This window comes from Salvelinus namaycush, chromosome 27 (genome assembly GCF_016432855.1).
Source record: "Salvelinus namaycush isolate Seneca chromosome 27, SaNama_1.0, whole genome shotgun sequence".
Classification (NCBI taxonomy): Eukaryota; Metazoa; Chordata; class Actinopteri; order Salmoniformes; family Salmonidae; genus Salvelinus; species Salvelinus namaycush.
Genome location: NC_052333.1, coordinates 14,755,841 through 14,827,929, shown reverse-complemented (window position 1 = coordinate 14,827,929; position 72,089 = coordinate 14,755,841). Strand labels below are relative to the sequence as shown.

At 44.3% G+C, this 72,089-nt stretch overlaps 3 protein-coding genes across 6 annotated transcripts; 1 reads left to right on the top strand and 2 right to left on the bottom strand.

The window, feature by feature from the left end:
• Positions 1–6,998: 6,998 nt before the first annotated feature.
• On the bottom strand, positions 6,999–12,021 carry mrpl3 (mitochondrial ribosomal protein L3). Its single transcript, XM_038966677.1, has 11 exons — positions 11,799–12,021; positions 11,183–11,266; positions 10,996–11,087; positions 10,815–10,906; positions 10,637–10,735; positions 10,439–10,538; positions 8,888–8,948; positions 7,974–8,085; positions 7,752–7,829; positions 7,480–7,557; positions 6,999–7,322 (listed from the first exon to the last, which is right to left on the bottom strand). Exons 1-11 carry the CDS (start codon positions 11,882–11,884, stop codon positions 7,176–7,178), a joined length of 1,029 nt encoding a protein of 342 aa, XP_038822605.1. The 5' UTR covers positions 11,885–12,021; the 3' UTR covers positions 6,999–7,175.
• An 8,196-nt stretch (positions 12,022–20,217) lies between these two features.
• LOC120022049 (copine-4-like) lies at positions 20,218–35,640 on the bottom strand. The gene is made up of 18 exons (XM_038965843.1): positions 35,626–35,640; positions 34,086–34,169; positions 33,896–34,000; positions 32,885–33,064; positions 32,397–32,468; positions 32,212–32,286; positions 30,936–31,019; positions 30,738–30,827; positions 29,957–30,055; positions 29,451–29,537; positions 29,030–29,089; positions 22,914–23,047; positions 22,670–22,724; positions 22,455–22,506; positions 21,774–21,907; positions 21,115–21,284; positions 20,938–21,004; positions 20,218–20,352 (listed from the first exon to the last, which is right to left on the bottom strand). The coding sequence occupies exons 1-18, from the start codon at positions 35,638–35,640 to the stop codon at positions 20,218–20,220; spliced, it is 1,698 nt and encodes a 565-aa protein (XP_038821771.1).
• A 1,045-nt stretch (positions 35,641–36,685) lies between these two features.
• LOC120022249 (cytoplasmic dynein 1 light intermediate chain 1-like) lies at positions 36,686–48,059 on the top strand. 4 transcript variants are annotated; one of them, XR_005472598.1, is made up of 13 exons: positions 36,686–36,795; positions 37,178–37,251; positions 37,629–37,745; positions 38,194–38,424; positions 39,698–39,849; positions 40,197–40,290; positions 46,218–46,353; positions 46,433–46,544; positions 46,699–46,758; positions 46,834–46,878; positions 46,982–47,098; positions 47,256–47,363; positions 47,486–47,602. XR_005472598.1 is itself a non-coding variant. In XM_038966132.1 (13 exons), the coding sequence occupies exons 1-13, from the start codon at positions 36,692–36,694 to the stop codon at positions 47,614–47,616; spliced, it is 1,461 nt and encodes a 486-aa protein (XP_038822060.1). In that variant the 5' UTR covers positions 36,686–36,691; the 3' UTR covers positions 47,617–48,059. The 4 variants fall into 4 exon arrangements, 2 of the variants coding, with proteins under 2 accessions (XP_038822060.1, XP_038822059.1); XR_005472597.1 differs by having other exon boundaries at positions 47,253–47,363; XM_038966132.1 differs by having other exon boundaries at positions 46,982–47,078; positions 47,486–48,059.
• Positions 48,060–72,089: the final 24,030 nt, after the last annotated feature.

The following is a 72,089-nucleotide window of genomic DNA, read 5'->3' as shown; positions in this document are numbered from 1 at the left end:
AAATAATAATAAAAAAGGTGTAATCTTTGTCAATTATATCATAAATAGGACTGGCGGAGTTAAATCACATAAGCAGCTAACAAAAATCTGCTCTACACAAAATTACAACCAACTAATTGCAGCATTACTTCAAAAATGGTAGAAAGTGGAAGGGGGAAAAAGTAGTGAACTTGTCTGTCAGCCCTGCATTAAAGACCATATTTGGTTAAAGAAAATTGTGATATATAAAGTATACCAGTTTCATTTAAGGACCAAAAAATGAGTTGGGAAGAGATTTCCATGGCACATGGTTTATGAACTGATACACAAAACGACGCCGGATTCAAAACTTACATTTTGTTAATTTTAAATATTATACAAAATTCTTGCAACCAATAGAACGTAATCTCACAGGAGGTTGGTGGCACCTTCATTTGGGAGGACGGGCTGATGATAATGGCTGGAGTGGAATCAATGTAATGGTATGAAACACATCAAACACATGGTGTGATGCCATTTGCTCGTTCCAGCCATTATTGGAGCTGTCCTCCCCTAAGCAGCCTCCACTGAATTGGTTTTCTCACACACATGCACACCTCTCTTTCTTAACCCTCGTTCTCCATTTCTCCCCTCTATCTCATCCATCACTCTCTTTATCTTTCTCACTTACCCTGTCTATCCAACTTATTTCTATCTTCTCTAGTCTATAAATGTCTATCCTCCTCTGACTCTCAACCCTGTATATTTCTAAAGCAGGATGGAGTCACCATTGGTCTACAGTTGCTCCTCCCTAAAGAGGCTAAGCTCCGCCCCGAGGCCAGCCCACCTCTGCAGTACAACGTCTTCCTCTACAAGAAGGGGACTGGTCCCTCTACTACTACCAGTAATACTACCACCACTAACTACACCAACCACAGCATGGCTACTGCTAGGAATCACTCTGAGCCTAACATACTGCCCAATAGTAACTCCAATAAGACTTCCTGGAACTATACCAATAACTCTAACCCTAACATGAACTATAACCCCATTAAAGACTCACAGGTCTCTCAGAATCACGTTACTCCTCATCATCAATCTCACACCTCCCCCCATCGCCACTCCTACCCCTCCTCCCCCCATTACAGCTCCCTCCGTTTTACCTCTCCTCAGAGAACGCCTGTCTCCCCTCATCATGCTTCACACCATTACCAGTCCTCTCCCTCCTCACCCCATCATAGCGCCTTCCATTATCCTTCCACCCACCACCATAGTGCTGCCTCCCCTTCCTCCTCCCATCACCTGCCCTACCAGCCCTCCTCCCCCCCGCTTCCTACACCCAGGGGTCACTCCAGAGCCCCCCACTCGGACAAACCTCACCCCCAAGTCACTCTACATCCCTCCCCCTCCTCACCCATCCTTCGCTATCCCTCCCCACCATCCTCCCCCCACCTCTCCCACCCTATCAGCACCTACTCACTGTCTTAATCCTAACCTCGGAACACAACCATACCATACCCACATCCCAACCATAGTCTAACTACACCGTAAACAGCTAACCCTGACTACATCCCAACCGTAGTCTAACTATACCGTAAACAGCTAACCCTGACTACATCCCAACCGTAGTCTAACTATACCGTAAACAGCTAACCCTGACTACATCCCAACCGTAGTCTAACTATACCGTAAACAGCTAACCCTGACTACATCCCAACCGTAGTCTAACTATACCGTAAACAGCTAACCCTGACTACATCCCAACCGTAGTCTAACTATACCGTAAACAGCTAACCCTGACTACATCCCAACCGTAGTCTAACTATACCGTAAACAGCTAACCCTGACTACATCCCAACCGTAGTCTAACTATACCGTAAACAGCTAACCCTGACTACATCCCAACCGTAGTCTAACTATACCGTAAACAGCTAACCCTGACTACATCCCAACCGTAGTCTAACTATACCGTAAACAGCTAACCCTGACTACATCCCAACCGTAGTCTAACTATACCGTAAACAGCTAACCCTGACTACATCCCAACCGTAGTCTAACTATACCGTAAACAGCTAACCCTGACTACATTCCAACCGTAGTCTAACTATATCGTAAACAGCTAACCCTGACTACATCCCAATCATAGAATAACCACACCCTAGACCTGACCACATCAATGACACCCAGACCAAAATCAGGACCCCACGTCCGGGGGACACTTTCTCATAACGATGGTGCCAATACAAGAGCAATCTCTCTATGCATCAGTGTGGTGCTACTAAGGTACTTATTCAGGTTTATTCATGTCTTGTTAACTGTTTATGGAGCGTTATTAACATGTTACTAGGCTTACCAATGTTTTATTACAGCAATGTTCCTGTTTTATAACGTTTTTTTCTTTGTGTTCATGTTTTTCATTTTGATGATCTTTGATGACTTATTTTGGTCTAAAATAAAGTGTTTTACAACCTACTGCCAGGGACCTATAAAGATCTTTGATATAAATGGTTGTCCCACTATGACTGAACATTTGATACATGAGTGCATTTATCCTCATGACCACTAGATGTCAGGTGTGTTCCATGTTTGTGACTGGCGAACGCATACTGTAGAAAAAGAGTTCGGATTTATTCTGTTCAAGGATCCTATCATTCAACTGACAAATTCACATGCTGTGTGTGTAGAGGACACAAACGCATGTACTCACGTGACACACACACACACACCCGCATGCACGCATGCACAAACTAGAGATGTACAGTAGATTAGAGCACAATGAAGTACAGCACTGTAGAAGTTTAGAGCACAGAGCACTGCAGCAGATTAGAGCACAGAGCACTACAGTAGATTAGAGCAGAGCACTGTAGTAGATTAGAGCACTGTATTAGATTAGAGTACAGAGCACTACAGTAGATTAGAGCACTGCAGTAGATTAGAGCAGAGCACTGTAGTAGATTAGAGCACTGTATTAGATTAGAGTACAGAGCACTACAGTAGATTAGAGCACTGTAGTAGATTAGAGCACAGAGCACTGTAGTAGATTAGAGCACTGTATTAGATTAGAGTACAGAGCACTACAGTAGATTAGAGCACTGTAGTAGATTAGAGCACTGTATTAGATTAGAGTACAGCGCACTACAGTAGATTAGAGCACAGAGCACTGTAGTAGATTAGAGCACTGTATTAGATTAAAGCACAGAGCACTGTAGTAGATTAGAGCACAGAGCACTACAGTAGATTAGAGCACTGTAGTAGATTAGAGCACAGAGCACTGTAGTAGATTAGAGCACAGAGCACTGTAGTAGATTAGAGCACTGTTAGATTAGAGCACAGAGCACTGTAGTAGATTAGAGCACAGAACACTGTAGTAGATTAGAGCACTGTTAGATTAGAGCACAGAGCACTACAGTAGATTAGAGAGCAGAGCAGTACTGCAATGCTTTGTAGCTCTGCATGATAATGACTCCAGGTATGCTGCAATGTCTACTGTTTAGCTGTTTGTGTGTGTGCACGTTCGTGAGTGTGTACATGTGTGTGTGTGTGCATAAGAAAGTGTGTGTGTATTTGTGAGCGTGTGCACTTGTGTGAGAGAGAGATGCAGGTGTCTGGTAGAGAAGGGTTTCCTTTTCAGTCAGCCTCCAGCAGTGCTACCGGTACTCAAACTGGGAGAGACATGTGGTGCCCCCGGGGTGTATCTGTGTGTGTTGATTGTGATTCTGGGGTAAATAAATGTCAATAGTTTTCAGGGTGTCACGGAAACCATCACAACAGGAAGTCAAACCTGGGATGTCAACCAATCAATAGAAGGGAGAGGGTGTGAGGGGGGGACAGTGGGAGAAAGCAGAGAGTGAAAGAGCGAGAGATAGTGAGGAAAGATGGGGAGAGAAAGAAAGAGGTGTTAAGGGAAGTGAGGTCAGCACTCTCTTCATCTGGCCCAGAGGCCCTCAAGATCAGGTTCATGTGACAGAGTATGCTTGCTGCGCCGTGCTGAGTGTGTGTGAGAGAGTGTGACAGGGTGAAAGAGAATGTTAGCACAGACACAAGGATGACATTTCTCTCCCTGGCCTGAAAGGAAAACGATTTAACCTGACACAAAGGCCTTTAGCTGAGCTAGAGAGAGAGAGGGATGGACAGAGTTGCCAGGTTACTGCTTGTGTCCTGCCCACCTTATTGCTCCTGAGGGATGAATAAAGGTGCATTGAATTGAATCAAGGTTGAATGATTATAAAACCACAGAATAGTTCTAGTCGGGGGGGGTTGAGGTCAGAGGTTACATTTCACTCCGCTCCTCGTCATCCATGATGATGGTCATGATGATGGTTCTGTCAGTCTCACTGGTGAGAGGGTTTATGTTGCTGCTCATCCTGCTCTAATCTGTGTCATGCGTATGTGTGTGTGTGACTGTATCATACAGACTGTCAGTGTGGTGTGGTGATAGAGGGTTAATGTAGTGAAGCTGCTTCCTTCAAATAACACACTAAATTATTCATATCACACAGCGCTCACTCTCCACACACACACACACACACAAGGCGTAGCTGAAGTTAACTTACGTGCACGTGTGTGTGTCTAGGGAGAGAAGCAGATCTGTAAACTCAAGGAAAGTGCTGTGTTGGCCAAACAGCTGATGTCTCAGCCAATCAGAAACACTTAATCTACTACCTGCTGACCAAATCAGCATTAGTGTGAATACAATATCCATAATGTGGAGGCAACAGTATCTGACTACATCCATCAAGACAAAAAGGTCAGACTGTCACACACCCTTCTGATAACACCTGACATAAACGAATCCGGCCATGATCAGGCCACATGTTAGTAGCAGGTGTAAACTACGTCAGAGTATCATATACTTAGATCTGGATATTATAGTGTCATATACAGTGGGGCAAAAAGGTATTTAGTCAGCCACCAATTGTGCAAGTTCTCCCACTTAAAAAGATGAGAGAGGCCTGTAATTTTCATCATAGGTACACTTCAACTATGACAGACAAAATGGAGAAAAAAAAATCCAGAAAATCACATTGTAGGATTTTTAATGAATTTATTTGCAAATTATGGTGGAAAATAAGTATTTGGTCAATAACAAAAGTTTATCTCAATACTTTGTTATATACCCTTTGTTGGCAATGACAGAGGTCAAACGTTTTCTGTAAGTCTTCACAAGGTTTTCACACACTGTTGCTGGTATTTTGGCCCATTCCTCCATGCAGATCTCCTCTAGAGTAGTGATGTTTTGGGGCTGTTGCTGGGCAACACGGACTTTCAACTCCCTCCAAAGATTTTCTATGGGGTTGAGATCTGGAGACTGGCTAGGCCACTCCAGGACCTTGAAATGCTTCTTACGAAGCCACTCCTTCGTTGCCCGGGCAGTGTGTTTGGGATCATTGTCATGCTGAAAGACCCAGCCACGTTTCATCTTCAATGCCCTTGCTGATGGTAGGCTTTGTTACTTTGGTCCCAGCTCTCTGCAGGTCATTCACTAGGTCCCCCCGTGTGGTTCTGGGATTTTTGCTCACCGTTCTTGTGATCATTTTGACCCCACGGCGTGAGATCTTGCGTGGAGCCCCAGATCGAGGGAGATTATCAGTGGTCTTGTATGTCTTCCTTTCCTAATAATTGCTCCCACAGTTGATTTCTTCAAACCAAGCTGCTTACCTATTGCAGATTCAGTCTTCCCAGCCTGGTGCAGGTCTACAATTTTGTTTCTGGTGTCCTTTGACAGCTCTTTGGTCTTGGCCATAGTGGAGTTTGGAGTGTGACTGTTTGAGGTTGTGGAGAGGTGTCTTTTATACTGATAACAAGTTCAAACAGGTGCCATTAATACAGGTAACGAGTGGAGGACAGAGGAGCCTCTTAAAGAAGAAGTTACAGGTCTGTGAGAGCCAGAAATCTTGCTTGTTTGTAGGTGAACAAATACTTATTTTCCACCATAATTTGCAAATAAATTCATAAAAAATCCTACAATGTGATTTTCTGGATTTTTCCCCCTCATTTTGTCTGTCATAGTTGAAGTGTACCTATGATGAAAATGACAGGCCTCTCATCTTTTTAAGTGGGAGAACTTGCACAATTGGTGGCTGACTAAATACTTTTTTGCCCCACTGTAGATGATCTGTTAGTGTGTAGTACAGCAGTGTCAGATGCTCTGCAGTAATGGTGCAGTGCAGCTTCTCTATCTGCTGTGTACACACACACTTTAAAAGGAATGTCTGTCCCATTAAAGCTCATCAATCGACAGAAGCCAAGCAGAGAGGCTAAGAGAACTAGAGGGGAAAAGGAGAGGGAGAGGGAAAGCGGCAGGAAGATGAGGTGGGAAAGGGGGAGGGAAAAGGTTGGGGGTGGATAGAGATGTGGGGATGCCTGTTGTGCAGAATAATTACAACAGACATTTCTAATGGTAACATTCCTGTTTGAGGCTCTGTGTGTGTGTGTGTGTGTGTGTGTGTGTGTGTCAGTGTTCCAGAACATCATGGGGAAATCATTGTGGTTAATAAAACTCCAGAACATAATCCTGTTGACATAAAACAGAGATGGTGGAAGGTAGAAAAGGAGAGATCTCTCATAGGAGTCAGTCAGAATAACAACACTAACAGTTTTCATAAACCCTATTCTACTGTCTTCAACACACACCAGCCACTAACCCCCCATATTATCTATGCATATCTCTCAGCGGTTCTGCTGCAACAATGTCCTAATTTATACCCCTCTCTTCGTCTCTTGCTCCCTGCCTGTCACCCTCCTCCCATTTATCCCCATTCCCTCACACAAATGTCAGCCTTTGTGATTCTGCAGCCCTCCCTCTCTCCAATCTTCTCCCTCCTGCCTCTCTCCACCTGTCAGCTTCCCGACCCTCCCTCCATCTCCCTTTCTCTCGCCTGACTCTTCGGTTCAGTTTGTCCCTCTGGGGGACCCTTACATCACTCCTCTGTTTACCACGGTTTTGGAAACAGAAGTGACTGAACTCTGGTCATTAGAGTGAAAGAGCAAGGGAGAGACCGAGAGGAAAAAGAGAAGATAATTAACAAAAAGGAGACGTATTTCCAGGAAAGGATGTTTAATGTCCCAGACACAATGACATCATGACTACAGAGGGGTGTGGCTAGAAAACAGTTAAATATTTCACTGTTAACCCTACATGTCACAGTTGGTCACCATAAAATTGATATGAGATTGTGTGTATGTCTGTGTGTAAGAGTTAGGGCTCTGTGTGTGTGTTAGAGTGTGAGTGAGGGCTGTGTGTGTATGAACAGGTCTTCATCGTACAGGTCTTCAGGCAGCTGTTCGTCCTCCTCACAGAAGAACGTTGGAAACGGAGGGTTGATGTTCTTCTCCACATAAGTCGGTAGGTTAGTGTCCCTCACCTAAACCATATGATTGGACAAACATTTCAGTAACTTTATAAACCCATGTGACTGGATAAACAAAAAGGTCAGTAACAGTATTTGCCAGACCAATAGAAGTGCATGGAGGAGCATGGTAAGTCTGGCTGTGATGGACAAATGCGTGTGTATGTCGTACCTTTAGTAAGCAGTTCTTGTGGCCAGGAACGGAGCCATGAACATAGATAACATTATACCTGGTGTTAACTCTCCATACCTAGAGAGAGAGAGAGGAGTCAGACGTTGGTGCAAGATATTGCTTTGGGTGTTGTGGACCAGTAAGATAGCAACCTAAAGGGTTTAGGCAAGCACTCAGAATGGGACTACAAGCTGTTTTTCACACTCCTCTGATTATCCATGAAGGTGCTTACATGGACTCAGTGAATGTGTGTATGGGGTGGGGGTGCATACCTTTAGGCCGTGGGCAGTGTCAAACACATTTCCCATCATGCCTGGCATCTTTTTCCCTTTGAAGACTTTGGCTGGATCCTAAAGAGACACAGTTTAGTCCGAGTGTGTGTAAGTAGTGTTTTTAGTGTGTGTGTGTGTGTGTGTGTGAATGAGATGTTACATATTTAGATGTATTGATTTTTCGCCAAATGTTTAAACAGTCAACAATGGTGTGTGTCTTACCCCTCCAGGTCCCGAGGCTCCAGGTCTGCGGTGTGTTTTGGTCTGGCCATGAGACGCTGGCTGGCCTTTAAACCCATACCGCTTCATCACCCCCTGAAAACCCTTACCAATACTACACACACACACACACACACACTTGAGAACAAAGAAGAATTCTAGAACACAGAAATGGAACAATTCTCCAGAAATAGACAGAAAGACAAAGAGACAAAGACAGAGAGATGAGGGCGTGGAGCCAGCCAGACAGAGATGAGGGCAGGGAGACAGACAGACAGAGCAATGAGGGCGTGGAGCCAGCCAGACAGAGATGAGGGCAGGGAGACAGACAGACAGAGCAATGAGGGCGTGGAGCCAGCCAGACAGAGATGAGGGCAGGGAGACAGACAGACAGAGCAATGAGGGCGTGGAGCCAGCCAGACAGAGATGAGGGCAGGGAGACAGACAGACAGAGCAATGAGGGCGTGGAGCCAGCCAGACAGAGATGAGGGCAGGGAGACAGACAGACAGAGCAATGAGGGCGTGGAGCCAGCCAGACAGAGATGAGGGCAGGGAGACAGACAGACACAGAGCAATGAGGGCGTGGAGCCAGCCAGACAGAGATGAGGGCAGGGAGACAGACAGACAGAGCAATGAGGGCGTGGAGCCAGCCAGACAGAGATGAGGGCAGGGAGACAGACAGACAGAGCAATGAGGGCGTGGAGCCAGCCAGACAGAGATGAGGGCAGGGAGACAGACAGACAGAGAGATGAGGGCGTGGAGCCAGCCAGACAGAGATGAGGGCAGGGAGACAGACAGACAGAGCAATGAGGGCGTGGAGCCAGCCAGACAGAGATGAGGGCAGGGAGACAGACAGACAGAGCAATGAGGGCGTGGAGCCAGCCAGACAGAGATGAGGGCAGGGAGACATAACTCACGTTTTGGCTGTGACATCTACATATTGTCCTGGACGGAAGTGTGCTGCATAGAGAGGAGTGCCTTGAGTGGAGACACACACAGAAGGATAGGGTTTAACAGTGTAGTTGGATTCAGTACCTAGTTTGATGATGGCAGTGTGTTTATGTGTGTGCGTTTTTTCGAATAGTCTGTGTGTGTATATGGTGTGAGTGGACCACAAGCGGCATGAAGAATTGTATCAAACAAGTTTTCCATATATTCCTGGCATCATTATGAGCCATCCTCCACTCACCAGCTTCCTATGGTGTATACACCTGGTTTGATGATGGCGGCGCGTGTGTGTATATACACCTGGTTTGATGATGGTGGCGCGCGTGTGTATATACACCTGGTTTGATGATGGCGGCGCGCGTGTGTATATACACCTGGTTTGATGATGGTGGCGCGCGTGTGTATATACACCTGGTTTGATGATGGTGGCGCGCGTGTGTATATACACCTGGTTTGATGATGGTGGCGCGCGTGTGTATATACACCTGGTTTGATGATGGCGGCGCGCGTGTGTATATACACCTGGTTTGATGATGGTGGCGCGTGTGTATATACACCTGGTTTGATGATGGTGGCGCGCGTGTGTATATACACCTGGTTTGATGATGGTGGCGCGCGTGTGTATATACACCTGGTTTGATGATGGTGGCGCGTGTGTATATACACCTGGTTTGATGATGGTGGCGCGTGTGTATATACACCTGGTTTGATGATGGTGGCGCGTGTGTATATACACCTGGTTTGATGATGGTGGCGCGCGTGTGTATATACACCTGGTTTGATGATGGTGGCGCGCGTGTGTATATACACCTGGTTTGATGATGGTGGCGCGCGTGTGTATATACACCTGGTTTGATGATGGTGGCGCGCGTGTGTATATACACCTGGTTTGATGATGGTGGCGCGCGTGTGTATATACACCTGGTTTGATGATGGCGGCGCGTGTGTATATATACCTGGTTTGATGATGGCGGCGCGCGTGTGTATATACACCTGGTTTGATGATGGTGGCGCGCGTGTGTATATACACCTGGTTTGATGATGGTGGCGCGCGTGTGTATATATACCTGGTTTGATGATGGCGGCGCGCGTGTGTATATACACCTGGTTTGATGATGGTGGCGCGCGTGTGTATATACACCTGGTTTGATGATGGTGGCGCGCGTGTGTATATACACCTGGTTTGATGATGGTGGCGCGCGTGTGTATATACACCTGGTTTGATGATGGTGGCGCGCGTGTGTATATACACCTGGTTTGATGATGGTGGCGCGTGTGTATATATACCTGGTTTGATGATGGTGGCGCGTGTGTATATACCTGGTTTGATGATGGTGGCGCATGTGTATATATACCTGGTTTGATGATGGTGGCGCGTGTGTATATACCTGGTTTGATGATGGTGGCGCATGTGTATTTCCCTGGTTTGATGATGGTGGTGTGCGTGTATATACCTGGTTTGATGATGGTGGCGCATGTGTATTTTCCTGGTTTGATGATGGTGGTGTGCGTGTATATACCTGGTTTGATGATAGCATTGTCAGAGACTTTAAAGGTGGTGACTTTCTGTTTAGGAGGAACTCCAGCCAACCTAAACATCTCCATCTCTTCATCTGTCTTCTACAGGGCGAGAGAGAGGGTGACAGAGAGTAAGAGGGGAAAGGGTAAATGAACTACTTTATACACTATGGCTTTAAACAGTGTGCCTTCGAACTTACGTAGAAGGGCGATGCGTTCTTCCCTCCCACCACTAGGGCAGCAGTGTGTCCATCGTACTCCTCTTTAGACAGGTAATTCAACACATGGCAATCCTGCACCTACAACACACACCACCACCTGTGACTTTTGTTTGATTGTGTGTGTGAGATTGTGACCGTGTGGTGTCATGTGTGTTACCTGCAGCATGGTCACCACGTGTCTCTCTCCTGTTTTGGTCCAGACTGGGGCCATGCCCAACTTCACTGCAACCAGCCCTACTCGCCGACTCTCTGGATTAATACACGCATTAATACTCCCACCCACCCAAGCACAAATGAAAACCAATAACCATCACACACCACACAGTAAACACACACACCCTTTGTCCATTCTTGTCTGGGCCAGGGCTCATCCTTCAGTGGGTGGAGCTTAGCAGCTATCTGTCGATTATACTCCTCTCCCAGACTCTTCCTGGAAAATATGCAAGAACGCAATTCATTCAATACTTATTACATATATTTTACAGTACTTCCGGTGTATTGGTGGAATACACACACATGACCAACCTCATATATGATTTATTATCCTCTGTCAGATGCTCCTCCCACCATGTTGTGGTCTTCACTGTCCGAACACTCTGAAAGAGACAGCTGTAGACAGAGAAAGAGATGATTAGGTATGATACAGTCGCGGCGCATAGACTTTTATTGGTTTTGGGTTAGAACGGTGTAAGATATAGCAGTTGGATAGCTAGGTAACGTTAGCTTGATAACCCCAAAGCAGATTTGTCTATAAACTACTTCCGAGGTAGTTAACGTTAATTTAAGTAATTTGAGTTAACTAACGTTAGTTAGCTAACCCTTTCACTTGGGATTCCGTAGGCAGCGGCTCTGTTGGCTGTCACATCAGCTGACTATTTAGCTTTGGGACACAACATTGGGAGTCCCGATGCTGAGTCCCAAACCTAAGTTACAGTAACTTACTTACTAACGTTATCTAGAACTACAAAGCTAGCTAACTAACGTTAACTGACAAACTACAGTTGCTAGTAGCCAGCTAGTTAGCCGTCTTTCACCAAAACTGCAGCGCTAACTAACTACCTTTCACAACAACTACCGTATCGTTAGGTAAAGTAGAGCCTACAGGTAACGTTAGCTAGCTACTGTAGTGTGTCAACGTTACCTGTCGGCTGCTGCTACCGCTCCGGTTCGTCCCGCTAGCACACGTGCTCCTCTGTAGAGAAGAACTCGGCAGGTCCACGCGGCCATTCTGTTATTATTCCACTCACGAGGCTAACGTTACCGACAAAAACATAAACTCCAATGTGGAAAAATGCTTCAATTTAGCAGCAATCCCACGACTTCATGCCTGTGCTCTGCTGTGAAATGTCACCCTGAGGGTTTCCGGTACGGCTCGGAAATAATTCCGCAGGTGCTCGGAAATGTAGTTCCGCTTCATCGATTGGACTGATTCAGTGTCTTCAAATTAACATTATGGAGAACAATTTAAACAACTGGGAACTCAGGAAAAAAAGGTATAATCATGATGACGTTAGTGATCTTCAGGTCGTAGTTCTAGAAAGAGGCCCACGTTCCGAATGTACAATTCCGAGTTGGATGAAAGTTCAAAACGTATTTTCCCAGTCGTAGCTCGTTTATTCCAAGTTCCCAGTTGTCTTGAACTCACTAAAGAACTCAGATTTTGCATTTCCGAGTTAACAGTTGTTTTGAGCAATGCGCAAATCATGCTTCATTGACAACATGGCCAATGTTGAATGTTTATGTTTATTTTAAACTAGGAAAAGAGACCCTTAATCATAGACTTGGGACCACACAGCCACTCCACTGAATAGCAGGCTAATGATTGCTTTGCAATGCTTGCAGTTAGCCACTGATTCCTTCCAACCACTCATTGTTGAATTTGCGATTTTTCTAACTTGTCATGTAATGTTTATGTCCAATGGCCGATGAGCACCGATACGTTTTATCTATAATTTAGCTCCATTATTTATCTTCATATGACAAGGATTGGCCAGTAGAATGTCGACTTGATTCATGATGACGACTGCTAGCTAAGATTTTGAAACTATGATTTAACTTGTAATGTAACTCTATGGCAGCACCCACGGGGCTTGAATTTTCTAGCTCTACCCTTAGACTTGTTGGTGACGTAGTGTCCCTATGAGTGACAGAACACTGAGCCAATCACGACGCAACGCTCCGTATTTTCTGCTGGCTTGCCCCACTACCACAGAAGCACTGAGCTAGGCTGAAACACCTGCATTTTGGAACTGCCTTACTGAAGAAAACAAAAAAAGAGACCATGTTTGTCTTTATTAACTCAATGATATATCTTTTTTTTTTTTACATTGTTTGTAAACTGATATGTGACACGTATTAATGCCAAAATAACATGAAAAACAGGACAACATGACGGGTCGTCACTGCACACATACACCATGGTACCAAGACATGGTTAGGAATATGTATTGCCTTTTTCGAGTTACATTGTGATTTATAATTTTTTTTACCACACGTTTCCAGTCAGTGGTAAGTCTTATCAACAAATTCTGATTTGCAAAGGGGGTCTTGCTGAGAAGGGATTTGTAGATACATGTGAGCCAGTGGGTTTGATGGTTGACAGAGATGGCTGGTTGATGATGGATAAAGTAAGGTCTTGGTGATTTTGAACAGGGCATAAAACGTCCACGACCTCACCCTCCTCCTCTCTCACCTCTTCCTGCTTCCTGTCTTCCTCCCTCCTTCCTCCTAGGGGCCCAAAGCATATGACTGAGTTGTACAGAACATCCTCCTCCTCCCTCTTTCCTCCTCATTCACTCCCTCCATCCCAGAGAACTCAAGTTCCTGAGAGAGCTTAATTGGAGAAATTGGTGTCCATGTTCAGAATACTGACGATGCCAGTCGGAATGGGGATTATTCCCAGTGTTCTGATGCATTAAGCTTGTCCTTGTGGTTCGCATGAAGATGACAGAAAGACAGACAGATAAACAGACAGACAGATAAACAGAAAGACAGACAGACAGATAAACAGACAGACAGACAGACAGATAAACAGACAGACAGATAAACAGACAGACAGATAAACAGACAGACAGATAAACAGACAGACAGATAAACAGACACAGTCACACAGAGACAAGGGCATCTGGGAAACAATAGTATATGATGTGATCTGGTCTGTAATACAGTAAAGTGCCTAATCCACAGAAACATCAGACGCACGCACGCACGCACGCACGCACGCACGCACGCACGCACGCACGCACGCACGCACGCACGCACGCACGCACGCACGCACGCACACATAGCTATTCACTCAAATGCCTTACAAGTAACAAAGGTTATGAAATTAGTACAATTGTAATGATCTATTTATTTAGCAAACTCTCAACAAACCTGTAGAAAAGGAAGTATATAACACAGCTTACAGTATACAACCCTAGCCCCTTAAAAGCCACACTCTGTAAGATGTGCATACCACCAAAGAGTGGGCCACCAACGTAAACAACAGAGAACATTCATCCAATGACATTTTTACATGCAAATAGCATTTCATTCTATATGAAATATATCATTAGTGCTGAAGGAATTACATTCCATGAGAGCAACATCACTCTAAACATGATTTGAAGCTATACATTATTTGTTTACAAAGTCTTCTATGTTACCAAAACCCTAGACAATGGAGTAATACTGTATGTTATTATAAGGTAAGTCTCTTACTAATCTCTATTTAGCCTATGCTGTATGTAATAATGTTCAAATCTTAAAAGTCACCTTTAAAAGGTGTGTGTGTGTGTGTCAACAAGTGTATATGTTTGTGTGTATGTTTGTTGTTATGTATATACACACAGACTATGTGATATATATATATCACATTATGTGATATAAAACTCATTGGGCTAGCATGCAGTAATACACTATGTAATACACTATGACGTAATTTCCGGTCACAACTTGTGACTTGTTAATGTGCTGCTGTGCAGTTTGTTGCTAACCTTACTTTGCTACCTGCCAACTTTACAGTTTTTACTTTTTAATTACCGTTTTTTTTTCCCCCCCTCACTCAACTTTATTCATTCAACTTTTTCATCCCGGACGTGCTTCGTCAGGACCTCCACCAACCGAAGCTAAGTATTAACATTAACATTATGCCTTCTAATTGCAGTCGCTGTACTCATAATATACAGGAGAACGATCACCTTATGGCGAGGATAGCTGTGCTGCAAGCCCAGCCTCAGACGCAATCGTTAGGCAAGGGTAATTTAAGTGTAGGAAAGGATGAAACAGCGTCTGTGCCACCAATAAGTACAGATAGTAGTATAAATCCCCTCGCACAGTCCCCACAGCCGGACAATTTTCTCATGGCTTCTGGAGGGAAATGATGTAGGAATACTCAACCGGTGTCGCTCATTCAGCCTACAGAAACTTTAAACAGGTTCTCCCCATTAAGCAACGGGTTGGAGTCAGAGGCCGAGCCTTCTCTGGTCTCTCCTCCTCCCGTTACGGGGTCTGAGACGCCAAAGCCTCCCACCATTAGCTCTGACAAATTGAAAACCATAGTCATTGGCGACTCCATTACCCGCAGTATTAGACTTAAAACGAATCATCCAGCGATCATACACTGTTTACCAGGGGGCAGGGCTACCGACGTTAAGGCTAATCTGAAGATGATGCTGGCTAAGGCTAAAACTGGCGAGTGTAGAGAGTATATGGATATTGTTATCCACTTCAGCACCAACGATGTTAGGATGAAACAGTCAGAGGTCACCAAGCGCAACATAGCTTCAGCGTGTAAATCAGCTAGAAAGATATGTCGGCATCGAGTAATTGTCTCTGGCCCCCTCCCAGTTAGGGGGAGTGATGAGCTCTGCAGCGTCTCACAACTCAATCGCTGGTTGAAAACCGTTTTCTGCTCCTCCCAAAAGATAGAATTTGTAGATAATTGGCCCTCTTTCTGGGACTCACCCACAAACAGGACCAAGCCTGGCCTGCTGAGGAGTGACGGACTCCATCCTAGCTGGAGGGGTGCTCTCATCTTATCTATGAACATAGGCAGGGCTCTAACTCCCCTAGCTCCACAATGAGATAGGGTGCAGGCCAGGCAGCAGGCTGTTAGCCAGCCTGCCAGTTTAGTGGAGTCTGCCACTAGCACAGACAGTGTAGTCAGCTCAGCTATCCCCATTGAGACCGTGTCTGTGCCTCGACCTAGGTTGGGCAAAACTAAACATGGCAGTGTTCACCTTAGCAATCTCACTGGAATAAAGACCTCCTCCATTCCTGTCATTATTGAAAGAGATTGTGATATCTCACATCTCAAAATAGGGCTACTTAATATTAGATCCCTCACTTCCAAGGTAGTTATAGTCAATTAACTAATCACTGATCATAATCTTGATGTGATTGGCCTGACTGAAACATGGCTTAAGCCTGATGAATTTACTGTGTTAAATGAGGCCTCACCTCCTGGTTACACTAGTGACCATATCCCCAGCGCATCCCGCAAAGGCGGAGGTGTTGCTAACATTTACGATAGCAAATTTCAATTTACAAAAGAAAAAAGACTGCGTTTTCATCTTATGAGCTTCTAGTCATGTAATCTATGCAGCCTACTCAGTCACTTTTTATAGCTACTGTTTACAGGCCTCCTGGGCCATATACAGTGTGCCTCACTGAGTTCCCTGAATTCCTACCTTTTAGTCATGGCTGACAATATTCAACATTTTAATATTCACATGGAAAAGTCCACAGACCCACTCCAAAAGGCTTTCGGAGCCATCATCGGGTTTTGTCCAACATGTCTCCGGACCTACTCACTGCCACAGTCATATTCTGGACCTAGTTTTGTCCCGTGGAATAAATGTTGTGGATCTTAATGTTTTTACTCATAATCCTGGACTATCGGACCACCATTTTATTACGTTTGCAATCGCAACAAATAATCTGCTCAGACCCCAACCAAGGATCATCAAAAGCCCTGCCATAAATTCTCAGACAACCCAAAGATTCCTAGATGCCCTTCCAGAATCCCTCTACCTACCCAAGGACGTCAGAGTACAAAAATCAGATAACCACCTAACTGAGGAAATCAATTCAACCTTGCGTAATACCCTAGATGCAGTCGCATCCCTAAAAACAAAAAACATTTGTCATAAGAAACTAGCTCCCTGGTATACAGAAAATACCCGAGCTCTGAAGCATTCTTCCAGAAAATTGAAACGGAAATGGCGCTACAGCAAACTGGAAGTCTTCCGACTAGCTTGGAAAGACAGTACCGTGCAGTTTCGAAGAGCCCTCACTGCTGCTCGATCATCCTATTTTTCCAAGTTAATTGAGGAAAATAAGAACAATCCAAAATGTATTTTTGATACGGTCGCGAAGTTAACTAAAAAGCAGCATTCCCCAAGAGAGGCTTTCACTTCAGCAGTGATAAATTCATGATCTTCTTTGACGAAAAGATCATGATCATTAGGAAGCAAATTACGGACTCCTCTTTAAATCTGTGTATTCCTCCAAACCTCAGTTGTCCTGAGTCTGCACAACTCTGCCAGGACCTAGGATCAAGGGAGACACACACGTTTTTTAATGCTATATCTCTTGACACATTGATGAAAATAATCATGGCCTCTAAACCTTCAAGCTGCATACTGGACCTTATTCCAACTAAACTACTGAAAGAGCTGCTTCCTGTGCTTGGCCCTCCTATGTTGAACATAATAAATGTCTCTCTATCCACAGGATGTGTACCAAACTCACTAAAGGTGGCAGTAATAAAGCCTCTCCTGAAAAAGCCAAACCTTGACCATGAAATAAAAAAAACTATTGGCCAATATAGAATCTCCCATTCCTCTCAAACATTTTAGAAAAAGCTGTTACGCAGAAACTCACTGCCTTCCTGAAGACAAACAATGTATACGAAAAGCTTCAGTCTGGTTTTAGACCCCATCACAGCACTGAGACTGCACTTGTAAAGGTGGTAAATTACCTTTTAATGGCGTCAGACCGAGGCTCTGCATCAGTCCTTGTGCTCCTAGACCTTAGTGCTGCTTTTGATATCATCGATCACCACATTCTTTTGGAGAGATTGGAAACCCAAATTGGTCTACACGGACAAGTTCTGGCCTGGTTTAGATCTTATCTGTTGGAAAGATATCAGTTTTTCTCTGTAGATGGTTTGTCCTCTGACAAATCAACTGTAAATGTCGGTGTTCCTCAAGGCTCCGTTTTAGGACCACTATTGTTTTCACTATATAATTTACCTCTTGGTGATGTCATTCGGAAACATAATGTTAACTTTCACTGCTATGCGGACGACACACAGCTGTACATTTTGATGAAACATGGTGAAGACCCAAAATTGCCCCCCCTGGAAGCCTGTGTTTCAGACATAAGGAAGTGGATGGCGGCAAATGTTCTACTTTTAAACTCGGACAAAACAGATATGCTAGTTCTAGGTCCCAAGAAACAAAGAGATCTTCTGTTGAATATGACAATTAATCTTGATGGTTGTACATTCGTCTCAAATAAAACTGTGAAGGACTCTGGACCCTGATCTCTCTTTTGACGAACATATCAAGACTGTTTGTCACGTTTCTGACCTTATTTCCTTTGTTTAGTCTTTATTTAGTTGGTCAGGACGTGAGTTGGGTGGGTATTATCTATGTTGTCTGTTTCTATGTGGGGTTTTCTCGTTTGGCCTGATATGGTTCTCAATCAGAGGCAGCTGTCATTCATTGTCTCTGATTGGGAACCATATTTAGGTAGCCTGTTTTCTGTTGGGGTTTGTGGGTGATTGTCTATGTTATGTTGCATGTTAGCACAGTGTTTATATAGCGGTCACGTTCGTCTTATTCGTTTTGTTGTTTTTGTTTAAGTGTTCTTCATTAAATATAGAAGAATGTATTCAAACCACGCTGCGCTTTGGTCCGCTTCTTACGACGATCGTGACACTGTTTCAAGGACAGCTTTTTTCCATCTACGCAACATTGCAAAAATCAGAAACTTTCTGTCCAAAAATTATGCAGAAAAATGTATCCATGCTTTTGTCACTTCTAGGTTAGATTACTGCAATGCTCTACTCTCCGGCTACCCGGATAAAGCACTAAATAAACTTCAGTTAGCACTAAACACGGCTGCTAGAATTGACTAGAAAACAAAAAATGTGATCATATTACTCCAGTGCTAGCCTCTCTACACTGGCTTCCTGTGAAGGCAAGGGCTGATTTCAAGGTTTTACTGCTAACCTACAAAGCATTACATGGGCTTGCTCCAACCTATCTTTCCGATTTGGTCCTGCCGTACATACCGACACAAGACGCAGGCTTCCTTACTGTCCCTAGAATTTCTAAGCAAACAGCTGGAGGCAGGGCTTTCCCCAATAAAGCTAAACTTTTATGGAATGGTCTGCCTATCCATGTGAGAGATGCAGACTCGGTCTCGACCTTTAAGTCTTTATTGAAGACTCATCTCTTCAGTAGGTCCTATGATTGAGTGTAGTCTGGCCCAGGAGTGTGAAGGTGAACGGAAAGGCACTGGAGCAACGAACCGCCCTTGCTGTCTCTGCCTGGCCGGTTCCCCGCTCTCCACTGGGATTCACTGCCTCAAACCCTATTACAGGGGCTGAGTCACTGGCTTACTGGTGCTTTTCCATGCTGTCCCTAGGAGGGGTGCGTCACTTGAGTGGGTTTAGTCACTGACGTGATCTTCCTGTCCGGGTTGGTGCCCCCCCTTGGGTTGTGGCGTGGGACAGATCTTCATGGGCTATACTCGGTCTTGTCTCAGGATAGTAAGTTGGTGGTTGAAGATATCCCTCTAGTGGTGTGGGGGCTGTGCTTTGGCAAAGTGGTGGGGTTATATCCTGCCTGTTTGGCCCTGTCTGGGGGTATTGTCGAACGGGGCCACAGTGTCTCCTGACCCTTCCTGTCTCAGCCTCCATTATTTATGCTGCAATAGTTTATGTGTCAGGGGGCTAGGGTCAGTCTGTTATATCTGGAGTATTTCTCCTGTCTTATCTGGTGTCCTGTGTGAATTTAAGTATGCTCTCTCTAATTCTCTCTCTTTCTCTCCCTCTCCCTCTCCTTCTCCCTCTCCTGGCCTGATGACTCCTTGCTGTTCCCAGTCCACCTTGTCGTGCTGCTGCTCCAGTTTCAACTGTTCTGCCTGCGGCTATGGAACCCTGACCTGTTCACCAGACGTGCCACCTTGTCCCAGACCTGCTGTTTTCAACTCTCTAGAGACAGCAGGAGCGGTAGAGATACTCTGAATGATCGTTATAATCTCCACCCGCACAGCCAGAAGAGGACTGGCCACCTCTCATAACCTGCTTCCTCTCTACCCGGCACAGCCAGAAGAGGACTGGCCACCCCTCATAGCCTGGTTCCTCTCCAGGTTTCTTCCTAGGTTCCAGCCTTTCTAAACACATTTGATTGATTGATAGTTAAACCCACCAAACTACTTCTCTGAGCTACACTACTGTATGCAGGGTGTGTGTATGGGTGAGTATGTATTAGTTTGTGTTTATAACGTGTGTGTATGTGTGTGTGTTTAATGTGTGTGTGATTAATACGTGTGTATGTGTGTGGTCAGGGGCTGAAGGGTCTGGTAGATTCGTCGTAGTCAGACAGACATTTGGGATGGATTCCTTTGGCATTGTAGTAATCCACCACCTGATTGGGCACCTCTGCTAGCACACTCTTAGCTAGCGCAGCCGGGGATGCCTGGGGAGACACACACACACACCAACACACACACACACATTACACACGTTTACACACACAAGTTATACAACCTCACACACACACACAAACACAGATATTATACACACACTTGCGAGTGCACTGACTACTCAAAGACTTTTGCTGTCTGTTATTTAAACTGTACAGTGATTACACCAACCCCTTTGTCTGTTTCTCTCTCCCTTCTCTCTCCCTCCCTCCCTCTCTCTCCTGCTCCCCTTCCTCTCTCTTCTCCCTATTCTGTCTCTCTATTTCTGTTCTGCTTGGAGCATGTGAAGTAATTATTTGCTTTCTCCGCCTGTCAAAATTGAAATACATCATGACACACATGCAAATACACTCACACACATGTGCACGCACATACACATGCACACACAGACACAGACAGACACACACAGAGACAAACACAGAGACAAACACATGCATGGACACACACAGATACACACACACACACGCATAGCCAATGGATAAATTTGTTTTGACCAGCGCAGCTAGACCACGTCACTGCTCGTTATTCATACACACACACACACACGCATGCATGCACAGACACACACACAGACTTACGTGTTTGAAGTCTTTGAAGGGAACAAACTGGACAATGTCTCTGAGAACAGGTTCTCCTTTTGGGGACCTGAAAAAACATGACTCTATTATATAATTATGAGTTATTACATGAACATCATAAATGTTCTTATTAAAGAGACCGACAGACAGACATGCAGAGAGGTATAACAGACTAACCTGAGTATTCCATCGTCTCCGTCCAGCATCTGCATGTCACTGAAGTCAGCGTTTCCCACTCCTACTATGATGACAGACATGGGTAGGTGGGAAGCATGTACTATAGCTTCTCTAGTGTCAGCCATGTCTGTTATCACTCCATCTGTTAGGATCAACAGGATGAAATACTCCTAGAGAGGAGAGAAGAGAGAGAGAGAGAGAGAGAGAGGGAGTGAGAGAGAGAGGGAGTGAGAGAGAGAGGGAGCGAGAGAGAGAGAGGGAGCGAGAGAGAGGGAGCGAGAGAGAGAGAGAGAGAGAGGGAGAGAGAGAGAGGGAGCGAGAGAGAGAGGGAGAGAGAGAGGGAGCGAGAGAGAGAGAGGGAGCGAGCGAGAGAGAGAGAGGGAGCGAGAGAGAGGGAGCGAGAGAGAGGGAGAGAGAGAGAGCGAGAGAGAGAGAGAGAGAGAGAGAGAGAGAGAGAGAGAGAGGCGGAAGAGAGAATGAAGGAGGCAATGGTTCAAATGTAGTGTTTAGTCAGCCGACAGGTTCAGAACAAAAATATTCAAAATATTATATTCAGCCAGCAGATGTTTTGATTGGTCCAAAAAAAGGAGCCGTTTATCTGGGTAATGTGTGTGTAAAGTTTATACAAAATGATGAAGGATCACTGATCTCTGTCTTACCATAGCTTCCATGGTGTGCATCTCCTCTGAGGCAGAAGAAGCAACTTTCTGTATGATGGGAGCGATGTTGGTCGGTCCGTACAGCTGGATCTTAGGAAGACAGCCCTGGTAGGCTTCTACCACACCCTGGATACCTGAAACACACACCCACACACACACACGTGCGCGCACACACACCCACACAAACACACAGTTAAAAAAGAAACATGTGATTTCTCCAACTCCACAGTGGTGAAGTAGCTCAAACATTCTCCTTCTCTTCTACTGATCAAGGAAACCTGTCTTTGTAGATAACACACAGTTGGTGTATTTAAGATTTAGGCTCACACACACACTCACACACTCACGCAACCACGCACACACAGATACACACACACACACACACACACACACACACACACACACACACACACACACACACACACACACACACACACACACACACACACACACACACACACTCACTCACGCAACCACGCACACACAGATACACACACACACACATTCCACCAAGCCAGGTGTCTAAAGTGTGTATGGAGGCTCATTTCACACATTCAGATTAGTGTTTTAGAGGCTCAGTTAAAAATACCATCTCCCACCAATACCAGCTGTGTACTGTGTACTGTGTGTGTGTGTGTCTGTGTGTGTGTGTGTTAGAGGTGTGACAGGCGTGATGCTCACCGGGACATTCCGGATTGTCTTCATCAAAGTTCACGGCAAAATCGTGTGACACCTGAGAATGTGTGAGAGGGGAGTTTACACACACACAGACACACACCTCACAACATAGTGGGATATTTTCTAGCATGGTCACACCGTTTTGAAGATCAACTAGATGACTCCACAACAGCACTCCCCAGACATCTCCAGATCCACTTTGATTGAATATCTCTAACCTTGAAGTCAGGTGGGATCTGAGCTCCAAACCCAAAAACTGGAAACATCTTGTCACTAGAGAGCGAGAGAGAGGAGATGGAGAGAGAGATAGAGACAGACAGAGAGAGAGAGATTCACAAAATACTAATATGACGCAATGTGGAACTGTTTGCCCAAACTAAACATGCTAGATGCAATCATCACGATTGTCCTATTACAGCTCATTGATTAGGTTATTGATAATATAGATAATTGATAAGTTACCTGTCGTAGTCTTGACATATTTCTCCCACAGCCACCAGGGCTTTCAGGTACTCATTGGGCTGGTACGGATGGATGTAGTGGAGAGAACAGCTGTTCCCAGGGTCTCCGTTTGATGCTGTAAAGTCTATGGCCACCTGGGATACACACACAATATAAAGGTGATGATGACATGGCCATTTCATAATAAATCAGACAATATCTGGCTGCATTCAACCACACACTTTACTTTACTGACTTGATTGTCCACATGGGGACATTTCGTTGCAGTGTCATGTACACGTTTAAAGTGACGTTTAAATACAAAACAAATTGACAATACAACTTTCATAACAGTTACATACCAATAAAAAAAGACTAGCCTGCTGGCCTTACTGAGTCGACAGGAACATTAGCCTGCTGGCCTTACTGAGTCGACAGGAACATTAGCCTGCTGGCCTTACTGGGTCGACAGGAACATTAGCCTGCTGGCCTTACTGGGTCGACAGGAACATTAGCCTGCTGGCCTTACTGAGTCGATAGGAACATCAGCCTGCTGGCCTTACTGAGTCGATAGGAACATCAGCCTGCTGGCCTTACTGAGTCGACAGGAACATTAGCCTGCTGGTCTTACTGAGTCGATAGGAACATCAGCCTGCTGGCCTTACTGAGTCGACAGGAACATTAGCCTGCTGGCCTTACTGAGTCAATAGGAACATCAGCCTGCTGGCCTTACTGAGTCGATAGGAACATCAGCCTGCTGGCCTTACTGAGTCGACAGGAACATTAGCCTGCTGGCCTTACTGAGTAGATAGGAACATCAGCCTGCTGGCCTTACTGAGTCGATAGGAACATTAGCCTGCTGGCCTTACTGAGTCGACAGGAACATTAGCCTGCTGGCCTTACTGAGTCGACAGGAACATTAGCCTGCTGGCCTTACTGAGTCGACAGGAACATTAGCCTGCTGGCCTTACTGAGTCAATAGGAACATCAGCCTGCTGGCCTTACTGAGTCGATAGGAACATCAGCCTGCTGGCCTTACTGAGTCGACAGGAACATTAGCCTGCTGGTCTTACTGAGTCTATAGGAACATTAGCCTGCTGGTCTTACTGAGTGGATAGGAACATTAGCCTGCTGGCCTTACTGAGTCTATAGGAACATTAGCCTGCTGGTCTTACTGAGTGGATAGGAACATTAGACTGCTGGCCTTACTGAGTCAATAGGAACATCAGCCTGCTGGCCTTACTGGGTCGACAGGAACATTAGCCTGCTGGCCTTACTGAGTCAATAGGAACATCAGCCTGCTGGCCTTACTGAGTCGATAGGAACATCAGCCTGCTGGCCTTACTGAGTCGACAGGAACATTAGCCTGCTGGTCTTACTGAGTCGACAGGAACATTAGCCTGCTGACCTTACTGAGTGGATAGGAACATCAGCCTGCTGGCCTTACTGAGTGGATAGGAACATCAGCCTGCTGGCCTTACTGAGTGGATAGGAACATCAGCCTGCTGGCCTTACTGAGTGGATAGGAACATTAGCCTGCTGGCCTTACTGAGTGGATAGGAACATTAGCCTGCTGGCCTTACTGAGTGGATAGGAACATTAGCCTGCTGACCTTACTGAGTGGATAGGAACATCAGCCTGCTGGCCTTACTGAGTGGATAGGAACATTAGCCTGCTGGCCTTACTGAGTGGATAGGAACATTAGCCTGCTGGTCTTACTGAGTCTATAGGAACATTAGCCTGCTGGCCTTACTGAGTCGACAGGAACATTAGCCTGCTGGCCTTACTGAGTCGACAGGAACATTAGCCTGCTGGCCTTACTGAGTCGACAGGAACATTAGCCTGCTGGCCTTACTGAGTGGATAGGAACATTAGCCTGCTGGCCTTACTGAGTCAACAGGAACATTAGCCTGCTGGCCTTACTGAGTCTATAGGAACATCAGCCTGCTGGCCTTACTGAGTCAACAGGAACATTAGCCTGCTGGCCTTACTGAGTCAACAGGAACATTAGCCTGCTGGCCTTACTGAGTCGATAGGAACATTAGCCTGCTGGCCTTACTGAGTCAACAGGAACATTAGCCTGCTGGCCTTACTGAGTCTATAGGAACATTAGCCTGCTGGTCTTACTGAGTCTATAGGAACATTAGCCTGCTGGCCTTACTGGGTGGATAGGAACATTAGCCTGCTGGCCTTACTGAGTGGATAGGAACATTAGCCTGCTGGTCTTACTGAGTCAACAGGAACATTAGCCTGCTGGCCTTACTGAGTCAACAGGAACATTAGCCTGCTGGTCTTACTGGGTGGATAGGAACATTAGCCTGCTGGCCTTACTGGGTGGATAGGAACATTAGACTGCTGGCCTTACTGAGTGGATAGGAACATTAGCCTGCTGGCCTTACTGGGTCTATAGGAACATTAGCCTGCTGGCCTTACTGGGTGGATAGGAACATTAGCCTGCTGGTCTTACTGAGTCTATAGGAACATTAGCCTGCTGGCCTTACTGAGTCGATAGGAACATTAGCCTGCTGGCCTTACTGAGTGGATAGGAACATTAGCCTGCTGGCCTTACTGAGTCAATAGGAACATCAGCCTGCTGGCCTTACTGAGTCAACAGGAACATTAGCCTGCTGGCCTTACTGGGTCGACAGGAACATTAGCCTGCTGGCCTTACTGAGTCGATAGGAACATTAGCCTGCTGGCCTTACTGAGTGGATAGGAACATTAGCCTGCTGGCCTTACTGAGTCAACAGGAACATTAGCCTGCTGGCCTTACTGAGTCAACAGGAACATTAGCCTGCTGGCCTTACTGAGTGGATAGGAACATTAGCCTGCTGGTCTTACTGAGTCTATAGGAACATTAGCCTGCTGGTCTTACTGAGTCTATAGGAACATTAGCCTGCTGGCCTTACTGGGTGGATAGGAACATTAGCCTGCTGGTCTTACTGAGTGGATAGGAACATCAGCCTGCTGGCCTTACTGGGTCGACAGGAACATTAGCCTGCTGGCCTTACTGGGTGGATAGGAACATTAGCCTGCTGGCCTTACTGAGTGGATAGGAACATCAGCCTGCTGGCCTTACTGGGTCGACAGGAACATTAGCCTGCTGGTCTTACTGGGTGGATAGGAACATTAGCCTGCTGGCCTTACTGGGTCGACAGGAACATTAGCCTGCTGGCCTTACTGGGTAGATAGGAACATTAGCCTGCTGGCCTCACTGGGTCGATAGGAACATTAGCCTGCTGGTCTTACTGGGTGGATAGGAACATTAGCCTGCTGGCCTTACTGAGTCGATAGAAACATTAGCCTGCTGACCTTACTGAGTCGATAGAAACATTAGCCTGCTGGCCTTACTGAGTCGATAGAAACATTAGCCTGCTGACCTTACTGGGTGGATAGGAACATCAGCCTGCTGGCCTTACTGAGTCGATAGGAACATTAGCCTGCTGGCCTTACTGAGTCGACAGAAACATTAGCCTGCTGGCCTTACTGAGTGGATAGGAACATTAGCCTGCTGACCTTACTGAGTGGATAGGAACATTAGCCTGCTGACCTTACTGAGTGGATAGGAACATTAGCCTGCTGACCTTACTGAGTGGATAGGAACATTAGCCTGCTGACCTTACTGAGTGGATAGGAACATTAGCCTGCTGGCCTTACTGAGTGGATAGGAACATTAGCCTGCTGGCCTTACTGAGTCGACAGAAACATTAGCCTGCTGGCCTTACTGAGTGGATAGGAACATTAGCCTGCTGACCTTACTGAGTGGATAGGAACATTAGCCTGCTGGCCTTACTGAGTCGATAGGAACATTAGCCTGCTGGCCTTACTGAGTCGACAGAAACATTAGCCTGCTGGCCTTACTGGGTCGACAGGAACATTAGCCTGCTGGCCTTACTGGGTCGACAGGAACATCAGCCTGCTGGCCTTACTGAGTCGACAGGAACATTAGCCTGCTGGCCTTACTGAGTCGACAGGAACATTAGCCTGCTGGCCTTACTGAGTCGACAGGAACATTAGCCTGCTGGCCTTACTGAGTCGACAGGAACATTAGCCCCAGCTATTTAGGAGGGATCTCACACCTGGCACAAATGATTGTCTAGTTCTGTTTTTCCTGCCGAGGGGTGCCCTATACCTGCGCCCAGAGGGGAGTAGCTCAAAGTCCGGGTACAGGGGGGGGCTTGGGTCTAAAATTATTTTGTGAGCCTTGCGGAGGGCCCTGACCTTAAAGATCTCATCCAGACCTGTCTGTTTGACTCCAAGTACCTTGCTTGCTGTGGTGATAATCCTTCTCAGCATATTTCTCTGGCTGACAGTGGCATTGCCAAACCAACAAACAATACAAAAAGTTAAAATACTCTCAATGAAAGATTTGTAAAACAGAGTCAGTATAGTACAGTCAACATTGAAAGATCCCAGCTAGTGTGTGTGCCTGCACAACCACACATACATGCACAACCACACACACACCCACACGGCCACACATACACACACACACCCCAGATAACCATCATGCACACACAACCACACACACACACCTACATGCCCCCCCCCCCAAGATAACCATCATACACACACACCCCAGATAACCATCATACACACACACACCCCAGATAACCATCATACACACACACACCCCCCAGATAACCATCACACACACACACACACCCAGATAACCATCATACACACACACACACACCAGATAACCATCATACACACACACACCCCTAGATAACCATCATACACACACACACCCCCCAGATAACCATCATACACACACACACCCCCAGATAACCATCATACACACACACCCCCAGATAACCATCATACACACACACACCCCCCAGATAACCATCACACACACACACACACACCCCAGATAACCATCACACACACACACACCCCAGATAACCATCATACACACACACCCCCCCAGATAACCATCATACACACACACACCCCCAGATAACCATCATACACACACACACACCCCAGATAACCATCACACACACACACACCCCCAGATAACCATCATACACACACCCCCCCCCCCCAGATAACCATCATACACACACACACCCCCCAGATAACCATCATACACACACACACACCCCAGATAACCATCATACACACACACACCCCAGATAACCATCATACACACACACACACACCCCAGATAACCATCATACACACACACACACACACCCAGATAACCATCATACACACACACACCCCCAGATAACCATCATACACACACACACCCCAGATAACCATCATACACACACACACCCCAGATAACCATCATACACACACACACCCCCAGATAACCATCATACACACACACACCCCAGATAACCATCATACACACACACACCCCCAGATAACCATCATACACACACACACCCCCAGATAACCATCATACACACACACACACCCCCCAGATAACCATCACACCATCACACACACACACACCCCAGATAACCATCATACACACACACACCCCAGATAACCATCATACACACACACACCCCCAGATAACCATCATACACACACACACCCCCAGATAACCATCATACACACACACACACCCCAGATAACCATCACACCATCACACACACACACACACCCCAGATAACCATCATACACACACACACCCCCAGATAACCATCATACACACACACACCCCCAGATAACCATCATACACACACACACCCCCAGATAACCATCATACACACACACCCCCCCAGATAACCATCATACACACACACACACCCCCCAGATAACCATCATACACACACACACCCCCAGATAACCATCATACACACACACACCCCCAGATAACCATCATACACACACACACCCCCAGATAACCATCATACACACACACCCCCCCAGATAACCATCATACACACACACACACCCCCCAGATAACCATCATACACACACACACCCCCCAGATAACCATCATACACACACACACACACACACACACCCAGATAACCATCATACACACACACACCCCCCAGATAACCATCATACACACACACACACCCCAGATAACCATCATACACACACACCCCCCCCAGATAACCATCATACACACACACACCCCCAGATAACCATCATACACACACACTTACTGTGAACTGGATCTGACAGCCCCCCATGATGTAGTCCAGGAAAGAATACATCTTGATGATCTGTCATTAGAAGGAACACAGTTAAAGGAAGTGTGTGTGTGTGTGTGTGTGTGTGTGTGTGTGTGTGTGTGTGTGTGTGTGTGTGTGTGTGTGTGTGTGTGTGTGTGTGTGTGTGTGTGTGTGTGTGTGTGTGTGTGTGTGTGTGTGTGTGTGAATACATCTATAAAGTGCATGTAGAAATAACACGAGTATACCGCTATTAATATAAATAGCAGAGTAACACTTTACTTGCTTACTGTACAAGGGCATTCATAACAGCTTTATCAGTGTTTCAATGCTATTCAATACTATTTCAATACTATTTCAATAATATTCTAAACAATATGGATAAAGAGAGAGTGATAGGAAGGAGGAGTGTTACCTTACAGTGGTTGAGGACGACGACACCAGAGTTTCTGTAGTTTTTCTTCTTCACCTGGTACTTAGGGTTTATACAGTCCCATTGCATCTACACGTACACGCACACCCACATGCAAATGCAAGTATTCATTTTTTTGCCATATTAAAGTAAATCATTCATTTTTAGCTGTAACATTTTCTCATTAAGGGTCAGATTAAGTTTAGGTTGGGTTAAGGTTGGGTTAGGTTAAGGGTTAAAGTTAGGGTTGGGTTAGGTTTTAAGATTGGGCTAGGGTTAGGGTTGGGTTAGGTTTTAGGGTTGGGTTAGGGTTGAGTTAGGTTTTTGGGTTGGGTTAGGTTTTAGGATTGGGTTAGGGTTAGGTTAGTGTTAGGTTAGGTTTTAGGATTGGGTTAGGGTTAGGTTAGGGTTAGGTTTTAGGATTGGGTTAGGGTTAGGGTTAGGTTTTAGGATTGGGTTAGGGTTAGGTTTTAGGGTTGGGTTAGAGTAAAGTTTGGGTTAGGGTGTACCTGTCTCCCTTCCAGGTCTGTGCGTATCTCCTTATAGGTGGTCTGGAACTCTCCAATGAAGTCGTGCTTCCCATTGGAGTCCCAATCATACACTGTGCACTGAAAAACACACACGCACACACACATGGAAATGCCATGCTGAATGATTGATGGCTGGTTTCGGTGGGGGGCCGTGAAATATTAATCTGGAGATGCTGAGAAGGACTCAGCTGTAGAGAGAGAGAGAGTGTGTGTGTGCACACTTTGTGGTTGGGAATAGTCATTAGACAGCGATGGTTGGAAGCTGAGACGTGTTCACTGGGGCACAACGTAGAAAAATGAAAACATTTCCAAACAGAGAAACAAAATTTGTCATCATATTTGTAGTATCTCTTCTGTTTTAAAGCATTTTCTTCTGTTTGTACTAACTGATCACTGATTCAGATCTGACCTAACTCAGTCCCTCTGTTCTACTCAGAGAGTCTATAAACAGGTAACTGTGTGTGTGTGTGTTCCCCACTAACAGGGCTGACAAGAGCCACGTAGAGTTAAGAGGGTAGTGAATAATGAATGACCTCATGTTTATTCATGAAGACAATAACGTTTAGAATCAGAGTCCCACCACACACACACACGATGCTGAGCTAGCCTGGGCATTATTTTGGGGAGGTAACACAAATCTTCAAGTCGTAGGCAAGATTACTTATAATCATCACATGCATGTCGTTCACCAAAATACCTATTTGTTTTGATTATGGTTAGGTTAGAAGACATTATGGTTAGGTTATAGTTGTGATCTTACCTTTAGTTGGCGGTCATGGTCTCCGCTACATAGTGTGTTGAGAGAGACCTTGAATGACTTCCACACCGGGCTGAGGTCGTTCATCACCGTCTGACAACACACACACACACGTCATTATCATAATCTGTGCTCATACCGTGTGTGCGTGCGTGCGTGCGTGCGTGCGTGCGTGCGTGCGTGCGTGCGTGTGTGACTTACCTCAGTTCTGTGAACTAGTGATCCGCTGCCATCGTCATTTATTCTGAAGATTTCCAAAAACGGATCTGATTTACTGAAGAAATCCTACAGAAAAACAAAGACCTCTTGTTTGATGATCAGCTTATTGTTTGATGGTCAGTTTATTCCGCTACTTTATATTTTTTATTTCATTTAAATATGTATGCCATTTAGCAGACGTTTTTATCCAAAGCGAATTACAGTCATGAGTGCATCATTGTCTTTAAGGAAGCTAAGGAATAATAAGCTAAGGAATAATCACTCTTCATCTTCTCCTTTCCTCCTCTTCTCCCCCTCCTCTCCTCCCCTTCTCCACATTCTCTCCTCTTCTCCCCCTCCTCTCCTCCCCCTCCTCTCCTTCTCTTCTCCACCTTCTTTCCTCCTCTTCTCCACCTTATCTCCTCCTCTTCTCCACCTCCTCTCCCCCTCCTCTCCTCCTCTTCTCCACCTCTCCACCTCTTCTCCACCTTCTCTCCTCCTCTTCTCCACCTTCTCTCCTCCTCTTCTCCACCTTCTCTCCTCCTCTACTCCCCCTCCTCTCCTCCTCTTCTCCACCTTCTCTCCTCCTCTTCTCCACCTTCTCTCCTCCTCTACTCCCCCTCTCCTCCTCTTCTCCACCTTCTCTCCTCCTCTTCTCCACCTTCTCTGCTCCTCTTCTCCACCTTCTCTCCTCCACTTCTCCACCTTATCTCCTCCTCTTCTCCCCCTCCTCTGCTCCACTTCTCCACCTGCTCTCCTCCTCTTCTCCACCTTCTCTCCACCTTATCTCCTCATCTTCTCCACCTTATCTCCTCCTCTTCTCCACCTTATCTCCTCCTCTTCTCCCCTTCCTCTCCTCTTCTCTTCTCCTCTTCTCTACCTTATCTCCTAATTCTCCCCCTCCTCTCCCCTTCCTCTCCTCTTCTCTTCTCCGCTTCTCTACCTTATCTCCCAATTCTCACCCTCCTCTCCTCCTCTTCTTCACCTTCTCTCCTCCTCCACTTCTCTTCTTTCTCTTCTCATCCCCTCCTCCACCTTCCCCTTTCCTTCCCCTTTCCTTCCGCTTTTCCCTCAGTATTATACTCTTTCATCTCTGAAGACATGTACTAATTATTAGACCCACTGCATTTTGTATGTGTACACACACACACGCACGCACGCACGCGCACACACACACACACACACACACACACACACACACACACACACACACACACACACACACACACACACACACACACACACACACACACACACACACACACACACACATAGTCACCTTGTCGTCTAGTTTGCGAGCGCTGAAGGAGAGTTCTACGTAGTCATCATTACCTGATAACTCCTCTGATGTTACCTAGAGCGGAAATGCCATCATCATCATCATCATCATCTGAACTTGTATCGTCTGGTTGTGTGTGTGTGTGCGCGTGCACGTGTGTGTATGTGTGCGTGAGAGCTTCGTACTGTGATGGAGGACTTGCTGGTAGTGTTTCCCTGTTTAAGTAACGCTTTGGACAGTTTCCTCTGGGACACGATCTGCAACACACACACACACACACACACACACACACACACACACACACACACACACACACACACACACACACACACACACACACACACACACACACACACACACACACACACACACACACACACACACACACACACACACACACACACACAGAAAGACAGACAGACATGCAGACAGGTAGAAAACGGTTATAGCAGATTCCGCACTAATCTTTCCTTCTGTCCTCACATGCACACACCTGTCCCAATGTGTATTTACCTGTCCTCACCTGCACACACCTGTCCTCACGTGTATTCACCTGTCCTCACGTGTATTTACCTGTCCTCACGTGCACACACCTGTCCTCATGTGCATTTACCTGTCCTCACGTGCACCCACCTGTCCTCACGTGCACTCACCTATCCTCACATTCACTCACTTGTCCCAACGTGCACTCCATAGCTCCGAGGAAGTCTGTGTCTCTGAGTCCATTGTGAGCTGAGCTGATGTCATGTAGCTCATAGCGAAGACGCTGAACCTCCTCAAAGTAGAAGTCAACCAGAAACACCTTGGAAAACACTGGATTGATACTGCTACGGATCACCTCTGTACGGTCCACCTGCACACACACGCCCACGCGCACACACGCACGTACACACACACACTCACGCACACACACACACACACACAAAGGCACACACGCAGGCATGCACGCACACACGCATACACACAAACACACTTTAAAGTTGTCACACAAGTAAAATATCCAATGGTGATTATTGTAAACAAACAAGCGGTAATGTTGACAATTCAGCACCATTGAAGCGGACAGCGACACCATCATTCTCAAGCTCAGCACCACATGGCAGTGGACAGCAATCGTTTCAGGTCCCCACTGGGAGAATCTCTGGAGACACATCCACCAGTAAGGCCTAACAGTTAGTAAGAAGACTAAAAGCCTGGAGCTATGAATTCTCTTTGTCAGCCTGTTCAGCAAAACTCTTGAATTGTTAATCATAGGGAAAAAATTGCAACTAAACCAAAATAGACCTCTCCTTTGTTTCTTCACAAGTCCAGCCACATAAGGGGAGCAGATTGTTTAGGATTTAGAGACATCTAACTGCATTCTCCTGATAAACCACTCAAAGAGTTTGTTTCTGGTCTTCTGGTCTTTACTAAGAAGCTTTAAACTCTCAGAGGAAAGAAACTACTTCTGTGGATGCGGGTTGAACGAGTGCGAGAGAGAAAGAGAGAGAATGAGAGAGAGAGAAAGAAAGAGAGAGAACGAGAGAAAGAGAGAGAACGAGAGAGAGAGTGTGTGTGTGTGTGTACTGTGGCAAAAGTCAGCTTTTATTTTCTTGTCGAGTCAGGCGCAGAGAGACAGAGAGGGAGAGAAACGGCAGAGAGGGAGCGAGAGAGAGAGAGAGAGAGAGATGGAGGAAGAGAGTACCTCAAACCACTGCCCGTGTGACTGCATCTTGAGGACAACACAGGGGTCTGGTTTAGAAAGGGCATCTCGGTCTGAGATCCCTCGACAAGCCACTCTCAGCTCAACCTGTCATCAATAAATAAATTATTTGATCGATCAATTTGTCAACTAATCATTTTGTTAATCAATCAATCAAGTGTTTATGAGCTACCTTGGTCAGACAGGAAGAGTTGCACAGGCCAAGGGTCGCCTCTGCAGACTCATAGATGTTACTCATGCTGGACACACGAAGGACCTGCAGACAGACACACACACACACACACACACACTTAAGTGAGAAAATACATTACACACACACTTTAGGGAGAACACACAATCCTAAACAAACCCCTCTGTTACAACATGAGAAGATGCTGTGGAACTGAGTAAGCAGTAAGCAGTTCTTATGTTCAAGGTCAGAACTCACACAGACAAACACACACACAAACACACACACACACAGTGCTGTGTTTCAGTTTTTGGACCATTCTACATTCTATTCTGCATTATATTCTACATTCTAGTGTAGTTTAGTCAACATTCTAGTATAACCTCTACATTTAATATTCTATAGTTTAGATCAAGGATGTCAAACTCATTCCATGGAGGGCTTAGTGTCTGCTGGTTTTTGTTTTTTCATTTCAATTAATACCTAGACAACCAGGTGAGGGGAGTTCCTTACTATTCAGTGACCTTAATTAATCAATGAAGTACAAGGGATGAGAGAAAACACGCAGACACTCGGCCCTCCGTGGAATGAATTTGACACGTTGTCTAGATCAATCCTCCATCAACTTCAATCTGCACTATTATATAGTATGTGCTCTCTCTCTCTCCATCTCTTTCTCTCTTTTTTATGCCACTGCCTGCAGTTTGGTAGCAAACTCAATATGACCCAGTTCTGTTCCACAGCTCTCTCCGTCTCTCTCCCGTCCCCCCCCTCTCTCACTATCTCTCCCTCCTCCCTCGTCCTATTCCTCCTCTATATTTCATGCGCTCAGTGTGTGTGGATGCTCGGGTGATTATTTTTAGCTGAGATAATCAGAGTAGGGAATAACAAATGGACAGATAATTAATTCTATATCTGAGTATCTCTCTGTCCAATCACAACTTTACAAGGCAGCATCAGAACCAATCACTGATCAGAGATCCACTGCCCTTGACCCCTGGCCTTCAGATGGACTCAGAAACATGGGACAATTCCAGTGTGTGTGTGTGTGTGTGTGTGTGCGTGTGCGTGTGTGTGTGTGTGTGTGAGTGATGACATTAATAATAATGAATAATGAATCATTAGGGCAGGAAGGTCCATGCTGAGTAATCCCTCCACAGGCTTAGAAAGCTACCACATAACTCTCTCTCTGTCACCTGTGGCACGCACGCACGCACGCACACCCACACAAACACACATACACACTGAACCTACAATCCCATAACATAACACAGCATACCATAACAACTCTTATGTTATTGAGCAGGGTGTGTTGCATGTAAAAAACAAACATCCAAAGCCTTTGTCAAGTTATAACATGGACACGGGGGTGTCCACACACACACACACAAACACACACACTCAGCCCAGTGCCCAGAACATCCATACCTTATTAGTGTTCCAGTCAGTAACTCACCTGAGGTACCAGGTAGATATGGGCAGAGCAGTGAGATGAAGGAAACTTCACTGCTGGGCGGAATCACAGTGACTTCGCCGTCCTCACACACTCTGCACCCATCCCGTTTCTCTCTCTCTCTTTCTTTCCCTCTCTCCGTACGTCAGCTAAGCAGTAGGTACTGAGCCTTGCACCTCAAGCCATGCGCAGACAGGGGATACAGTACATCAGGGTCCTCACGGTATGAATGAAGAGAACATCTCTCTCTGTCTCTTTATCTGTCTCTACTTCTGTCTCTCCCTCCCTCTGTCTCCTCCCAGTAAATTATGATGAGGAGGGTGGCGCAGTGCCGGTTAACTAATGGTAGTTAGTTAGTATCTTTCCCAAGTGGTAGAGCCACGGGGAGCAGCAGGCAGGGGGTACAGGACTGTGACGGTACAACGGCGTGACCCAGTGGTGGATAGAAGTGACTGCACTTTACTGTGTGATGAGCTGGCCCATCCATTCAACATGTAATCCAGATCAAAATAATCCTGCTGTGTTGTGTTAGATTATCATATGTTATCCCCATCAGATTTGGTCCCACCTTTTTCGAATGCAACTTTGCATGCAAGACAAATCTGAACTAAATATATGTGATACCACATCATATGTTTTACCAGCAATGATTATATGACATCAAATGAATACACAGGACACTAAGGGTCCGTTTCCCGGATACAGAGTAAACCCTGCACTAAAAAGCATACTCAATAGTGAATCTCCACTGAAATAGATTTTTAGTCCAGGATTATATACAACTATAAAGCAACACACAGGATCATTTTGACCTGGATAAAACATTCCATAAAACAGGCCTCAGAGAGCAATTGATAATAAGCTAATTATATTGGCGATAAAGAGTAATCTAGTTACAGCAACTCTGAAATGTTGAAAAGTATGTAAACTGGAATACAAAACACAATGTAAACGCATGAGAAAGTCACTTAATATACACAAATCAAAAAATTCAAGTGAAGTCCTTCACTCTGGATCTTATCTGTAGTTAGCACGGATCTGTTTATTTAATTCGTTAATTAGGCTAATTTTGTTTGTTTATTGTGTTATTCTACTGGACGACCACGCCCAGTACTGTGCGTTACATCCGGGTCTTTGTTGGTTGGCAGCAGTGAAGATGGCGGCGTCAGGGAGGAGTACATTATTATCCTCCAACAACAGTGGACTAAACAGCACAGCCGAACAACCCAACACTGAAGACGAAGATGGACAGGATTTATGGTGGGAACAACTGACACCTGCCTGTTTAGATCCAGGAGGAGCTTTTCGATGGAGAGCGACTGTTATTGTTCAGAATCCGAGTGACAGCCCGTCTAACACAGCTAGCTAGCAGCAGCTAGCCCATTGATGCTAGCAATAGAGATTGGCTAGGTTTACGAATGAATGGTGATGATGTCTGATGATTGTGTGGTTTAGTTAATGAGTTAGCATTTCTGCATCGGCTTTTAGATTGAGTAGCCAGCGATAGCTAGCCTTGGCTAATGCTACTGGTGATAAGCTAGTTAACTAGCTAGTCAGTGGAATGATTCTATAAAATGTACATGTAGACAGTCAGCTAGCTAAATTAGCTAGTTAACGGTCTGCTCTATCCATCTATCCGCAGGTCTGCTATTCTGAGCGAAGTATCGACGCACTCCAGATCTAAACTACCGTCCGGGAAAAATGTGCTGGTCATGGGTGGGTATCTGTCTGTCTCTGTGTGCGTGCGTGTGCTAGCTGTGATAAACCTCTCTCCCCCACCCTGCCTTCTCCTATTACAATGATGGACCAATATGATACCAGCTATCAGTCAGGCTTTATGTTGCTTTTATATGGCATTATGTAGAATGTGTGTGTGTCTAGGAATCCTTGTCTGAGTCCAGTCAGCCACATTCGCCTAGCAGTAACAACCCCAAGGATAATCCTCTGCTACAGAGGCTAATCAGTATGGCGTGAGGAATGCTGCCTACTCTGCAGTATTTACTGATGGGCCTAATAGTAGAATATTGTAATGTGTCATTGTTAGGTGTTTAATACCTGTCTGACTGTCTTTCTGTGTGTGTGTGTGTGTGTAGGGGAGGTGGGTTCGGGGAAGACCACCCTAGTTGCTAAACTACAGGGTGTGGAGGACTTCCTGAAGGGGCGTGGCCTGGAATACCTCTACTTTAGTGTCCATGATGACGACATTGATGGTAACCAATCACAGCTTTCCTTTTACCTTTTACACCATCATTGCCTTTTAACCACTAGTAGTGCTGAGTGATTAGTCCTTTGAGGTCGGATAGGTTGCTTTCGGTTTTATAATTATTTTGAATCATAAAATGTATTAAGAAATAAACACATTCAAATGATTTTGGAGCTTTTTAATTGACATTCCAAAACCAAAAATAGTCAACATTCAAGTTATGGTCATTGTAGTTAATTACAACATTTCTGCGCTGAACAAGGTTGAATATTTGCCGAATGAAAACTACAACTCCCTTTAGCCCAGCATCCCATATACTGTAGTTCTTGACTTGACTTTTTCGTGAATGATTTGATTTTTGAGAAACAGCATCCACCCACGAAATGTTGGTTAATTTCTCTGCACTACCTACTAGGTCTGTCTATAATGTGGTGTGTGTGTGTGTGTGTATGTAGACCAAACCAGGTGTAATGCCTGGGTGTTAGATGGGGATCTGTACCATAAAGGTCTGCAGTCTGTTGCTGTGCAACGAGAGGCGCTTGGTGACTCGTTGCTATTGGTTACTGTGGACCTGTCGCGGCCGTGGGTCGCCATGGAATCGCTTCAGAAGTGGGCGGCTGTCGCTAGGGAACATATCGACAAGCTCCGGGTTCCCCCGGAAACACTGAGGGAGCTGGAGAACAGAAGTGAGTCAAACACACATCATGTTTTACCCTCTGACCTCTAAACAGGACCCTAAACAGGCCCTAGACCTAACCCTGAACAGGCTGGTACCAGATATATTATTGGCTTGCTCAGCAGACTTTTAGATAGCTAAGTTGTTGAAACTGTGCTGCAGAGGACTATTTGGACATTGTGAAAAGGGTTTTAACCAACTGCACAAAAATAAAACGGTGTGTAAAGCTCGCTTTCCATCCAATTTGCGACAGATTTTTATGCAAATATGCATAAAGAAAATATTGACATTTCCCCACCAGTGGTATGTTTCTACCAAACTGACTTGTTGTGGATAAAAAGCAGTGCGTGATGATGTAGTGCACATTTTAAAGGTACTTTTTTACTTAAGTTTTCATGTACCGAATAAAAATCGCATCCATCGCATTTTCAACTCTACCCACTCTGGTCTTGACATCTGCGCTCTAGCCAACAGCTCTCAGATACAGTGCAGGTAGGCTAGTCTACATGATGAGATTACTATGGATAAAAGCGAGATTTACATTTCTGTCAAACAGCATTCAAGCATCGATCATCGTGTCACCAGAATAAGACCATCGATATTTTTTGGAAATCAGCATCAAGCTCATCACCCTGTGAAGTTCATCCTAATTTATTTAATCTGTGGCCTAATAAACTGCATGGTTTCCTGAGACGTAGTGGGAGGACCACACACCATATCATCACGTTTACTTCGATATGATGGTTATTATATCAATATTTGCCCATAAAGGCCTTTCCACCTCCATTTCTCGCATAATTAATTTTACAGCGTGTGCCAAATCTTCCAACAGAGTAAGATCAGCCATCTCTCATTCCAGTTCCCATTACCTGTCTTTTATAGGATTTACATAATACTTTCACACGTATCTCTAATTTAAGAAATGACTGTATAGGGATTATTATTGTAACAAATGCACTGATGTGGTCAAAATTATAAAGCATGTCGATGTTGCATTATTTCACAATGGAGATACAATGACATAGATTTTTTCTTTTTTTAAATCTATTATTACTCTCCCAATTTCACACGTTTTCCACATATATTTTCCCCATTCTATTCTTGACCAGCAGTTTCCTTATTCCACCACTTGGCATTGTGCATACGCATGGTAATGGATAAGTAAATGTTCATATTGATAAATCTCACACTTTGCGTGAAAATAATCCCACGAATGGTTTACGCACAGATTTGTGCCTACGCACAGTGGATAAATGAGGCCCCTGCTTTGTGACTGTCTGTAGTGGCCAGACAGTTCCAGGAGTATGTGGATCCTGGCTGGGAGGAGAGCGCCACCCAGAGGAGGAGTGAGGAGGAGGAGAACGTTCTGCTGCCGCTCGGCGACAACACACTCACACACAACCTGGGACTACCCATGGTGGTGATCTGCACTAAGGTACGAATACACACACTGGAATTGTCCCTATTCTATCTGTTTCGCTGTGACGTCATCAGTTGGCTGGAGAAGGAGCATGACTACATATATTACCTCTGACCTCTAACCTGTGTTGCAGTGCGATGCCATCTACGTTGGAGAAGGAGCATGACTACATATATTACCTCTGACCTCTAACCTGTGTGTGTTGCAGTGCGATGCCATCAGTACGTTGGAGAAGGAGCATGACTACATATATTACCTCTGACCTCTAACCTGTGTGTGTTGCAGTGCGATGCCATCAGTACGTTGGAGAAGGAGCATGACTACATATATTACCTCTGACCTCTAACCTGTGTGTGTTGCAGTGCGATGCCATCAGTACGTTGGAGAAGGAGCATGACTACAAAGACGAACACCTGGACTTCATCCAGTCATACATCAGACGCTTCTGTCTACAGTGTATCCTTTACACACACACACACACACACACACACACACACACACACACACACACACACACACACACACACACACACACACACACACACACACACAGTCTTGTATAACTATACGTCTATACTAGGCGGTGTCAAAGGAAGGCCCAAACAATTGTCAAAGACTCCAGTCACCCAATTCATCGACTGTTTTCTCTGCTACATCAGGGCAAGCGGTACCGGAGCGACAAGTCTAGGTCTAAAAGGCTCCTTAACAGCTTCTACCCCCAAGCCATAAGACTGCTGAACAATTAATCAAATGGCCACCCAGACTATAACTAACCTTGTGGGGACACACGATTCAGTCCCATTCAAAATCCTATTTTCCCTAACCTCTACTTCTAAGGGTGTTTTCACACTTGGTCCCTTTCAGCTTATTTCTGTGAACTTAGTGCGGTTCGCTTAATTTTTTGTGCAGTATGAACACTCCAAGGAACTCAGCCCCTTAAAAGAGTGCAAACCAAACCGCAAACCGAACTGAGACCATCTCGAGAGGTGGTCTGAGTTCGGTTCGCTTGAATTCAGCTGTCTGGTTCCGTTTTTTAGGACAATGTGAACACAAAGCTCCCCAGGTTCATTTGTCATTCCCGCACCACACACTAGACTACTGCAACACTGTTTCCCCTGACATAACCCCTCACACTAGACTACTGACATAACTCCTCACACTAGACTACTGACATAACCCCTCACGCTAGACTACTGACATAACCCCTCACGCTAGACTACTGACATAACCCCTCACGCTAGACTACTGACATAACCCCTCACGCTAGACTACTGACATAACCCCTCACGCTAGACTACTGACATAACCCCTCACACTAGACTACTGACATAACCCCTCACGCTAGACTACTGACATAACCCCTCACGCTAGACTACTGACATAACCCCTCACGCTAGACTACTGCAACACCGTTTCCCCTGACATAACCCCTCACGCTAGACTACTGACATAACCCTTCACGCTAGACTACTGACATAACCCCTAGACTACTGCAACACTTTCCCCTGTCATAACCCCTTACGCTAGACTACTGACATAACCCCTCACGCTAGACTACTGCAACACCGTTTCCCCTGTCATAACCCCTCACGCTAGACTACTGCAACACCGTTTCCCCTGTCATAACCCCTCACACTAGACTACTGCAACACCGTTTCCCCTGCCATAACCCCTCACACTAGACTACTGACATAACCCCTCACGCTAGACTACTGACATAACCCCTCACGCTAGACTACTGACATAACCCCTCACGCTAGACTACTGACATAACCCCTCACGCTAGACTACTGACATAACCCCTCACGCTAGACTACTGACATAACCCCTCACGCTAGACTACTGACATAACCCCTAGACTACTGCAACACTTTCCCCTGTCATAACCCCTCACACTAGACTACTGACATAACCCCTCACGCTAGACTACTGCAACACCGTTTCCCCTGCCATAACCCCTCACGCTAGACTACTGACATAACCCCTCACGCTAGACTACTGACATAACCCCTAGACTACTGCAACACTTTCCCCTGTCATAACCCCTCACGCTAGACTACTGACATAACCCCTCACACTAGACTACTGCAACACCGTTTCCCCTGTCATAACCCCTCAAATCAAATGTATTTATATAGCCCTTCTTACATCAGCTGATATCTCAAAGTGCTGTACAGAAACCCAGCCTAAAACCCCAAATAGCAAGCAATGCAGGTGTAGAAGCACGGTGGCTAGGAAAAAGTCCCTAGAAAGGCCAAAAACTAGGAAGAAACGTAGAGAGGAACCAGGCTATGAGGAGTGGCCAGTCCTCTTCTGGCTGTGCCGGGTGGAGATTATAACAGAACATGGCCAAAATGTTCATAAATTACCAGCATGGTCAAATAATAGTAATCACAGTAGTTGTCGAGGGTGCAGCAAGTCAGCACCTCAGGAGTATATGTCAGTTGGCTTTTCATAGCCGATCATTAAGAGTATCTCTACCGGTCCTGCAGTCTCTAGAGAGTTGAAAACAGCATGTCTGGGACAGGTAGCATGTCCGGTGAACAGGTCAGGGTTCCATAGCCGCAGGCAGAACAGTTGAAACTGGAGCAGCAGCACGGCCAGATGGACTGGGGACAGCAAGGAGTCATCATGCCAGGTAGTCCTGAGGCATGGTCCTAGGGCTCAGGTCCTCCGAGAGAGAGAAAGAGAGAATTAGAGAGAGCATACTTAAATTCACACAGGACACCGGATAAGACAGGAGAAGTACTCCAGATATAACAAACTGACCCTAGCCCCCCGACACAAACTACTGCAGCATAAATAATGGAGGCTGAGACCGGAGGGGTCAGGAGACACTGTGGCCCCATCCGATGATACCCCCGGACAGGGCCAAACAGGAAGGATATAACCCCACCCACTTTGCCAAAGCACAGCCCCCACACCACTAGAGGGATATCTTCAACCACCAATTTACCATCCTGAGACAAGGCCGAGTATAGCCCACAAAGATCTCCGCCACGGCACAACCCAAGGGGGGGCACCAACCCAGACAAGAAGATCATGTCAGTGACTCAACCCACTCAAGTGATGCACCCCTCCTAGGGACGGCATGAAAGAGCACCAGTAAGCCAGTGACTCAGCCCCTGTAATAGGGTTAGAGGCAGAGAATCCCAGTGGAGATAGGGGAACCGGCCAGGCAGAGACAGCAAGGGCGGTTTCGTTGCTCCAGAGCCTTTCCGTTCACCTTCACACTCCTGGGCCAGACTACACTCAATCATATGACCCACTGAAGAGATAAGTCTTCAGTAAAGACTTAAAAGTTGAGACTGAGTCTGCGTCTCTCACATGGGTAGGCAGACCATTCCATAAAAATGGAGCTCTATAGGAGAAAGCCCTGCCTCCAGCTGTTTGCTTAGAAATTCTAGGCACAATTAGGAGGCCTGCGTCTTGTGACCGTAGCGTACGTGTAGGTATGTACGGCAGGACCAAATCGGAAAGATAGGTAGGAGCAAGCCCATGTAATGCTTTGTAGGTTAGCAGTAAAACCTTGAAATCAGCCCTTGCCTTAACAGGAAGCCAGTGTAGGGAGGCTAGCACTGGAGTAATATGATCAAATTTTTTGGTTCTAGTCAGGATTCTAGCAACCGTATTTAGCACTAACTGAAGTTTATTTAGTGCTTTATCCGGGTAGCCGGAAAGTAGAGCATTGCAGTAGTTTAACCTAGAAGTAACAAAAGCATGGATTAATTTTTCTGCATCATTTTTGGACAGAAAGTTTCAGATTTTTGCAATGTTACGTAGATGGGAAAAAGCTGTCCTTGAAACAGTCTTGATATGTTCGTCAAAAGAGAGATCAGGGTCCAGAGTAATGCCAAGGTTACTCTGGAGTTGCTAGTGCGCGATGGGACAAGGATATCCCTGCCTGCCGAAACCCTCCCATAACCCGGACGCCGCTGTGCCAATTGTGCGCCACCCAATGGGTCTCCCCGTCGCGGACGGCTGCGACAGAGCCTGGATTCTAACCCAGAATCTCTAGTGGCACAGCTAACACTGTGATGCAGTGCCTTAGACCACTGCGTCACTCGGGAGGCCTACGGCTTATATTTTTACTAAATGCAATTTATGAGCTTCCAAAATGTAAGTAGGTATACAGTTGAAGTCGTAAGTTTACATACACTTAGGTTGGAGTCAATAAAACTCATTTTTCAACCACTCCACAAATGTCTTGTTAACAAACTATAGTTTTGGCAAGTCGGTTAGGACATCTACTTTGTGCATGACACAAGTCATTTTTCCAACAATTGTTTACAGACAGATTATTTCACTGTATCACAATTCCAGTGGGTCAGAAGTTTACATGCACTAAGTTGACTGTGCCTTTAAACAGCTTGGACAATTCCATAAAATGATGTCATGGCTTTAGAAGCTTCTGATAGGCTTATTGACATCATTTGAGTCAATTGGAGGTGTACCTATGGATGTATTTCAAGGCCTACCTTCAAACTCAGTGCCTCTTTGCTTGACATCATGGGAAAATCAAAAGAAATCAGCCAAGACTACAGAATTGTTTTTTGTAGACCTCCACAAGTCTGGTTCATCCTTGGGAGAAATTTCCAAATGCCTGAAGGTACCACGTTCATCTGTACAAACAATAGTAAGCAAGTATAAACCCCATGGGACCACGCAGCCGTCATACCGCTCAGGAAGGAGACGCTTTCTGTCTCCTAGAGATTAACGTACTTTGGTGCGAAAAGTACAAATCCATCCCAGAACAACAGCCAAGGACCCTGTGAAGATGCTGGAGGAAACGGGTACAAAAATATCTGTATCCACAGTAAAACGAGTCCTGTATCGACATAACCGGAAAGGCCGCTCAGCAAGGAAGAAGCCACTGCTCCAAAACCGCCATAAAAAAGCCAGACTACGGTTTGCAACTGCACATGGGGATAAAGATCGTACTTTTTGGAGAAATGTCCTCTGGTCTGATGAAACAAAAATAGAACTGTTTGGCTGTAATGACCTTTTATGTTTGGAGGAAAAACGGGGATGCTTGCAAGCCGAAGAACACCATCCCAACCGTGAAGCACGGGGGTGGCAGCATCATGTTGTGGGGGTGCTTTGCTACAGGAGGGACTGGTGCACTTCACAAAATAGATGGCATCATGAGGCAGGAAAATTATGTGGATATATTCAAGCAACATCTCAAGACATCAGTCAGGAAGTTTAAAGCTTGGTCGCAAATGGACAATGACCCCAAGCATACTTCCAAAGTTGTGGAAAAATGGCTTAAGGACAACAAAGTCAAGGTATTGGAGTGGCCATCACAAAGCCCTGACCTCAATCCTATAGAAAATTTGTGGGCAGAACTGAAAAAGCATGTGTGAGCAAGGAGGCCTACAAACCTGCCTCCATTACACCAGCTCTGTCAGGAGGAATGGGCCAAAATTCACCCAATTTATTGTTGGAATCTTGTGGAAGGCTACCTGAAATGTTTCACCCAAGTCAAACAATTTAAAGGCAATGCTACCAAATACTAATTGAGTGTATGTAAACCTCTGACCCACTGGGAATGTGATGAAAGAAATGAAAGCTGAAATAAATAAGTCTCTCTACTATTATTATGACATTTCAAATTCTTAAAATAAAGTGGTGATCCTAACTGACCTAAGACAGGGAATTTTTACTAGGATTAAATGTCAGGAATGGTGAAGAACTGAGTTTAAATGTATTTGGCTAAGGTGTATGTAAACTTCCGTCTTCCGAGAACATATTCTGATGGAATGGTTTGTCCTGCACTTTTTAAAAACACAGAGTGCATTGAGTGAATGTTGGAAAAAGATATTGGTTCCTTTCTAGACATAGCAATGTGAATGCAAAGAGGAAATCTGCCCACAAAATAGTTGAAGTTAACTGGAAAAGGAGTTGTCCTCATTCAAAGGTAAGGGCATTGTGAATTTTAAGAGAACTGTTGTTTTGCCTTTTTTTTTTTCTCCCAGAGATCACTTTAAAGAGGACCGAGGTCGGTTCTTTTAAGGAGGACTGTATGTGAAAACACCCGAACCTTAAACCTAACCTTGAACCCAAACTTAAACCCAAAACTTAACCCAGCTCCTAAACATAATTCTAACACTAATTCTAACCTTAACCTTAAACCCACCAGAAATAGCATTTGACCTGGTGGGAGTAACAAAATGTCCCAGCCGGTCCCCACAAGTATAGTTAAACACGTCCACACACACGTGCGCACACACACTTTAACTCTGATCACTTTTCCGTAGCATCTTACTAACCCCTAATCCATCTGCATGCAGTGTAAAGGTAGAGACAACATGGCGGTTAATTTCTTTGTGCCTGCCTTGGATCGTGTAGTGAGTGATACTGTCCCCTTAATGCTGTGTCAGACGGGGCGTCTCTGCTGTATACGTCGGTTAAGGAAATGAAGAATGTGGATGTTCTGTATAAATACCTGCTTCACAGACTCTACGGTTTCCCCTTCCACTACCCTGCTCAACTGGTGGAGAAAGACACAGTCTTCATGTAAGTGTGTGTTTGTGTGTGAGTGTAACCCTGTGTTCTTTACGTTTGCGAGTGTGTGTGTGACCCTTTCTTCTTTCAGTCCGTCAGGGTGGGACAATGAAAGTAAGATTTCAATCCTCCATGAGAACTTCCAAACGCTGAAACCAGACGACATCTTTGAGGAGGTCATCGTCAAACCGCCTGTCAGAAAGGTACGACCTTTAACCCCTCAACTCTCTCTTGTAATTCCCAAAAAGACTGTTAGTGAACGTCACATTTTCCATTGTAATTTAAACTATAATGATAGATGAATTAATAGGAATCTCTCTCCCCCTGTCTCGTTGTGTACATCCTCTCCTATGTCAGTTTGTTCATGAGAAGGAGATTCAGGCTGAAGATGACCAGGTGTTTCTGCTCAAGCTGCAGGTGAGACTTGACACATGGTGACGTGTGTGGGTGTTGCTCTCTCTCTCTCTCTAATGTGTGTCTTTGTGGTTTCAGTCGCTGCTCTCCAAACAGCCTCCTGCATCTGCCGGGCGACCAGGGGTAAGTCAATCTCTCTTTCTTCTGTCTGTCTCTCTCTTTTCCTCATTTCTTTCTCTCTCTCTTTAAGATACTGGAAACTGATGTGATCTTGTGTGTGTGACAGGAATCCAGCAGTAGTAGAGGTCCCAGTGGTTCTCCCAGGACCAGTAATCGTTCAGCTGCAGCCAACGTAGCTAACACCATGCCCATGTCCCAATCAGGTACGCCATGTCCCAATCAGGTACGCCATGCCCCAATCAGGTACTACATGACGTGAATGTGTGTAGCTAATGCCACACATTACAGCAGAAAAGCAATTAGGTATTTTACCACAGACCCTGCTCAACTGTTGTACCTTTTTGTATGACATTCTCCAACCCTCCCTGTGTGTGTAGCAGGTCAGACCAGTGAGGGGGTGCTGGCTAACTTCTTCAACAGTCTTCTGACCAAGAAGGCCGGAGCATCGCCGCCGGGCAACAGCACACCAGGGACTGTTCGCAAGTCAGGTAGGACACACACACACACCGTTATTATATAGGCAGAAGGGGTGTATGTGCCCTGTGTCGCCCTCTCGTGGTTTAAAATATAAATCCAGGCAGAGCTGAGTAGTTCTGTGTGTGTGTTGCAGGTTCTAAGCTGGGTCTGAGTGATGTCCAGGCAGAGTTGGACAGGATCAGCTGCAGAGAGAATGATGAGACCAACAACAGCAACACTAACAACCCTAACCCCAGTACTGAGACCAATGAAGAACAGACATGAAAAGACCACCTCCCTCTTCCTCCCCCCTACCTCACCCCCCAGACCAGACGTGAAGAGAACAAACCTCACTCTCCACACCCCAGGCATACCACAGACCAGACATGAAAAATCCACCTCCCCTACCTTACCCACTTTTCACACCCCCAGGCCATACATGAAGAGACCAGACCTCACCCTCCTCCCATTCTCACCTCTCCTGACCTCCCCTCCTCACCCCCCAGTGAGACCACCGCATACCAGACATGAAGACACGTCAGCCCTACCTCATTCCCCAGACCATACATGAAGAGACCAGACCTCACCCCAACAGACCAGAACAGATTAGACATGAAGACCTTCAGGACGGAGATGGAGAGATATGGGGATGGAGAGAGAGGGAGGGAGGAGGAAGAAGAGAGAGATGGAGCAAGAGGGAGAGAGCAATGGACAGGTATGGGGAGAGAGGGAGCAGGAGGCAGAGAGAGAGAGGGATGGGAGGGAGGGAGGGAGGGAGAGAAAGAGGACAGTAGGGAGGAAAGAGGAAAAATATATATTCCCCTTTCACCAGATGAGGTGTTTAGGTTGATCTTGATACTGTAGGATATATTGAAGGATTTGTGTATATAGTTGACTGAGATACTGTAGGAAGTGTGTGTGTGTGTGTGTGTGTGTGTGTGTGTGTGTGTGTGTGTGTGTGTGTGTGTGTGTGTGTGTGTGTGTGTGCGCGCATGCGCAGGTAGGGATGGAGAATGTTAGACAGAGCCATGTAAAGAGAGAGTTTGGCCCTTGAGGCTTCAACCAAAAAGCAGCAATCTTCTGAGATGTCGTATAACTCTATGGCAGACATGTTGACAGAATCATAAACCAAGTTCACTAGTATAACTAACATAACTGACAGAATCATAAACCAAGTATTAGAACTTATAACCAAAGTCCTTATGGATGGATGAATGGAAGGTTCATCCACGGAGGCAGACAACAATATGGCTTTTGGCCGGCTCTGAAGTGGGCCAAACTCTCTGTGACTGCTTTTAGATGTAGATATAGATGGGGAGGGGGTGTAGTTGAGCTTTATTTGTACAGTTAGGAGAAGCACTAATGGTTTATAACCCAATAGTTAATGTAAGGAGGGAGGGATGGCCGGGGGCACCTGGAGAGTGTACAGTCCCTTTGTCTTGCTGTAATCTGATTGGTCTGTTATTTCAGAACTGTAACCTGATTGGTGTGTTTTCATTGTTCTGTGGTGGCATTTGTATCATCAGGTCTATAATGAGTCAAATAAAGGTGTATTTATTCTGACTGTCTGTCTTTTCCTAAACCTGTGTTTGAATTTCAACAGGTGTGAGTTTGCCAAAAAAAATTTAATCAAGAAAAGTATTTTGTAAGTAATAACATTTCAGGTTTTTCATTTACATGATTTGTGCAGTATATTTTTGGTATTTTATTAGGATCCCATTAGCTGTTGCAAAAGCAGCATCTACTCTTCCTGGGATCCACACAAAACATAAAACATGACATTTAATATAGAACATTTAATAAACAAGAACAGCTCAAGGACAGAACAATTCTTTTTTAAAGGCACATGTAGCCTACATATCAATGCATACACACAAACTATCTAGGTCAAATAGGGGAGAGGCGTTGTGCCGTGAGGTGTTGCTTTATCTGTTTTTTTCAACCAGGTTTGCTGTTTATTTGAGCAATATGAGATGGAATGGAGTTCCATGCAATAATGGCTTTATATAATACTGTACGCTTTCTTGAATTTCTTCTGAATTTGGGGACTGTGAAAAGACCCCTGGTGGCATGTCTGATGGGGTAAGTATGTGTGTTAGAGCTATGTGTAAGTTGACTATGAAAATAATTTGGGATTTTCAACACATTGTTATAAAAAGAATTGATAGTCAGTCTCTCCTCAACTTTTAGCCAAGAGAGACTGGCATGCATAGTATTTATATCAGTCCTCTGATTACAATGAAGAGCAAGACGTGCCGCTCTGTTCTGGGCCAGCTGCAACTTAACTACGTCTTTCCTTGCAGCACTGGACCACACGACTGGACAATAATCAAGATTAGACAAAACTAGCCTGCCTAACTTGCTTTTTGGAGTGTGGTGTCAAAAAAGCAGAGCATCTCTTTATTACAGACAGACTTCTCCCCATCTTTACAACCATTGAATCTATATGTTTGGACCATGACAGTTTACAATCTAAGGTAACGCCAAGTAATTTAGTCTCAACTTTTCAACAGCCACATCATTCATTACCATATTCAGCTGAGTTCTAGAACTTAGGGAATGATTTGTACCAAATACAATGCTCTTAGCTTTAGAGATGTTCAGGACCAGTTTATTACTGACCACCCATTCCAAAACAACTTGTTTATCTGTGGTTGCTGATGCGTATATGATTGAATCATCAGGTCATTGGTAAAAATACAAAAGAGTAGAGGGCCTAGAGAGCTGCCCTGCGGTACACCACACTTCACATGTTTGACATGTCCAGATTTTGCAGCTCTTTCAGAACATCAGCTATCTGAATTTGGGTGAAGGAGAAGTTTGGGTGAGTTTCTGTGGGGAGCGCAGGGCTGTTGGCCAGGGTAGAGGAAGCCAGGTGGAAAGCATGGCCAGCCGTAGAAAAATGCTTATTGAAATTCTCAATTATAGTGGATTTATCAGTGGTAACAGTGTGTCCTAGCCTCAGTGCAGTGGGCAGCTGGGAGGAGGTGCTCTTATTCTCCATGGAGAATTTTGATGCACATCACGGGGGCTGTTTGATGCTAATGCAGAACGCCACAGGATGTTTTTGTGCTGGTCAAGGGCAGTCAGGTCTGGAGAGAACCTAGGGCTATATCTGTTCCTGGTTTAATTTTTTTTTAATGGGGCATACTTATTTAAGATGGTGAGGAAGGCACTTTTAAAGAATAACCAGGCATCCTCTACTGGCGGGATGAGGTCAATATCCTTCCAGGATACCCGGGCCAGGTCGATTAGAAAGGCCTGCTAGCTGAAGTGTTTTAGGGAGCGTTTGACAGTGATAAGGGGTGGTCGTTTTACCGCAGACCCATTACGGATGCAGGCAATGAGGCAGTGATCGCTGAGATCTTGGTTGAAAACAGCAGAGGTGTATTTGGAAGGAAAGTTGGTTAAGATGATCACTATGAGGGTGCCCGTGTTTACGGATTTGGGGTTGTACCTGGTAGGTTCATTGATAATTTGTGTGAGATTGAGGGCATCAAGTTTAGATTGTAGGATGGCCCGGGGTGTTGAGCATGTCACAGTTTAGGTCACCTAGCAGCACGAGCTCTGAAGATAGATGGGGGGCAATCAATTCACATGTGGTGTCCAGGGCACAGCTGGGGGCAGAGGGTGGTCTATAGCAAGCAGCAACAGTGAGAGACTTGTTTCTGGAAAGATGGATTTTTAAAAGCAGAAGTTTGAATTGTTTGGGTACAGACCCGGATAGTAAGACAGAACTCTGCAGGCTATCTCTGCAGTAGATTGCAACACCGCCCCCTTTGGCAGTTCTATCTTGGCGGAAAATATTATAGTTAGGGATGAACATTTCAGGAGTTTTGGTGGACTAGCCAGGATTCAGACACGGCTAGGACATCCGGGTTGGCAGAGTGTGCTAAAGCAGTGATTAACACAAACTTAGGGAGGCGGCTTCTAATGTAAACATGCATGAAACCAAGGCTTTTACGGTTACAGAAGTCAACAAATGAGAGCACCTGGGGAGTAGGAGTGGAGCTAGGCACTGCAGAGCCTGGATTAACCTCTACATCACCAGAGGAACAGAGGAGGAGTAGGATGAGGGTACGGCTAAAGGCTATCAGGACTGGTCGTTTAGTGCGTTCAGAGCAGAGAGTAAAAGGAGCAGGTTTCTGGGCGTGAGAGAATAGATTCAAGGCATAGTGTACAGACAGAGGTATGGTAGGATGTGAGTACATTGGAGGTAAACCTAGGCATTGAGTAATGATGTGAGAGATATTGTATCTAGAGACGCTTAAACCAGGTGATGTCACCGCATATGTGGGAGGTGGAATTAAATGGTAGGTTAAGGCACATTGAGCAGGGCTAGAGGCTCTACAGTGAAATAAGACAATAATCACTAACCAGGACAGTAATGGACAAGGCATATTGATATTAGGGAGAGGCATGCTTAGCCGGTGATCAATAGGGGTCCAGTGAGTGGTTGGGCTGGCTGGAGACACGGCGATTCAGACAGCTAGCAGGCCGGGCTTTATAGGGACGTCTCGACGGAGGAAAGTCTGTTTTGGCCTCCGCTTGCGGTGACGTCGATAGACCAGTCGTGATGGATTAGTAGGATTCCGAGTAGCAGAGGGGTCCAAGTCCAATTGGCAAAATATGTATAGTGGCCCAAGAAATTGGCCGATGGATCTACACATCTAACAGTCCAATATGCTCTAGACAGCTAGCAGCTAGCGGGCCACGGCTATCGGATGGGCAATTCAGGGGTGGTCGCGATGTAGAGGCCAGTTCAGTACCCCTTCGAGCAGATTACGTTGTAGTGCAGTCGTGAAGGAACGGCGGGGTTCCGTGCCCCGTACCGGCAGTAGAAGGGGTCCGGGTATTGTAGCCCAAGAGTGGCTGATGGGCCTCTTTTAGCTAGCCAGGAGAAAGGGCCTAGCATGGGCTAGCTCCAGGCTAATTGGTGCTTGCTCCGGGACCGACGTTAGCCAGTACTCGGATAGCAGCTAGCTAGCTACGAAGATCCAGGTGTAAATGACCAGAGCCTTCGGTAGGAATCTGGGGATATGGAGAGAAAATATGTCCAGTATGCTCTGGTTTGAGTCACGTTGTACAAACTGGCAGAGCTTTCCGAGCTAAAGGTTAGCTGATGACCGCTAGCAGTGGTTAGCTGATTAGTAGCTAGTAGATAGTGAGCTGGCTAGCTTCTGTTGGGGGATTCCAAATACGAGGTGAATAATACTTTAGATAAAAACACATCCGCACCACATTGGGTGAGACGGGTTGCAGGAGAGTGTTTTGAAGTTGAGTTTTAGAAAAAATATAAAAAAGATATGTGAAGAAAAGATAAAAAAGGTATATACGACAAGACGAGGACAAAAATACGTCTGACTGCTACGCCATCTTGGATTTATGCATGAATATGATGGCTCACTGTTCGTTGTTGGTATTTTCTGCCTAAGTTTGCCCACTATGCCAATGAAGTAATCATTAAAATAACTGGCAACATCAAATGGTTTTGTGATGAATAAGCCATCTGATTCGATGAAAGATGGAGATGAATTTGTCATTCTGACCATAATTTCATTTAAAGTTCTCCAACGTTTTTTTCCATCGTTCTTTATATCATTGATCATAATACAGTTTCTTCTTTTTGTTGAGTTTAGTCACATAATTACTCAACTTGCAGTACGTCGGCCAACCATTCAGTTTTTCAATTCCTCATCAATCCATGGAGCCTTAACAGTTCTAATAGTCAGTTTCTTAACAGATGCATGTTTATCAATAATTGGAAGAAGCAATTTCATTAATCACATCAGAGTAATAAATATTTTTAACATTATCCACATAAGAGTCAGCAAAATCTTTTGTATGATACAGTATTTTAGGCCCAGCTGTTAGAACTTTGGCTTTCCTGGATATAGCCACTATATTGTGATCACTACATCCAATGGGTACGGATACAGCTTTAGAACAGAGTTCTACAGTATTAGTAAAAATGTGACCAATACATGTGGATCATCTCGTTCCTGTAGTGTTTGTAAACACCCTAGTAGGTTGATTAATAACCTGAACCAGATTACAGGCACTGGTTACAGTAAGAAGCTTCCTCTTGAGCGGACAGCTTGATGAAAACCAGTCAATATTCAGGTCCCCAAGAAAGTAGACCTCTTTGTTTACATCAAATACACTATTAAGCATTTCACACATATTATTTAGATACTGACTGTTCACATTTGGTGGCCTATAGCAACACCCAAAAGAAAAGGCTTTAGATGTGCCAAGTCAACCTGCAACCACACTTCATTAACACTTGACATCAGATCTTCTCTAAGCATTACAGGGATATGGCTCTGAATATATATACAGCAACACCTCCCCCATAAGCATTTCTGTTTCTTCTATAGATGTTATATCCTTGTATTGCTACTGCTGTATCATCAAATTAATTATCTAAATGAGTCTCAGAAATGGTTAATATATGAATGTTATATAATGTTAGCAAGTTATTTATTTCATGAACCTTATTTCTAAGGCTACATATATTATTATGGGCTATTTTCAGCCCTTTCCTGAGATATGCATAATATTGAAAAGAGCAAACAAAGCAAAATTACAAAAATATACATTCAGCAATATATTAATCAATAAGTGTGTGTGTGCTGTGAGGTTGAAGCCACAAACCCATAGGCTCTCTCATTCCCTCCAGGCTTCTGGGAGGGAAGGTGGACAATGAGTCTGTCATAGCGGATGTAAGCAATGTCCCCCATGCGCTCTGGCAGCTTTCATGGCTGGGATCAGTTCTTTCCTCTTCTGGCGCACAGCTTCAGGATAGTCCTCGTTGAGGAAGATATACGTTCCACTCAAGTTCTTGGCTCATTTCCAGAACAGCTACTTTGTACCTTGACCACTATCGGCCTGGGCCTTTCACTTGGGCCGGTGGTGGGTTTTCCAGTCCTGTGGGCGCGCTCCACCTCAATCTTCCTGTGGTCCATCTTCAATTTCTCAGAGATCATTTCCCTCACTTTGTCCTCAGACTCCGTCCAGGTGTCATGTGGAGATTCTGCAATTCCTTCCACAACCATGTTTTTCCGCCTTGATTGTCCCTCGGATTTATCTGTCATTGTTATCATGGATTCACACACAGAAATGATGTTCTCTCTCAATGACTTACAGACTGCTGTCATCTTACCGTTCTCCTGTTTCAACTCATCAAGCTGACCCTGGGAGAACTGCAAACTGTTCTTCAGGTCCTGGACCTCTCTGATTTGGATAAAACACTTGAAGCTATTTTCTTGTTGTTGTAACAGCTGCTTGTAGAACTCTTTTTGTTCATTTCAAAATATCCTTCACATGTGATAGAGAGACGGTAGTCCCGCCGGCTTTGGTCTTTGTCATGGTAGCTAGCAACGTAGGTTACGCTGTTAATCTTCGCAGTTCCAGACAGGGCAGGTCACAGGGAAGTTTGGTGGCAGAGCATAATAAGAGGTTGTGTTTCAGATGAATATGTGTCAACTACTTGTCACTTATCCAGTGTCCACAAAACTTCCAGGAGCAAAATTATTCTGATTGGGTTTAAGCAGTAAGGCATGAGGGGGTGTGGTATATGGCCAAACGCTAAAGACTGTTCTTAAGCACGAAGTGCCTTATTGTTATTATAAACTGTTTACCAACCTAATTAGAACAGCAAAACGTAATGTTTTGTCATACCCGTGGTATTCAGCCAATCAGCATTCAGGGCTCAAACCACCCAGTATATAATCATCTTTATATCACAACACCAGAGCCTCGTTTGATCTTGACAGGAACAAGAAAAAGTACAAACATTAACATGAATATGCATGCAATATACAGGTTACGGACAAAATAAAATAAATATAAAGACATAAGACATAAAGTGTCTTAATAGGACGTTGGGACAGAACAGCTTCAATGGGCGGCAGGTAGCCTAGTGTTTAGAGCGGTGGTCCAGTCACCGAATGGTTGCTGGATCAAATCCCAGAGCTGACGAGGTAAAAATCTGTCATTCTGCACCTGAGCAAGGCAGTTAACCTGTTCCACGGGTGCCGAAGATGTGGATGTCGATTAAGGCAGCCCCCCGCACCTCTCTGATTCAGAGGGGTTGGGTTAATGTGGAAGATGCATTCAGTTGTACAACTGACTAGTAGCTCCATTTCCCCTGCAACGCACCTTGTGACAGATTCTACAAGTGTCTGGAACTCTATTGGAGGGATGTGACACCATTCCTCCACAAAACATTCTATCATTTGGTGTTTTGTTGATGGTGTCTCAGGCGCTGCTCCAGAATCTCCCATAGGTGTTCAATTAGGTTGAGACGGCCATGGCATATAGTTTACACCGTTTTCATTCAGTGACCACTCATGCCCTGTGTATTGGAGCAATGTCATCCAATGGGGGCATAGCCAAAATAATGGCCTGCCCTGCATTTTTATGCATGACCCTAAGCATGATGGGATGTACATTTTTTGTATTTGTATTCATTCCGGATCCCCATTAGCTGCTGCAACACTGCAGGAACCACACCTATGTGGAAGCACCTGCTTTCAATATACTGTACTTTGTATCTTCATTTACTCAAGTGTTTCCTCATTTACTCAAGTGTTTCCTGGCAGTTACCAGTACATGGCCTTTGATAGTTAACTCAATAACAATGTGAATTTGGTATGTAATAGGTACACACAAACACTATTAACAGAATCAATGTGCGTAAGCGATGTTAAAATATGCTAACCCATCACTACATCAGAGACAGTAGAAACCCGTCCTTCACCTGCACACCATGGTACGTTCCAGACACTGTGGTGGTATGGACCCTACCATTAGCATACTGCTTAGAGAGGGTTGCCATGAAGGGGATATTGAACTTGTACTTCTTTCCTCACAGTTTAATGGCGAAGGAGTGGTTGGGAGTGACCAATGATGTATATAAACCCTGGATTGCTGATGCTATGTATTGGCCAATGAAAGAAAAAAGCCACCACCCTCTGTCTATCCTGCTCATTGATTGGGTTAGGTTGAACTGTCACTCCAAAACTAGTGGACTAATGGAGACACACTATCTACACCTCATGGACAAATACAATTAGGTAACTTTTGGAATAACCAAACTCATTAACGTAATCTGATGACTTTCAATTACGTTTGGATTACTTTCTCCTTAAGCGGCATTAGAAGAAGACAAAAATAGTCCTTCACACGCATTTTGTGTGTTATCATAGTCGTCTCTGACTTGTGGTCAATGCTTTATTCAATGCTGAATAAAATGTAATTGAGAAAATCTGAAAGGTGTCATAATGTAATTTTTTTCCACATACGTCCTTTCTGAATGTATAAGTAATCCAAGCTGTAATTATACATTTTTTTCAAAAGTATCTGTAATCAGATTACAATATCAGATGCTCCCCAACCCTGAGTGTCTCTAATCTCATTCCTGCTCTCCCCTACTGTAGTTCTCCCCTACTGTAATTATCTCCTTCTGTAGTTCTCCCCTACTGTAATTATCTCCTACTGTAGTCCTCCACTACTGTAATTATCTCCTACTGTAGTTCTCCCCTACTGTAATTATCTCCTTCTGTAGTTCTCCCCTACTGTAATTATCTCCTACTGTAGTCCTCCACTACTGTAATTATCTCCTACTGTAGGTTTCCCAGGTCTTTCATTAGAGTCTGTGGTGAATAATCACTCCTTTCTATGGTATATTTCTATCAACCCTCTGAGTCTGTGGTGTATACCATTCATATCAATTAACCCGCTGAGTCTGTGGTGTATACCATTCATACCAATTAACCCTCTGAGTCTATGGTGTATACCATTCATACCAATTAACCCTCTGAGTCTGTGGTGTATACCAATTAACCCTCTGAGTCTGTGGTGTATACCATTCATACCAATTAACCCTCTGAGTCTGTGGTGTATACCATTCATACCAATTAACCCTCTGAGTCTATGGTGTATACCATTCATACCAATTAACCCTCTGAGTCTGTGGTGTATACCAATTAACCCTCTGAGTCTGTGGTGTATACCATTCATACCAATTAACCCTCTGAGTCTGTGGTGTATACCATTCAAGAGCTGAAGTGAAAAGATCTGATGTTATTGGTCAAAAGACTAATTAGTGGAAAAAAGATTGGTGTATACCAATGAACTATCTGATTTCCTCATTAGTGTCTGTGATGTATACCAATTAACTCTCTGATTGTCTCATTAGAGTCTGTGGTGTATACCAACTATACCAATTATCACTCTGGTTGTCTCGTTTAGGCCGATACAGGGTACAGTTTTGACACCAGGGCCCATATCCACACAGCTTCTCAGAGTAGGAGTACTGATTGCTGACTGCTGTTCAGACAGATTTGGAATTACTTTGGGGTTGAATACTGCATTTACAGTCTTAAGGTCTACCTTAAGGTCTACTGTATTGTTGTACTGTGTTTCAATGTGTCTGTTTTGATGTTAATGTAATCATGCATATTTTAAAGAAATTAGATTAACATTTTGCCAGCCTAAATGGCAGTAGGCCCATTGTGTTGTTACTTTAACTCAGAGTTAAAAAATAACCATGCTTCTATATTCCTCACTTAAAAACATAAAACATTTAGTAAATCATTGATATAATCATGTGTAGTGGGTTCAGTTATAAATAAGGAATGTCTCTGGTCTGACACAAGCCTAGGGAGCATCCTAAATGGCAGCCTATTCCCTACATAGTGCACTACTTTTGACCAGGGCCCTGGTGAAAAGTAGTGCACTATAAGGGAATATTTAAAAAAATTACCTTTATTTAACTAGGCAAGTCAGTTAAGAACAAAATCTTAATTACAATGACAGCCTACCGGGGAACAGTGGGTTAACTGCCTTGTTCAGGGGCAGAACGACAGATTTTTTACCTTGTCAATTTGGGGATTCAATCCAGCAACCTTTCGGTTACTGGCCCAACGCTCTATCCACTAGGCTACCTGCCGCCCCAATATGAAGGCATTTGGGACGCGCACCTAGATTATTCTCCTTCTTTCTTGTTAGTTGAGCCGTCAGACCCTCCTTGTGCTGAATAAAGTATAACTCTGGCTGACTCACCCTCTGAGGCAGAAGACTGGGGCTCTATGGTTCACTTACAACATATACTGTAACTCTCCTGGACTGTGATTCACAGCCCTAGAAACACGCAAACCCACTTGGTGAATTCAAATTCAAAATGATGCTCCCTTCATATCTGTTCAAGACTTTTATTAAGAGTCAAGAAGAAACTCCATACGGCTCTTACCAGTGTCACGTGTTTATTTAAGCTTCATATCTGTTCGATTGGACTTCATGCTCCTTGTGTTTTTTTAGGGCAGACATTCATTAAAACCTCTTAAGGATCGGATCCTTTTTTTCAAATTTTTGCCTAAAATGACATACCCAAATCTAACTGCCTGTAGCTCAGGACCTGAAGCAAGGATATGCATATTCTTGATACCATTTGAAAGGAAACACTTTGAAGTTTGTGGAAATGTGAAAGTAATGTAGGAGAATTTAACACATTAAAGTCAACTCTATCCTCTGCAGTTGGTTATTACCATATTATTACATATTTATACTTTATGTATATGTAAGCATTTAAGTAATTCATAACACAAAAGCGTACATTTATGAATGTTTTAATTTTCAAAAGTAATGAATGCTCCTTGTTGTTTGTTGTTTGAGGAGAAAGACAAGCTATTTCAGCAGTTATTAGTTCACTGCATTGTGTGTGGTGAATTCTGTAGGAATTATTTTGCATTGATACAAGACAGCAATTACAATAAAGGGCTGATGGGGTTACTAGAAATAGGTTATTTGTGGTGCTTCGTGTCACGCACGCACGCACGCACGCGCGCACACACGCACGCACGCACGCACGCACGCACGCACGCACGCACGCACGCACGCACACACACACACACACACACACACACACACACACACACACACACACACACACACACACACACACACACACACACACACACAGTGAAGACATCTGATGTATCAGAAGGAGGGGAGGAGACCACTGCAATAGGTGTAGGGCCCATGAAGTAGGCTACGTAGCCATGAATCTATCCTTGAGAGTGTTCCCAATCCTCCAAGACACCTGGCTGTCAGATCTTTGGCTAATGAGGTGCACAGTCAGTTGCTAAGGGACAATCCCAGCTCCATGAATTCCATTGGAAGAAAATAACAGAATGCAGAAACCTCTGGGTTCCGTTCCAGCTGTTTTAGTTACTGTGAAATGATACTGATATAGACACACAGGATAAAGAGATAAGAGGATATTTGAAGGTCTTGTCCATATCACACATATCCCCCGTGGGCCCTGGGAATGGCAGTGTAAGTAGGCAGAGTTCCCAGAAGAGTCTGATCCAAAGAGATGTGTCAGACAGGCTCAGTATAGCACAGACCCACTCAAGGTGAAATTAAATACTTCCTCACTGTAGAGAAAAAAATAAATGCTAAAATGTGACTCTCAGTCAGAAATGTATGTTGAAAAACAGGATTTAGAATGGTTTTATATGCATGGTTTCTTCAATATGTTTCATTCACCTTGACCATTAATAAAGATGTAGGATCTTAATTTGAACACTCTTTTGTTGCTGAGAATTTTGTATCAAAATGTTTTATCAAAATAGATCAACCCCTACAAAAATGTCCATTAATTATAATCCACATAATAATTCACATTTCCTGTTGCTGCAGGATGATTTTCCTGTTGTAGCAAACTGGCTCAAATTAAGATCCTACATCTGTAGGGTGATTGACATGTAATTATAATGAATGAACTGTGTTCTGTTTATGCACTGGTTGCCTCTCTGCTGCCCTCTATGGGACAAGAATGCAAAACACAGTGGCCCACAGATACTATTATGCCATGTTTGTTGTGTTTCACATTTGTGAAATGTACCTTGACATAGAAGGAATTATCGAGATTTCAAAGTGAAGCAACTCAATGAACACAGATGTAACTACTTTAGTCTCAAGTGAATGGATGTTATGTTCAAATGTCTGTGTTCTGAGTTCTGAGCAGCCGAGCCGCATGGATGGAGATGCCTGTTTCAGATGAAATAATACATAAAAGAACACACTGCTAAGACTGTGGAGCAGAGCGACAAGAAATTCCACTTAGCTGATGCTAATCAGCCGTGCACGAAGTGTGCACAAGGAGTAAATGGTGTTTCAGAGCGCCAGAGATTGAGACTCTCTCTCGCCTTCCCATGTTCCCTGAGGCTCAGTGAAAGAGAGAGAGATTGAAAGAGAGAGACTGAGAGAGAGATTATAAAAGAGAGAGCACTGACTGACTGAATAAGCGTTTAATGCATAGCCCAGAGCCCAGACAAGCCTTGTCAATTTCAACCCACGTTTGACCATTTTATTTTCCCATGCCCAGCAGCTACTGTTAACTAAAAGAGAGAAGTATTATCCTGAATTGATTCAGCACTGTAAAGATCCACGTAGAAGGCGAGATCATGGTTGGAGTGAAAGCTTGTTGGCGTGCTTATCAGATAATGAGTAGGAAGGGAGGAGTACACACTTGGAAGACAGATGAGAAATACAGTATGAGATAAACCAGCTGTACTGTGTCTGACCAGAGGGCTATGGTTCAAATCCCAGATTTGCCCATGCTCTTTTACTTTCTTAAGCTACATTCTGTAAGATTTCCAGTTACTTCAGTTGAATTAGTCACAACATATAAATACAGAAAAAGTCCTTATAATCCACTTTATCCACCAGAGGAATCCAGGTAGAAAAGTCAATCCCAGTCACGTGCATCATGTGTTATTGATATGGGTCTGCTAGATGAGTGAGAGCTTCACAGAGAGAGACTGCTGCTGTAGCTGATTGTCTCATGAAAATTTGATGAATGGAAATAGTTTCCCACACTGCTCTCAGTATCTTATGCTAGAGTAGTGGTCAAGTCAGGGTTCAAATACTTTTGGAAATAATTGGAAATACTTAATTTGTGCTTGATTGAGCTTGCCTTACTTAATGGACTAATAGAACAGTCCCAAACTGCGAACTCTGCCTATCTGGCACACCAGGCAGACTAAAGCAAATGCAAAAATTATTTTAAGGATGTCAAATAGTATTTGAACACAGGTGTGCTCTGCTCTCATATCTGCTAGCTTGCTTGCCTCGGTCTGCTAACTGCTAGCTTGCTTGCCCCGGTCTGCTAACTGCTAGCTTGTTTGCCCCGGCAATCTAAGCTTGATGCCCTCAATCTCACACAATTTATCAATGAACCTACCAGGTACAACCCCAAATCCGTAAACACGGGCACACTCATAGATATCATCCTAACTAACTCGCCCTCCAAATTCACCTCTGCTGTTTTCAACCAAGATCTCAGCGATCACTGCCTCATTGCCTGCATCCGTAATGGGTCTGCGACCAAACGACCACCCCTCATCACTGTCAAACACTCCCTAAAACACTTCTGCGAGCAGGCCTTTCTAATCGACCTGGCCGTGGTATCCTGGAATGACATTGACCTCATCCCGTCAGTAGAGGATGCCTGGTTATTCTTTAAAAGTGCCTTCCTCACCATCCTAAATAAGCATGCCCCATTCAAAAAAATTAGAAGTAGGAATATATATAGTCCTTGGTTCACTCCAGACCTGTCTGCCCTTGACCAGCACAAAATTATCCTGTGGCGTTCTGCATTAGCATCGAATAGCCACCGTGATATGCAACTTTTCAGGGAAGTTAGGAGCAAATATACAGGCAGTTAGGAAAGCTAAGGCTAGCTTTTTCAAACAGAAATTTGCATCCTGTAGGACAAACTCCAAAAGGTTCTGGGACACTGTAAAGTCCATGGAGAATAAGAGCACCTCCTCCCAGCTGCCCACTCCACTGAGGCTAGGAAACACTGTTACCACTGATAAATCCACTATAATTGAGAATTTCAATAAGCATTTCTCTACGGCTGGCAATGCTTTCCACCTGGCTACCACTACCCCGGTCAACTGCCCGGCACCCTTCACAGCAACCCGCCAAAGCCCCCACCATTTCTCCTTCACCCAAATCCAGATAGCTGATGTTCTGAAAGAGCTACAAAATCTGGACCCCTACAAATCAGCCGGGCTAGTCAATCTGGACTCTCTCTTTCTAAAATGATCTGCCGAAATTGTTGCAAACCCTATTACTAGCCTGTTCAACCTCTCTTTCGTATCGTCTGAGATTCCCATAGATTGGAAAGCTGCCGCGGTCATCCCCCTCTTCAAAGGGGGTGACACTCTAGACCCAAACTGCTACAGACATATATATCCGACCCTGTCTTTCTAAGGTCTTCGAAAGCCAACCTTCTCCGCTATGCAATCTAGTTTCAGAGCTGGTCATGGGTGCACCTCAGCCACGCTCAAGGTCCTAAACGACATCATAACCGCCATTGATAAGAGACATTACTGTGCAGCAGTATTCATCGACCTGGCCAAGGCTTTCGACTGTCAATCACCACATTCTTATTGGCAGACTCAACAGCCTTGGTTTCTCAAATGATTGCCTCGCCTGGTTTACCAACTACTTCTCTGATAGAGTTCAGTGTGTCAAATCGGAGGGCCTGTTGTCCGGACCTCTGGCAGTCTCTATGGGGGTGCCACACGGTTCAATTCTCGGGCCGACTCTCTTCTTTGTATACATCAATGATGTCGCTCTTGCTGCTGGTGATTCTCTGATCCACCGCAGATGACACCATTCTGTATACTTCTGGACCCTCTTTGGACACTGTGTTAACTAATCTCCAAATGAGCTTCAATGCCATACAACTCTCCTTCCATGGCCTCCAACTGCTGTTAAATGCAAGTAAAACTAAATGCATGCTCTTCAACCGATCGCTGAAGGCACCCGCCCGCCTGTCCAGCATCACTACTCTGGACGGTTCTGACTTAGAATATGTGGACAACTACAAATACCTAGGTGTCTGGTTAGACTGTAAACTCTCCTTCCAGACTCACGTTAAACATCTATAATCCAAAATTAAATCTAGAATTGGCTTCCTATTTCGCAACAAAGCATCCTTCACTCATGCTGCCAAACATACCCTCATAAAACTGACCATCCTACCGATTCTCGACTTCGGCGATGTCATCTGTAAAATAGCCTCCAACACTCTACTCAACATATTGGATGCAGTGTATCACAGTGCCATCCGTTTTGTCACCAAAGCCCCATACACTACCCACCACTGCGACCTGTACGCTCTCGTTGGTTGGCCCTTGCTTCATACTCGTCGCCAAACCCACTGGCTACAGGTTATCTACAAGTCTCTGCTAGGTAAAGCCCCGCCTTATCTCAGCTCACTGGTCACCATAGCAGCACCCACTCGTAGCACACGCTCCAGCAGGTATATCACACTGGTCACCCCCAAAGCCAATTCCTCCTTTGGTCGCTTTCCTTCCAGTTCTCTGCTGCCAATGACTGGAACGAACTGCAAAATTCACTGAAGCTGGAGACTCATATCTCCCTCACTAGCTTTAAGCACCAGCTTTCAGAGCAGCTCACATATCACTGCACCTGTACATAGCTCATCTGTAAACAGCCCATCTATCTACCTCATCCCCATACTGTATTTATTTATTTATCTTGCTCCTTTGCACCCCGGTATCTCTACTTGCACATTCATCTTCTGCACATCTACCATTCCAGTGTTTAATTGCTATATTGTAATTACTTCGCCACCATGGCCTATTTATTGCCTTAACTCCCTTATCTTACCTCATTTGCACTCACTGTATATAGACTTTTTTTTTATTTATTTTTTTACTGTATTATTGACTGTATGTTTTGCTTATTCCATGTGTAACTCTGTGTTGTTTTATGTGTCGAATTGCTATGTTTTATCTTGGCCAGGTCGCAGTTGCAAATGAGAACTTGTTCTCAACTAGCCTACCTGGCTAAATAAAGGTGAAAAAATAATATATATATATATATATCTGATACTACAGCAGTCTCGTAGTCTCCTCCTACTTGTTTGTGTCTGTTGTTCAACAGTTAGTTGTTCGTTCCAGCTTCAGATGAAAATCTCTGTCAAAACAACAAAAAGAACAACATCAAAAGCTTGGCAGCTGATTTCATATATCCAAATCAACCAAGTCTGGATTAATGATGAAATGGATGTGATGCATGGTTGGTTCATTTACCTTCTGGGTGCCAAAACACATATATAACTACTGTATATAAGAATTATGAATGCATTGCATGCTGAATAAAATGGCAAAACATTTGGGAGGAATGTGTCTGAATATCCTCTAAATCTTCAGGGTCGAGGTTCCACGTCTTGAGGATGAAGATACAATACCCAGGACACATTAAGGAAGTGATTTAAGCCAAGCAGAGGAAAATGAGAAATAGGCATACTGTGGGCTTGAATTTATTATAAACATTGACCTATCCGATGACCGTGGACTCCTAGGCGTCTGTGGCTGTCAGTGTCTGACAAGTACTCACAGACATGTAGAGTACATTGTCATAGACTCATAGACATGTAGAGTACATTGTCATAGACTCATAGCATACTGTACTTTAGGCTATGTTCTGTAGCAACTCTGCTGGTTCGTCATGCAGCTAACATTCTCACGTTCACAAACATATATCACAGCACACTGACCACCAGGTCATTTGAGGAGAGTTATGCTGTGTGCCCGTCACGCTCCACACACACACACACACACACACACACACACACACACACACACACACACACACACACACACACACACACACACACACACACACACACACACACACACACACACACACACACACACACACACACACACAATTAATTATTCTCACTTGTCAGTTACAATGTCATGCTTACATAATGAGTTTACATAAGCCATTTACTGTACACAGAACGAACAGAGAGATACAAAGTGAAGCCAAGCCAGTTCTATGAAAGACTACAGTGTTCTCTTAGTTTAGATCAGATTAATAATCCCCCCTCAGGAGACTGAAAAGATTTGGCATGGGTCCTCAGATCCTCAAAACGTTCCACAGCTGCACCATCGAGAGCATCCTGACTGGTTGCATCACTGCCCGGTATGGCAACTGCTCGACCTCAAACCACAAGGCACTACAGAGGGTAATGCGTCCGGCCCAGTACATCACTGGGGCCAAGCTTCCTTCCATCCAGGAACTCTATGCCAGGCGGTGTCAGAGGAAGGCACTAAAAAAAGTCAGACTCCAGCCACCCCAGTCATAGACTGTTCTCTCTGCTACAACACGGCAAGCGGTACCGGAGTGCCTAGTCTAGGTCCAAAAGTCTTCTTAACAGCTTCCACCCACAAGTGATAAGACTCCTGAACAGCTAATCAAATGGCTACCCAGACTATTTGCATTGACCCCACCCCCCCACACACACACATTTTCTACACTGCTGCTACACTCTGTTTATTATCTATGCATTGTCACTTTACCTCTACCTACAAGTACATATTACCTCAATTGCCTCGACTAACCTGTACCCCCGCACATTGACTCTATACCGAACCCCCTGTATATAGCCTCCTTGCTGTTATTTTTTTTTACTTCAGTTTATTTTAGTAAATACTTTCTTAACACTTGTTTTTCTTAAAACTGCATTGTTGGTTAAGGGCTTGTAAGTAAGCATTTCACTGTAAGGTCTACTACACCTGTTGTATTCGGCGATGTGACAAATTTGATTAATAAAGTAACAACCAACAGCCAATAACAACAACCAGTTATATTTCTTAGTCAAATAAAAATTCTTAGAATTTTTGCTCTTTGATCGTAATAAAACCATAAAATGACTATCATTCTTTTGTGAAAGGCTTGCAATAAATGAGTGCTCAGTTACTCAATATTATTACAAATTGTTATAGGTGATTATTGGCAGCATGTAAGCCTATCTCTCTCCAAATGCTTATAAGACTGCACCCTAACAGTAACCTGTTCCAATACTGTATAGTCAACTTTTCTATGGTTGTCATAGTTGGCTACATTATGACAACATACAGCTGGGTCCAGGCTAGTACAATTGAGTTGAGATTAGACAGAGAACATGCTGAACATAGAGATGGAAGACAGTAGCCTTTAGGGGGCTGAGCTATGGCTGTCTTCATAGACAAATCAATCCGTCTCTCTGTAAGATTTCAGATTTCAGCTCCACTATGGGTTTCAAGATTGCTGTTAATTTAAAAACTACAGAGGTAGGATCTTAATTTGAGCCTGTCTGCTACAAGCGGAAAATAATACTGCAGCAACAGGAAATGTAAATTATTATGTGGATTATAATTAATGGACATATTGTGTTAGGGTTGATACATTTTTCGTCTGACAATTTAAAGTGGAAATTACAAACTGTAGAAGCCTTTTTAAACCTTGAATACACTAAAAGTTTGCATTTCCTGATGTGCAGGAAAATTCTCATCAACAAAAGAGTGATCAAATTAAGATCCTACATCTGTATCTTGCAGTCAGCAGAATGAGATTGTGTCTCATTTTAGTTTGATCGTGTTCTAACAGTACATGTTCAACACTTTCTCTACATATCTATGAGGTATCTCTCTAGGCCTAGTTTGTGAATATGCCTGTCTATGCATTCCTTCTCTAAAATATCAAAAGGAAGCCTTTCTTTCTGTATTACAGTTTGTTGTAAATGTAAGAATCTGATGCGTTGACTTCTTTTAAAAGTGTTGTATTTGGGAACATTTCTGAAACACAAAAACTGGATTGATTTGCTTACCACATACATATCCTGGCCTTGCATGTTGTTGCTGCTTAGTTGACAATATACAACCTGCGAGCTGCTGTGGTGACAGACCATTTATTATCGAAGCAAGTCGTGCTGGTATGTTTTTCTCAGTTAGTAGATATACAGTAGAGCTACTATACACCTGGGTGAGGAACATATTTCCTGGTGGACCACATCGGCAGTAAAGTTTTGTGCTAAGTGGGTCAAGTGAACAGCAGAGCAGTGCCATGTCATCACCTCGCATTCATCTTCACTCACAGTGGTACTAACTAACTGCATGGGGATTTGGGTGTTTAAAACCAGATTATACATGGCAAAATGTTGAAATATGATAAATGTTGAGATATGATGTTGAACATATTTTGTGTCCATACTGTATGATGTGTCACTCCAAAATACCTGTGCAGACTCATCATAATGTAAGACATGCATCAGTTCCATTAAGTGCAGCCATTGGAATGAGCGGTTGACAAATATGTACTAGATTGCATGACTCATTGTGCTACTCAATATACAGGTGTATTATGGATCAAATAAAATGTTACATTGTTTAGAATGCTAAGCTGTCCAGTACCCTGTCACACAGGGACTTACTTCTGTAGAGGCGGAGAAACAGAGATGGAATCATGGAAACGGAATTAAAATAGAAATTGAATTATCATTCTATGGATGGAACATTCCTTTTTTCCTTTTAGAAGGCCTCTGAAGATGGCTGTTAATAAAGCTTAGTCTCGACCTTCACTGTCTGGTCATTGCAGGTCAGATGGACCCATATGGGCACTACAAGAGGAAAAAGCACATGGTGCCAAACCTCTAATCTGCCCTTTTGATTGTTGATGCATTAACGTGAATGAAAAGTGATTCCTCTCAGTCACAGTTAGTTCACATCAAGCAAACATTTCACAGAAATCATCTCATTTGTCACTCTTATATAATAAGGCATGCAGGAACAGATGTTTTGTTGCTAACTGTAATTTTAATTTCACACAGTCGTTTGGAATCCTGTTAGTGTCATCTCAAATACTTTCTCATTCTGCACTCTTAGAAAAAAGGGTTCCTAAAGGGTTCTTCGGCTGTCCCCATAGGAGAACCCTCTTTGGTTCGAGGTAGAACCCTTTTTGGTTCGAAGCAGAACCCTTTTTGGTTCGAGGTAGAACTCTTTTTGGTTCCATGTAGAACCCTCTGGGGAAAGGGTTCTACATGGAACGCAATAGGGTTCTACCTGGAACCAAAAATGGTTCTTCAAAGGGTTCTCCTTCTAAGATGGGAGAAGCACCTTTTAAAGGCACACTTTAAAAAAAAAAGAAGAATCTTAACAGCTATTTTTGAGCGTTTAAATAATGGATTCAATCAAATTAAGGAGTTGGCCTTTAAGGCTTTCTACACTATTAATCAGACAGACACTTGTGAACACAACAGGACAACTCAGGACATGTACAAACAAGCCTTTGTGAGTATGGTGATACACATTTGGAGGAACAGGGGCAGGTATGAAAAGTGAGGTATAGAAAGGTGTAACCAGACCTAGGCAGATATGAGTCGGTGGAGAGGCAGGTGTAAGCAGACCAGAGCAGTCCCAGGGCAGGAGTAGACCTATAGGCTGCCCTGAGGGCAGATAGAGAGCAAACACTTTCAGACAAATTCCAGCCCTAGGCGCAGGTTGACGTTTGTTATCATGAATCTTGCCCTGGAGATATAACTGAGCAATTTCCGCTAGATGGGCCAGCTGCAAAGTCAAAATTGGCAATATTGTAAAACTTCATGACAACCAAAATGTGCTTTTTGGTCTTAATTTAAGGTTTGGGTTAGGCATTAGGGTTAACAGCGTGGTTAATGTTAGGGTTAGGTTTAAAATCAGATTTTATGACTTTGTGGCTGTACCAGCTAGTGACCACTCATGACAAAAAATGCTAACCTGCGCCCCAGGCAGCCAGTCTTCTGGATCTGGGACTGTAGGACAGTGTAGTAGGCAGCATAATAGTAGGCAACATGTTCAGGCAAAGATCTCATGGGGCTGAGAGATATTCACCTGACTAATCATAGGTGTGTGCGTGTACGTACGTGCGTGCATGCGTGCATGCGTGCGTGCGTGTGCGGGTGTGTACGTGTGTGTGTGTGTGTGTGTGTGTGTGTGTGTGTGTGTGTGTGTGTGTGTGTGTGTGTGTGTGTGTGTGTGTGTGTGTGCTTGCGTGCGTGCGTGTGTGTGCACGTGTGTATGTGCGTGCATGGGTGCGTGCGGGTGGGTGTGCATGCGCATGCGTGTGTACATGTGTGTGTGAGAGAAAGAGAGAAAGAGAGCACTGAGAAAAGTATGTCAAAGAAAGTTTGTGACTATCTAATCAAATACATTAGAGAATTTTTATGACAGCGATTCATTTTGGATAAATTTTTCGCGGAAAGGAACATTTTCCCAGACTTGTCTCAGTGGGCCTACCATTATACTGGAGTGTGCCAGATAAAAAACAATCCATGTTTAAGCTCTTTGGCACCAAGATAAGAACTTTCTCCATTTACAACCAGAGTGAAATGTCCTCATAAATGTCTCCCATTCGACATTTATTAAAGTCAATACTGTATATCGCCCCTAAAATATTTAAAACTATTAGACAACTGAGTTATGGAAACATGGCTCTAAAATGATGCAGGAATGTTTGCTCTTTTTATATGTGTACACTTTAGAGTTTCTTATTAATACTTTTACGGACTTCACATTCACTGTGCCATGTCCCCTCTAGACAAAATGTTATTATTCAATCAGATATGCTACTCCTGACTTTAACACAATATTAAACAATTCAACCATAGAAAACAAAACAGGGCACCATTTGTGACGAGCTTGTGGTTTTCTGAACATAACGCGCAAACCAAATGGCGATTTTTGGTTATAAAACTAATCTTTATCGAACAAAAATAACATTTATTGTGTAACTGGGAGTCGTACAAACATCCGAAGATTATCAAAGGTAAGCGATTCATTTTATTGCTTTTCTGACTTTCGTTATTAAGCTAATTTAAGGCTAGCTGTTCTAGCTATTCTTTTGTTCTTTGTCTAGTGATTGATAAACTCACAAACGCTTGGATTGCTTTCGCTGTAAAGCATATTTTCAAAATCTGACACGATAGGATGATTAACAACAAGCTAAGCTGTGTTTTGGTATATTTCACTTGTGATTCCATGATTATAAATATTTTTAGTATTATTTTTGAGTTTGGCGAGCTGCCAATTCAGCCGTTGTTTACGAAAATGATCCCGTAAAAGGGATCCGTGCAGCAAGAAGTTAAGCCATTTTGCCACAACTTTGGAAATATGCTTGGGGTCATTGTCAATTTGGAAGACCCATTTGCGACCAAGCTTTAACTTCCTGACTGAGGTCTTGAGATGTTGCTTCAATATATCCACATAATTGTCCTTCCTCATGATGTAATCTATTTTGTAAAGCACCCCCACAACATGATGCTGCCACACCTGTGCTTCACGGTTGGGATGGTGTTCTTCTTTGCAAGCCTCCCCCTTTTTCCTCCAAACATAACGATGGTCACTATGGCTAAACAGTTATATTTTTGTTTCATCAGACGAGAGGACATTTCTCAAAAAGTACGATTTTTGTCCCGGTGTGCAGTTGCAACTGTAGTCTGGCTTTTTTTATGGCGGTTTTGAAGCAGTGGCTTCTTCCTTGCTGAGCGGCCTTTTAGGTTATGTCAATATAGGACTTGTTTTACTGTGGATATGGATACTTTTGTACCTGTTTCCTCCAGCATCTTCACAAGGTCCTTTGCTGTTGTTCTGGGATTGATTTGCACTTTTCGCACCAAAGTACGTTCATCTCTAGGAGACAGAACGCGTCTCCTTCCTGAGCGGTATTACGGCTGCGTGGTCCAATGGGGTTTATACTTGCATACTATTGTTTGTACAGATGAATGTGGTACCTTCAGGCGTTTGGAAATTGCTCCCAAGGATGAACCAGACTTGTGGAGGGCTACAATTTTTTTTCTGAGGTCTTGGCTGATTTCTTTTGATTTTCCCATGATGTCAAGCAAAGTGGCACTGAGTTTGAAGGTAGGCCTTTAAATACATCCACAGGTACACCTCCGATTGACTCAAATGATGTTAATTAGCCAATCAGAAGCTTCTAAAGCCATGACTTAATTTTCTGGAATTGTCCAAGCTGTTTAAAGGCACAGTCAACTTAATGTATGTAAACTTCTGACCCACTGGAATTGTGAAATAATCTGTCAGTAAACAATTGTTGGAAAAATTACTTAATTAAGTAGATGTCCGTACCGACTTACCAAAACTATAGTTTGTTAACAAGAAATTTGTGGAGGGAATGTAAACTTCCGACATCAACTGTATTTGAACTTATATTTTTGGTTGAGATGGAGACGTGAATCCAACATATTAATTATTAATTTGTAGACAAACTGTAATTAAAGTAAGACTAAGTCAGTGGCACAGACGGAACTATTGAAGCAGTAGACACATCTCATTTAAATGTTGACAATTGGTTGAGTTGTCAACCAAACACAATTCAATATTACTTTTGTAATACAGTAAATAGCCTAAAGTTAAGTCTTCCAAACTAATGTAACATTCAACCTCAAAATGAGTAACATCCATGGCCACATTTAGGTTACTGTACTATACATTTCTTCTTATGTAATCATATAAAGCGTGCATGTTCAACATAGCATGCATAGGTCATCACAGGTCTGTGGAGATCTTCACAATTGCTACAATAATCTGCGCAGAATCTCGAATGGCATTGATCAGTTGCACTTTTAATGTAATCTCAACTACAATCCAGGCCACAGTGATAACATATTAATATGTTGTATAAATATACAAAATATCTGACATTGTATTCCCATTTTAACTTTCCTGTGCTTTTAAATGGTTGAATGCACAGTGATAGACATTTGGGTGATAACTAATCCAAAATCTGACAGGTTCAGGGCAGGGTACTGGGTGGAGGTCAGCTAGAACAGCGACTAAGGTTCAGGGCAGGGTACTGGGTGGAGGTCAGCTAGAACAGTGACT

What these genes read in the sequence shown, in the direction of transcription:
- mrpl3 (XM_038966677.1), bottom strand. Translation starts at nt 11,884, where the DNA reads ATGGCCGCGTGGACCTGCCGAGTTCTTCTCTACAGAGGAGCACGTGTG. An exon ending in GATAATAAATCATATATGAG is followed by an intron (nt 11,088 to 11,182) that starts GTTGGTCATGTG and finishes CATATTTTCCAG; the next exon opens with GAAGAGTCTGGGAGAGGAGT. An exon ending in ACACTGCCCACGGCCTAAAG is followed by an intron (nt 7,558 to 7,751) that starts GTATGCACCCCC and finishes CTCTCTCTCTAG; the next exon opens with GTATGGAGAGTTAACACCAG.
- LOC120022049 (XM_038965843.1), bottom strand. An exon ending in CCAGCAAGTCCTCCATCACA is followed by an intron (nt 32,287 to 32,396) that starts GTACGAAGCTCT and finishes TTTCCGCTCTAG; the next exon opens with GTAACATCAGAGGAGTTATC. An exon ending in GCTGTCAGATCCAGTTCACA is followed by an intron (nt 23,048 to 29,029) that starts GTAAGTGTGTGT and finishes TGTGTATCCCAG; the next exon opens with GTGGCCATAGACTTTACAGC.
- LOC120022249 (XM_038966131.1), top strand. Translation starts at nt 36,692, where the DNA reads ATGGCGGCGTCAGGGAGGAGTACATTATTATCCTCCAACAACAGTGGA. An exon ending in GAAGATGGACAGGATTTATG is followed by an intron (nt 36,796 to 37,177) that starts GTGGGAACAACT and finishes ATCTATCCGCAG; the next exon opens with GTCTGCTATTCTGAGCGAAG. An exon ending in TGTTTCTGCTCAAGCTGCAG is followed by an intron (nt 46,759 to 46,833) that starts GTGAGACTTGAC and finishes TTGTGGTTTCAG; the next exon opens with TCGCTGCTCTCCAAACAGCC.